The sequence below is a fragment of the Aegilops tauschii genome, chromosome 2 (genome assembly GCF_002575655.3).
Source record: "Aegilops tauschii subsp. strangulata cultivar AL8/78 chromosome 2, Aet v6.0, whole genome shotgun sequence".
Classification (NCBI taxonomy): Eukaryota; Viridiplantae; Streptophyta; class Magnoliopsida; order Poales; family Poaceae; genus Aegilops; species Aegilops tauschii.
Window position 1 is genome coordinate 564,116,079 of NC_053036.3, and position 72,089 is coordinate 564,188,167.

Consider the following 72,089-nt stretch of genomic DNA (forward strand, 5'->3'; position numbering starts at 1 on the left):
TTCACGGTCACTTATGAAAGTGAGATCTGATAGATATGATAAGATAATATTTTTGGTATTTTTATGATAAAGATGAAAAGTAAAATAAAAGGCAATAAAAATAAATAAGTGTTGGAAGATTAATATGATGGAAAATAGACTCGGGGGCCATAGGTTTCACTAGTGGCTTCTCTCGAGAGCATAAGTATTACGGTGGGTAAACAAATTACTGTTAAGCAATTGACAGAATTGAGCATAGTTATGAGAATATCTAGGTATGATCATGTATATAGGCATCACGTCCGAGACAAGTAGACTGACTCCTGCCTGCATCTACTTCTATTACTCCACACATCGACCACTATCCAGCATGCATCTAGAGTATTAAGCTCAAAAGAACAGAGTAACGCTTTAAGTAAGATGACATGATGTAGAGGGATAAACTCATGCAATATGATATAAACCCCATCTTGTTATCCTCGATGGCAACAATACAATACGTGCCTTGCTGCCCCTACTGTCACTGGGAAAGGACACCGCAAGATTGAACCCAAAGCTAAGCACTTCTCCCATTGCAAGAAAGATCAATCTAGTAGGCCAAACCAAACTGATAATTCGAAGAGACTTGCAAAGATAACCAATCATACATAAAAGAATTCAGAGGAGATTCAAATATTGTTCATAGATAAACTTGATCATAAACCCACAATTCATCGGTCTCGACAAACACACCGCAAAAGAAGAGTTACATCCAATAGATCTCCAAGAGAATCGAGGAGAAATTTGTATTGAGATCCAAAGAGAGAGAAGAAGCCATCTAGCTAATAACTATGGACCCAAAGGTCTGAGATAAACTACTCACACATCATCGGAGAGGCATGGTGTTGATGTAGAAGCCCTCCGTGATCAATGCCCCCTCCGACAGGACGCCGGAAAAGGCCCCAAGATGGGATCTCACGGGTACAGAAGGTTGCGGCGGTGGAATTAGGTTTTCGTGGATGCCTCTGATGGTTTGGGGGACGTAGGTATATATAGGAGGAAGAAGTAGGTCGGTGGAGCCACGAGGGGCCCATGAGGGTGGAGGGCGCGCCCAGGGGGGTAGGCGCGCCCCCCTGCCTCGTGGCCTCCTTGGTCATTTCTTGACGTCCACTCCAAGTCCTCTGGATCACGTTTGTTCCGAAAATCACGTTCCCGAAGGTTTTATTCCGTTTGGACTCCATTTGATATTCCTTTCCTTCGAAACACTGAAATAGGCAAAAAAATATCAATTCGGGCTGGGCCTCCGGTTAATAGGTTAGTCCCAAAAATAATATAAAAGTGTATTAATAAGCCCATTAAACATCCAACACAGAATATATATTAGGCAACAATACAATACGTGCCTTGCTGCCCCTACTGTCCCTGGGAAAGGACACCGCAGGATTGAACCCAAAGCTAAGCACTTTTCCCATTGCAAGAAAGATCAATCTAGTAGGCCTAACCAAACTGATAATCCGAAGAGACTTGCAAAGATAACCAATCATACATAAAAGAATTCAGAGAAGATTTTGTTCATAGATAAACTTGATCATAAACCCACAATTCATCGGTCTCAACAAACACACCGCAAAAGAAGATTACATCGAATAGATCTCCACAAGAGAGGGGGAGAACATTGTATTGAGATCCAAAGAGAGAGAAGAAGCCATCTAGCTAATTACTATGGACCCGAAGGTCTGAGGTAAACTACTCACACATCATCGGAGAGGCTATGGTGTTGATGTAGAGGCCCTCCATGATCGATGCCCCCTCCGGCGGAGCTCCGGAAAAGGCCCCAAGATGGGATCTCACGGGTACAGAAGGTTGTGGCGATGGAATTAGGTTTTTGGCTCCGTATCTGGTAGTTTGGGGGTACGTAGGTATATATAGGAGGAAGAAGTACGTCGGTGGAGCAACGTGGGCCCCATGAGGGTGGAGGGCACGCCTGGGGGGGGGGGGGTAGGCGCGCCCCTACCTCGTGCCTTCCTGGTTGATGTCTTGACGTAGGGTCCAAGTCCTCTGGATCACGTTCTTTCCGAAAATCACGTTCCCGAAGGTTTCATTCCCTTTGGACTCCGTTTGATATTCTTTTTCTGCGAAACTCTGAAATAGGCAAAAAACAACAATTCTGGGCTGGGCCTCCGGTTAATAGGTTAGTCCCAAAAATAATATAAAAGTGTATAATAAAGCCCAATAATGTCCAAAACATAATATAATATAGCATGGAACAATCAAAAATTATAGATACGTTGGAGACGTATCACTTATTTATACACTTTTATATTATTTTTGGGACTAACCTATTAACAGGAGGCCCAGCCCGAATTGCTATTTTTTCGCCTATTTCAGTGTTTCGAAGGAAAGGAATATCAAATGGAGTCCAAATGGAATAAAACCTTCGGGAACGTGATTAAACAGAGTCCAGATTTCTTTGCATGATCATGTAGTTGACATCGTATTTGTGGCAAAGCCACCGTTTATTATCTTCATACATGTCAGTCTTGATTCATTGCATATCCCGGTACACCGCCGGAGGCATTCATATAGAGTCATATTTTGTTCTAATTATTGAGTTGTAATTCTTGAGTTGTAAGTAAATAAAAGTGTGATGATCATCATTATTAGAGCATTGTCCCAAGTGAGGAAAGGATGATGGAGACTATGATTCCCCCACAAGTCGGGATGAGACTCCAAACTAAAAAAAAGAGGCCATAAAAAAGAGAAAACGCCCCAAAAAATGAGAGAAAAGAGAGAAGGGACAATGCTACTATCCTTTTTTCCACACTTGTGCTCCAAAGTAGCACCATGATCTTTACGATAGAGAGTCTTTTGTTTTGTGACATTCATATACTAGTGGCAATTTTTCATTATAGAACTTGGCTTGTATATTCCAATGATGGGCTTCCTCAAATTGCCCTAGGTCTTCGTGAGCAAGCAAGTTGGATGCACACCCACTTAATTTTCATTATTGAGCTTTCATACACTTATAGCTCTGGTGCATCCATTGCATGGCAATCCCTACTCACTCACATTGATATCTATTAATGGGCATCTCCATAGCCCGTTGATACACCTAGTTGATGTGAGACTATCTTCTCCTTTTAGTCTTCTCCACAACCACCATTCTATTCCACCTATAGTGCTATATCTATGGCTCACGCTCATGTATTGCGTGAAGATTGAAAAAGTTTGAGAACATCAAAAGTATGAAACAATTGCTTGGCTTGTCATCGGGGTTGTGCATGATTTAAATGTTTTGTGTGGTGAAGATAGAGCATAGCCACACTATATGATTTTGTAGGGATAACTCTCTTTGGCCATGTTATTTTGAGAAGACATGATTGCTTCATTAGTATGCTTGAAGTATTATTACTTTTATGTCAATATTAAACTTTTATCTTGAATCTTTCGGATCTGAATATTCATACCACAAATAAGAGAATTACATTTAAAATTATGCTAAGTAGCATTCCACATCAAAAATTCTGTTTTTATCATTTACCTACTCAAGGACGAGCAGGAATTAAGCTTGGGGATGCTTGATACGTCTCCAACGTATCTATAATTTTTTATTGTTCCATGCTATTATATATTCTGTGTTGGATGTTTAATGGGCTTATTAATACACTTTTATATTATTTTTGGGACTAACCTATTAACCGGAGGCCCAGCTCGAATTGATATTTTTTTTGCCTATTTCAGTGTTTCGAAGGAAAGGAATATCAAATGGAGTCCAAACGTAAAATAAAACCTTCGGGAACGTGATTTTCGGAACAAACGTGATCCAGAGGACTTGGAGTGGACGTCAAGAAATCACCAAGGAGGCCACGAGGCAGGGGGGCGCGCCTACCCCCCTGGGCGCGCCCTCCACCCTCATGGGCCCCTCGTGGCTCCACCGACCTACTTCTTCCTCCTATATATACCTACGTACCCCCAAACCATCAGAGGCATCCACGAAAACCTAATTCCACCGCCGCAACCTTCTGTACCCGTGAGATCCCATCTTGGGGCCTTTTCCGGCGTCCTGCCGGAGGGGGCATTGATCACGGAGGGCTTCTACATCAACACCATGCCTCTCCGATGATGTGTGAGTAGTTTATCTCAGACCTTTGGGTCCATAGTTATTAGCTAGATGGCTTCTTCTCTCTCTTTGGATCTCAATACAAATTTCTCCTCGATTCTCTTGGAGATCTATTGGATGTAACTCTTCTTTTGCGGTGTGTTTGTCGAGACCGATGAATTGTGGGTTTATGATCAAGTTTATCTATGAACAATATTTGAATCTCCTCTGAATTCTTTTATGTATGATTGGTTATCTTTGCAAGTCTCTTCGAATTATCAGTTTGGTTTGGCCTACTAGATTGATCTTTCTTGCAATGGGAGAAGTGCTTAGCTTTGGGTTCAATCTTGCGGTGTCCTTTCCCAGTGACAGTAGGGGCAGCAGGGCACGTATTGTATTGTTGCCATCAAGGATAAAAAGATGGGGTTTATATCATATTGCATGAGTTTATCCCTCTACATCATGTCATCTTGCTTAAAGCGTTACTCTGTTCTTATGAACTTAATACTCTAGATGCATGCTGGATAGCGGTCGATGTGTGGAGTAATAGTAGTAGATGCAGAATCGTTTCGGTCTACTTGTCGCGGACGTGATGCTTATATACATGATCATACATAGATATTCTCATAACTATGCTCAATTCTATCAATTGCTCGACAGTAATTCGTTCACCCACCGTAATACTTATGCTATCTTGAGAGAAGCCACTAGTGAAACCTATGGCCCCCGGGTCTATTTTCCATCATATTAATCTTCCTACACTTAGCTATTTCTATTGCCATTTATTTTACTTTGCATCTTTATTTCTCTTTATCATAAAAGTACCAAAAATATTATCTTATCATATCTATCAGATCTCACTCTCGTAAGTGACCGTGAAGGGATTGACAACCCCTTTATCGCGTTGGTTGCGAGGTTCTTATTTGTTTGTGTAGGTGTGTGGGACTCGAGCGTGGTCTCCTACTGGATTGATACCTTGGTTCTCAAAAACTGAGGGAAATACTTACGCTACTTTACTGCATCACCCTTTCCTCTTCAAGGGAAAACCAACGCAATGCTCAAGAGGTAGCAGCTGATACTTGTTCGCCCTCTGGAAAAAAATGATACCAGCTAGATCCCCGAGCGAACTGGATTAAAGAGGGGGCCGGCGGCGCGACTGAAGAAGCATATCAGACGCGATTTTTTTTCTTCAGTGGATGGCTCTCGATGGCATTTTTTACTTGCCTCTGCACCATACAACTTGTGTTTTTAGCCTCCCAGTCCATGGTGGACCAGCAGCCCATTTGCTGGGCGGGCCAACATTGATTTTTCATCAAGCCCCAAAAACAACACAATACTATGTTTGTTTTGAGGCCGAAAACATTACGGCAGGGGTTGAGCGGGGGAGGGGGAAGATAGAGCAAAAATATTAAAAAGAGCTGATGCGCCGTTGCTACCCTAACAAAGCAGGTGCAATTCTTCTCGGGAAGAAGGTGTGCCGTTGACACCCACACGTCACAAATCCCGCAGTCGACATACTAAAAAGTTCACACACAAGTACAACAGAATAGGTAAACATTCGTATCGAACTCAGGTTCACAGGACACGTTCATATTCGTAGCCAACATTCACAATCAACAACTCAAAAGATTCATATATACACAAGTTCAACATTTCTATGCATCCAAATGCTTGATAGATCACACGACAATATTCATAGATAATTCGCAAAAAGATTCAGATATACACATGTTCAGTATGTTTATGCATCCAAATGATTGAGATTATAACCAATATCATCCATGGACAAACTTTAATTACCTAGGGTACAAACTGGTAAATGGTGTTCAGTCGGAGGTACTTCTTGCTAAAATTAATGCTCGTACGAGTAAACTTTCGAGTACATAAGAGGCAGCACAGACAATCTAAACTTTGCTTTAGGTTTATCCTCAAATAGTGGCCTCGTGCCGAGGGAGGTTTGAGCAACTTGGCCACTACTTTCATCCAACTAGTTTACTGGCTCATCTTGGTCCTGTAGCTCGCCAAAATTCAACATTGCATACAAGAAAGGAGACGGTTGAGAAAATGAACCACCCAAATTTTTGTGTAGTTCAACTGAAATGGAGCATCCCTGACGTGCAGACTGATTAAGTGCCAGATGAATATATGCGTCAACCAACTTGTCTGGAATCTTTAGACTCCATGCCATACAGTTCGCTACCATATGTGCCGATAACCAAAAGGCACAAGTTGGGACCAAAGACTGGACAGTGTTTTTCTGGGCTATGCGCCAAGCAATATTTTTGGCGTTCAGTCTCCTAATACTTGGAGTTCGACAACTAGTTGACGTCGGTTGATACTCGAATGAATATAGGCACTTCTTCTTGTGAACACCGATGCTTGTCTGAGTGAACTTTGGAGTACATAGTAGCAGCATAAGTATCTGTCCATCTGATCTTTTTGTGCAGTTCTACTAAAATCACCCAATGTAATATTTGCCTGCGAGTTTAGGCTCCAAGTTACTCCTTTATGAAATCGGCAAACAGTAGCACAATACCAAATTACCAATACATATGACAAGCACAATAATCAGGATAAAGACCAGTACCAACTTGTGTGAGGTAGCATATCAATTACTATTTCCTTTGACTGGAAGCCGAGATAAGCGAAGAGACTGACAGCAAAGGAAGGAAGCAAGCCCAGATTAGCGACTGACAGGAAAGGAAGGAAGTTGTCGAGGCAATGAAGCACCCAAAGTTTTGTGCAGTTCCACCAAAATCGAGCATCCCTGTTGGCACATATATTGAGAGAGTGAGATTACTGTAATAGTGGGACTAGTTGATGAAACATACACTAACAAATAGAAGCACCCTCATTAGCTTAATGGGTAAAGTTAGCAACATAGTAGTCTTGCTTAAAGAGAGGTATTAGTTTATTTAATCAGTGCCAATTAGCTCAACACTCAAAGCATTGCCATGTATCATAGGTTGCAAAACTTTAACGTGCAAAGATAAAGGAGTTTCTCATGACAGTAGCATGATACAAATAGAGATGACAGCAAACTAATATGGATGAAGGCCTTAGGCCGGTACCAACCTGAGCAAAAAAGCTTATTCATGTAGTCCCAGAACAGATGATAAAGCACTCACTGGAATCACTCAATAGTATATATTTTTGTGCACTTCAAATGTATGGTTGAAATCACTCTTGTTTACCAGTGCTGAGATTATATCGAAAGATTATCAAGAACTTCCAGCAGAGTTAAAGCACTGGCTGGGATACAGTTCATTGTATTGTCTTGTGTGGTTCCACTAAAATGTATGATTGGCACAACATGATCCCTGTTTGCACAAGTAGGAACAAGGTGAAACCTTCATTAGCTTAGTGAGAAAGGATAGAAAGACATTAGCATATTACTCTAACAGTAGCATCAAATTCATGATGGACAATACGCAAAACATTGCCTCATTGAACCAATGGCAATAAATTGACATGCAAAACAATAACACTATTATGTCATGACACTACCAAGATTCCCTCCCTGCTCCACCACATGATTCACCTCCACAGACAAACATACACATATACATGATTCAGCATAGGGTGCTACTAAAGATTTGTTTAACTTCGACAGGAAAATTAGGCAACAATAAATTAGTGATACTTAAGTACTCCTAATTAATTAAGTGACCTCGCAGGAGAGACAACAGAAGTGGAAGGGCTCCCTGGAGGATCATCTCACATGTAAGGTACACGTTGCCGGAGCCTTTGAATGGCCTCAACTGAGGCCTCGGGCTTCAGCAAGATCACCTTGGCACTGTTTATTCTTCTTCTTCTTCCTCTTCATGCTCTGTTTCTCTTTCTCCTCACCAGTTGATGAAACCAAGTACATGATTGGCCTTCTATTTCAGAATTGGCTTTGCCAGTGAGGGAGTATAAGTGTACTAGTAAACAATAGCATTATTTTCTCATGGCAGTCGCAAAATAGAGATGTACACATGCATTAAATATCATTCTTACCTAAAGGAAGGTTATGGTACCAATATGGATGATGAGGATTGGAACACAGATCTCCCTTTGTGCAGTTCCACCGAAATGAACTAACTGTTCCATTCTGACATTCCAGTTAAACAGCACAAAAGTCACTTTTTTTAAGAAGTGTTTTGTGCAGTGCACCAAAAGGTCACAACAGCAACCAGGTGAAATGGATATCCCTGTTTGCACAAAAAGCTATAGAGGAAAAAGTCAGAGTCTCAAACAATTACAGGCAAAAACATTTGGCTAAACTTGTCATGGCTTATAACAGTGGCATGGCTTCATTTTACCAGGGGCATTAGATTAAGAACAACTAAATATTTGGTATAAGGGCATGGGACAGTGGGTGCACCAGCAGTCCAGCACCATGTACCTAAACCGGGGCATAAAGTGGTGATTCAGAGTTTGTTGCCCCGAGAAACAAACATCCAAGAAACATATCTGGGTTGGTCCCATTTTTGTTCACTCTAGCCACCTACTCCTATGTGTGGATAGCAAATCTAGTCCTGGTCATACCACTGTGTACAACGTTTCCCCTATATTTCCCTTTTCGACCAAGAGACCTGTTGGATGACCAGTCCGTACTAGTTCCACCCCCTTTCCTTCCTGTTTGTACCAAGTCCGATGTACATACTAAATTCCCCCACCCCCACTTTATTTCTTGTTTGAACCAAGTACAAGATTCGACTCCATGAAGTAGCTTTACCTCTAACAATAGAAAAAAGGTGATGTTGGACCATCCGATCGAGAGGGGCTGAGAGGTAGAAAATGATGCAATGCAGCGACGTAGCAAGCTGGGGAAGTAGAGCTAGGGCGGTTTCGAAGGAAGATATACATGAAGGTCGTCGGGATGTGGATAGGTGGGCGGCGGGAGGGCGGATCCACCCACACTAGGGCAACGACGAAGGGATAGGAGGACCTCTCGCACCGGCGCTCGGATAGAGATAACGGTGCGGCCGGCAGTGGGTCTCCTCCCTCGCTGTCGACGACGGCCTAAATGCTGCCCCTCCTCCCCTTCACCGGCGGAGGGGGAGACGTCCGGATCTGTAAGCAGCGGTGAAGATAGAAAGACAGTGTTTTTTGAAGGAGAAAGACAGTGTTACCACCGCTATCTTGTTTAGATCTGGAAAGGATGAGAGTGTGTGAATAGAGCAACCCTAGCAAGCAAGTGCGGAGGCTCTGGCCTATATATACGTAGTGGGGTAGTTTTCCTTTTTCACTCCATCAAAACAATCGTTTAAAATTGTGTACGTGCTAGGTCGCCGTTGTTTTTGAGTTGTTGATTGTTTTTTGAGATAGCTACCCGCTTATTCCCAGTGGCGTTACGGTGTGCCAGGTCGCACTTTGTATCATTCAAGTCTGGTACAAGACCCTCCATTAAATGAACAACCACCCCCTCGCAAAATTTGTGAACAAGCCCACGGCTAAAATTATCAGAAACGTGGGCTGTCCCAACATGCATTATTATTTATATTTTCTATGTGGGAGTATCCTCAAAACAAAATGTGATAGTACAATATTTATTGGGCCTCTTTGTAATTGGTGCTAAATTTTGACCAAAGATTTAACTGACAAAATGTTAGTGCATGTTAACAAAAATTATATCGTTTGATTCGTATTTGAACATAGTTTTCAATGATGTAATTTTTTGTGACATGCATGAACATTTGGTTAGTTAAATTTATAGTCAAAATTTGGCAAGGTGCATTAAATCAACACATGCAAGTATCAAAAGGAAAGTCACGGCATGCATGCGTTGTAATTAATGCATCGGTAAATGCAAATTACTGAAATATATCGAGTGCAGTGCTTTGATGTGTCACGCAAACTCGTACAACAATGAGAATTTTGATAACTACAACGCCCTCTCCCTTGCGGACTGAGCTCCGGTGCCTTAACTGCACCTGCCTTTGGCTGCATGACAGGTGGGCCACCCACTTGTTGGGCCCACCTGTCATACACGCAAAGGCAGGAGCAGTAAGTCAATGAAGCTGCGTCCCTGCCTCGCCCATGAGCGTGGTGGCTGGCAGGACTAGGAGAAGCATTCGCTACACGCTCTGCCTCCCGCACGCGATGGACATGCAACAATTCATTCGGTGTCAGATGGCCAGAAGCATGCTGTAGTACTCCTCCACTGCAGTAGTACTCCATAATTGTTCGACTTCCCGAAGAGGCGAAGAGCCAAACGTAGCCCGGACGCTCGTGTGGCAGTTTCATGTGTAGAGTAGTCTAGGATAGCGTGTACCATGCCTCTAAGCTTAAAATCGTTGGGGTCGGCTCCATGCTATGAGGCCGTCTTGAAGCTTTTTTTTATTAAAATAATCTTCTCGCCCTACCTGTCATCCTGGTGATTGTAGTTTGCACGCTCATCTGGTCAAGACAGGAATATATATTTTAATTTGGGGTGGGGTAAATGTTAGAGGTTGCAGCAAATACTCCCTCCGTCCCAAAAAACATGTCGCGGGCGCAGTTCATTGGTGATTTTACAAAAAAGCCCTCCTAGTTTCAAAACGATCTGAAACAACTCCCTCGGCCCCCGTCTTCTTCCTTCATCGTCGCCAGGGGCCGGCGCTGCCCAGCTGCGCGATTCGCCACACAGCAGGAAGTGCTCCGCCGCTGTTGCCACGTACCTGCTCCAGCTCCGCCGCCGTCGTCGCCGCCAAGTACCTGCTGCACCGCCGCCGCCCAGACCTGCGCCGCCGTGATCCCATCCCGCCGCGATTACCTGCGGGCGTCGTCGGAACCTCCCGACACATCCTCCTCGAGCTCGCGTGCGTCCTCTTCGAGCTCCCGCGCATCCTCTTCGAGCTCATGCGCATCCTCCTTGAGCCTCGCGCGTGCGCCGCCGCAATTCCTCACGGTCATTGTCGGAACCTGCCTCAATGATCAGGTGGACCAGGAGCTCGCACGCTTCCTCCTTGATCTCCCACGCGTGCTCCTCAATCTCCTGCGCGAGCCCGTGCTGCTCCTTCTTTCCTGCCCGCGCACCCGTGCGTCTGCTTCTACCCTGCCGTCGGAGCTCCTCTGCACATACCATTGTTCGTTTGCTGCTGCTCGTTTGCCCATACTGCTGCTGATCCTCTGCACCGCTGCTTGTGCTGCCACCAGAGGTCCTATCATTAGGAAGAAGAAGGTATAGTATTGTACAGAGTTGCTTCTCTGCTCCTTGTGCTCTGAACAATGTTAACTGAAAAAAATCAGTAGATGCAAAGCAATTATGATCTGAACAAACATTGTCTCTAGAACTGTTACCACATCATATTTTAATGTTGATAATATGCTGATAATTCAGTCAGTCAGTGGAGTAGATGCATAATTCGGTGGATGCATGAACTGTTGATAATTTAGTCACTCCAGTTAGGATTCAGTGAAAATTTACTCCAATCAGGTTTTATGCACTTGTTTCACAAAATTCTATAGCGACTGTTGTAACTTAACTCGTAAGATATGTGACTTAGATCAGTCATTCAAGATAACACTATTTGTGCATGGCACATGAGTACAGACCTCATAATTAAGTAATTGACTTGTGTTAAAAAAATGTACTCCACTGACAACAGAACCTATGGCGTACTCATACTTTTGGCACTTGGGAGGATGAGGGCCTCAGAATTCAATCAAAGAGATAGGAAAGGAGGGTAACCAGATAAGGAGGAAAGACTCACTCTACACCACACACACACACAACACAGGATGTCAAGATGACCCAACTTTTTTTCATGTCATGGCTTTGATGAATGATGCCCCCACATTTCATGATCAAAAAAGAGAAAGCATGGAACTTACAAAATGAACAAACAATGAACATTTCTGAACCTGCAATGCCACTGAGCTGAAACTAAATGAAGGATGGTTTAGGAAAAGGGGGAGGAATTCTCATCTTGTCATCGTGTCATCATGAACCTATCCAGTAGCTACAATGACTTGCAGTTAAGATTGAATGTTTTACAATCATACTTTTCTCAGTATCATTACTCTTGATTGAATATTTCAAAAACAGAATTCAGAGTAGTTCAAACAAGATCCACTCCACTGTCAAAATTCAGAGTAGTTCAAGCTAAGACTAGTTCACTGAAACCTGGGCACACCATTTAAAATGATTTTTCAATTAAACAATTTTAAAAAAACTATAGTAGATCAGGACTCAAGCTGAGACTAGTTCACTAAAAGAAAGGAAAATGCATTTCGATCAATATTCAAGCTGAGACTAGTTTCTGATTTACTCATGATTGAAAGTGTTGACAGTAGTACTCCTCTTACTACTTTGTGTGTGTGCATTCTTGTTTGACTAGTGCAAATGCATTTCTTGTTTGACTTGCATACTCATTTTGTGTGTGTATATTCTTGTTATGGTACCATGGTTTACTCATCTTTTGTCATTGATGGCAGGAAACATAACTATGGATTTGAACTTGATGCCTCAAAAGGAAGAACATGAAACTATTGATTTGAACTTGATGCCTCAAGAGGAAGACGATGAAGGTATTAATTTGAATTGGATCCCTGAACAGGGGGAACCTCAAGTGGCAGAGAATGGAACTATGGATTTGAACTTGATGCCTCAAGAGGAAGACGATGAAGCTATGAATTGGATGCCTCAAGAAGATGAAGGGAAAGAGGATGAAGCTCAAGAGGAAGAGGATGAAGTTATGAATTGGATACTTCAAGAGAAGAGAAGAGAATTGTCAAATAATGAGAGGCATGGTGTTTACTTCGCCTTGCTGGTAATCAAGCTCAGAGATGGGTCTGTTCAACCAGACGACAAGCTGCTAGTCTCAAACCTGTTGGACATAATTGCACGATCTATTGAAAGAATCTGGGAAGACGCCAAAAACCAAATTGCCCATGGCAAAGAAGTCGATGTCTCAAGCAAGAAGCCAGGAAGATCTGGCCGAAAGAGAAAGGAGCTGGATCTAGAGAGGACCTCAACAATCCCACTGAATAAAAGAAGGACAATTCGATCTCTGGCACGGTCTCTAGGTGTGGCCCGATCTACCCTACATAAGAGGTTCCAGTTGAATGAGCTCAACCGCATCACAAGCACCGTGAAGCCTCACCTCAAGCTAGAGAACAAGCTTGCGAGATTGAAATTTTGTATGTCCATGGTCGATGACAATTCGATCTCAACTTCTCGGGCTATGTTCAAACCAATGACGAATATGGTTCACATCGATGAAAAGTGGTTTGCCATGACGAGAGTGAAGAATAATTACTATGTACTTCCAGGAGAACCTGAACTGAAGCGCACCGTGTCAAACACTCACAACATTGGGAAGGTAATGTTCCTAACAGCAATTGCCAGGCCTTGATATAACAATGAGGGGGAGCTACCATTCGATGGGAAGATCGGCATTTGGGCATTCATCGAAGAGACTGAGGCAAAGAGGACAAGTCAGAACAGAACAAAGGGAACAAAAGCGTTGACATCAGTGAAAGTAACTAGGCCTGTGTGCAGAGATTATCTAATCAGTAAGGTTATCCCGGCAATTCAGGATAAGTGGCCTGACGATGATGAGGGAGCTACAATATTCATCCAACAGGATAACGCAAAGCCTCATGTCCTTCCCAATGATGTAGATTTTCGAGAAGCTGTGAACAAACTGATCTTGACATCCGATTGCTACAACAGCCCCCAAATAGCCCTGAGTTAAATTGTTTGGACCTCTGCTTCCATAAGTCTCTCCAGTCTTTAACCGACTGCAGGTCACCTACAAACATCCAGGAACTGGTACAGGGTGTGGAAGAGGAATTCGAGAACTACGATCCCGACAAGTTGCACAGAAGCTTTATCACATTAGAAGCAGTTATGTTTGAAGTTATGAAAGACAAAGGAGGAAATCAATATAAATTGCCCCACTTGCACAAGGATCGCTTTCAGAATGCTGGAATGGAAATAACCGGTGTATATTGCGACGGTCAGGTAGTTGCTGATACTAGGGCCATTATAGAAGAAATGGAAATTGCAATAGGAAAAGAAAATGAAAGGAAAGAATTAGCTAGATAAGGGAAAAGAAAGAAAAGTAAAGGGAAGGGAAGGGAAGAAGTGGCCAGAGAAAGGAAAAGAATATAGTCAAGAGGGGACAAAGAGGCCCTTATGTCATGTAGTCAGGTGCTCCTTGTGTATGTCTTGTGTCAAGAGGGGACAAAGATGCCCTTATGTCATGCCCTTGTGTATGCCTTGTCTAATCCTTGTATATAAACTCCTTGTTGGAATTTATTGGAATTTGAGTTTTGGAATTTGAATTATTTGAATTGATTTGGATTAATTTTAGTTTGAATTAATTTAAAATATTTTGATTTATTTGAATAATTTGGATTAAAACTGAATTTGTGCTAACTTACTTTGCAATTTAGGACAATATGGATCTGATCAACAATAGAAAAATAGAACATGTATTGTCAATACAGGTTTGGACTTGTACTCCAAATGAAGCAAAACTCTTACAAATTTTCAGTTTCAACATGGGATAGCAGTATAACATCAAGCAAAACTCTTGCAATTTTTCAGTTTCAATTTTCCTGCGAAGCAAGTGCCTTGTTTTACAGAGTGTCAAAAGTCATAGTACTCCAAATTAACTTCTGCTTAGTGCTAGAGCAGGTCTTCTAAGCTAAGATCCTAATTAACTTCTACTAAATGCTAGAGCGGATCTTGTCAGCTAACAAAAGAATATGAGGTTTGCATGGTTTGTATGGTGGCTCCAGTAATAAAACTGTAGATATCTACTGATGATGATATCTCCTTGGGGCCCAGTGGTTGAAAATATTACTTCTGCTAGTATTTTCAAGATTCAGTGCCATAAAAACAGAATCAAAGACATAATGTGGGAGTAGTAGTGGATATTTATTGCCCATGCTGATTATTCACTTCACAAGGTTACCATCAAAAACAGAATCAAAGATGGCATGGCATTCTTGATGTGATGTAACTAATATTTGCGCCATAATCTTTGCCATTTTAGAAATGCACTAATTAAAATTTTAAAATGAAGCTATAGATATACAGTGTTCTGTTCTGACAGTAGCTTGGTACTGTAGATATGATAGCTGAAGTTTCAGAACAGAGGAGAAGGAAAAAGTAGGAGTAGTCACTATAATTTCAGTCAAATTGTGTCAAAATTTAGAGAATGTTCAGTAGACAAATGAATTCAGTGAACAAATTCCGTGAACACACATGGAGTTATTTTCTGGAGCATTCAGTACTAGATTATGATAACATATGCTTTATAAATATTCTGAATCCAAAAAGTTACTCATTTATGAGAAGGGAGTATTTGATTCTTTGCAGGGTCCTGGTCCTGTCAAATGCAGCGGAGTTTCTACGTCTGGACTAGTGTCGGATGTGGGGTTCCGGCAAACCCTTAAGGTTCGAACACTGGGGTGTGCGCGAAGTCTCTCCCTCCTACTGATCTACGCTCTAGCTCGCTAAGATCTCGTGGACGAACTCGACGAACTCGCAACACAGAAGGACACAAGGTTTATACTGGTTCGGGCCACCGTTATGGTGTAATACCCTACTCCAGAGTGGTGGTGGTAGATTGCCTCGTGGGCTGATGATGAACAGTACAAGGGAAGAACAGCCTCCCGAGGTTGGGGTGTTCTTGTGCTTGTGTAGTTGAGGATGATCTAAACTAGTTCGGGATCAGTTGCCTCGTACTGTGGTGGCTAGTCCTATTTATAGGGTCCCTAGTCCTCTTCCCAAATATCGAGTGGGAAGGGAGGCAACAACGACGGGCAAATTTGAAGGGGACAGCTAGTACAAGCTATCCGGACAAAAGCAGTCTTCGCTTGCGAAAAGCTCTGGGGTGACGCCGTCTTGGGCTCCATGATGACCTCTGCCTTGCCGTCCTCCTGGTCTTGGTCTCGTTGCACCAATATGGCAACCTTTGCCTGATGCCTCGGTACTTTTCGCCTGCGCTGGTCTCCTTAGCACCAAAGAGGAAATAGGGACGCTGCGCGCACTGGCGCCCGCCTGGCACCCGCCTGGTACTGTTCGTCATGGCTCACGTCACGAGAGCCTCGTGAGGTTTGCCTTGCCTTGATATTTCCGCTCCTCGTGAGCCTGCCTGGCTAGGCTACTCCAGAGGAGGTCTTGCGTTGTCCGCCTCACGAGGCTTGGACCCTCGCGAGGGTCTTGGGTGCCTTGTTGACGAAGATGAGCCGTACGGCCTGCTGCTTGGCCACGCTGTGGGCCCCAGGCAGGCAAGTCTGGGGACCCCCGTTCCCAGAACGCCGACAGTAGCCCCCGGGCCCAAGGTGCGCTCGGGCTTGGCTTCGCGGCGAAGCCAAGGGTCAAGTTCGGAGCACCGCGGGCCCCAAAAGCCTGCGGCCTCGGTCGATGCGTGGCGGTTGATTGGACGTGGGCGTCTCCGCTTCCCCATGTTACCTCGGCATCTGCACGACTTGACAAGTCCCTGCGACATGCAAGGAAAACCATCATTACCTGCGATCGTGGGAGACGCCGATTGGCCTTCTCTTGCTATAAATGGGGAGGGGGCGAAGTCCCCGTCGCCCATCTCTTCCTCTCTTCCTTGCTTCTTCCTCCTCGCCGCATCGCCTGCAGTGACACCCATGGCACCCCGAAGGAAGTTCTCCGCCGCCGAGAAGGGGAAGGCCCCTCGCGAGGGACCCGGCTTCCCGGCGCCCAAGCGCGGCCGTGGCCGCCCGCGCAAGCATGCTGCGACCCCCGCCGTGGCCCATCGTCGTGACGGCGCCACGGCACGCGGAGTGGGTCATCCCAGCCATGGTGGTCCAGTTGATGAGGGGAGCCATGCTATGGTGGCGCGGCCTCCTCACCCGCGCTTCCACACGGCGGAGGTGTCGCCGGAGTTCGTCGTCTGGTCGGAGAACCCGGCCGGCGGCTGGCTCCAACTTCCGCGCTTCTTTGCCGGCGAACTGCCGGCCTCTGGTCCAGGCAGACTCTGGCTGCAGGCGGATGGCTGCTGCAGCAAGGCCTCTTGGGTTGCGGCCGAGACTTTCGCCGCGGGCAACATAGCCCTGGCCCGCGGTTGGCAGACATTCGCCCGCGCGCGCGGCCTGGGCAGGCGGTGCACCCTCCACTTCAGGTACGATGGTGGATCGACCCTCTATGTGAGGGAGTTTGGGGAATATGGTCGCCGCGCCGGGTGCTGCCCAGAGGTGAACGACGGTGAGGAGGTGCTCGGCCTTGGGGACGGTCGCGACGAGGACGGGGGCGAGCCCGCCCTCGGCGACGACCGTGTCTCGTCCAGCTACGGCGGCTCCTCCTCCAGTGACAGCTCCAGCAGGGGTGGCTACGACCAGCCGCCGCGCCGCCGCGCCCGCTTTGAAGGCGGCAGTGGGTCGTCTTGTCGCCGCGCCTCCGTGAAGCGTGAGGAAGGATCCGGCTAGGTCCGTGGTAGCGCTAGGGGCCTGCCTTCGCGGATCGGTGCTGCGTGCTTTTGTTTTAATCTTTTCCTACATCAAGAATGAAACCAGTATGGGCCCAGAGGGGCGTGTATCGAACTATGGTTCCTTGGTTATAACAGTATGTGTGTTGTTCCCGTGTCGTATCATTATTTTGTGCAAAGATAACTTAACCTGGTATACTCAGGACGCCCTCTTCCTCGCGAGGCGTTTATTTCCTCGCATCCATGTTGCCTTGGTGGCCTGTATTCGTTCAGAAATTGCGAAAAGCTCGTTAGGAGATGCGCCGAAAGATTTGTCGTTCATCCTGGCCCTGACCCAGCGCCTTGTGTCGCGGTACCCGAGGGGCACGGACTAGGAGAGATGCGCCAGCTTTTGGGCTCGAACGAGGGTGGCTCGCGAGAAGGAGAGAAAAAGCTCGCGAGGGCACCTGCCTAGCCCTCTCGCGAGGCGTGTGAGAGAGAGAACACGAGCGGATTCGAGCCGGAAAAATGCAGTGAAAGGCGAGGAAACCAAATCAGCAAGGAACGCCAAAGGCAAACTTTAATTAAGGAAAAGCGAGCCAACTACGGAAAGCAAATGAAAAGCCGCGTCCGGCACCTAATCTAGTCTTCAAGTCTTCTCACCAGCGCGGAGCTAAGTGTTGTCCACTAGGCGTGGGAGGGAGCCCCACGGCCTGAGGCCGGCGCTCCTGAGACTCCGCGGCGTGTACAGCCCCAACTCATTATTACGTGAGAGTGTCACGGGCGGTGATTCTTCACAGGCACCGGGCCTTCTTCACAGGCTTTGGGCCTTTCTTCTCAGGCTCTGGGCCTTGCTTCCCAGGCTCTGGGCCTTGCTTCATGGATAGAACTTCCGGAGGTGCTGGATGTTCCAGGCATTCTGGATGGGTGTCCCATCCTGGGTCTCCAGGCGCGCTGCACCCGGCCTGGAGACATGAACGACCCTGAACGGGCCCTCCCACATGGGCGAAAGCTTGTGCAGCCCTTCCCTGGAGAGGACCCACCTCAGGACGAGGTCGCCCACCTCGAGCGTCCTGGAGCGGATGTTGCGGCAATGGTATCGCCGCAGCGCCTGTTGGTATCTTGCCGCCCTCAATGCAGCTTCGTGACGGCGCTCCTCCCCCAGCATGAGATCCATCCCCCGCGTGGCGTCTTGCTACGTTTCGTCGAACGCCAGGACCAGTGCGGAGCGATGCTTGACCTCGTGAGGAAGGACTGCCTCAGCTCCATAGACGCGGAAGAATGGAGTCTCGCCCGTTGGCTTGGTGGCGGTGGTGCGGATGGACCACAGCACAGACTGGAGCTCATCGTGCCAGCCCCTGCCGCAGGCCTCCAGCTACTTCTTGAAGGTCCTGGTCTTGAGGCCCCTCTGGACCTCCGCGTTGGCGCGCTCGGCCTGGCCATTGCTCCTGGGGTGCGCTACCGAAGCGTAGCAGATCTGCGTTCCAAGGTTAGCACAATAGGTTTTGAAAAGGTTGCTAGTAAACTGCGAGCCATAATCTATGATGATGCGGTTGGGGACCCCGAAGCGGCTCACGAGGCCCTTGATGAACTTGGCAGCAGAGCCGGCTGGAATGGTACGGACGACCTCTACTTCCGCCCACTTGGTAAACTTGTCAATGGCGACGTAGAGATATCGGTAGCCCCCTGGCGCTCGAGGGAACGGGCCTAAGATGTCCAGCCCCCAGACCGCAAACGGCCACATGAGCGGGATGGTTTGGAGGCCCTGTGCAGGCTGATGGATCTGCTTGGAGTGGAATTGGCAAGCTTCACAGGACTTCACCAGCTCGGCCGCGTCGTTGAGTGTTGTAGCCCAATAGAACCCACTGCGGAACACCTTGCCTATGAGGGTCCGTGACGACGAGTGGTGTCCGCAGTCACCACCGTGTATATCAATCAGCAACTCCCTTGATCGCTGGAGATGCAGCGCAGCGTGACATCGTTCGGTCGCTTCCTGTATAACTCGTCGTCTTGGATACAGTATGTCGTGGCTTGCCGAGTCCACGCGCTCCGCGTCCTCTTCCTTCTCCGGCAGCATCCCGTGCATCAGGTACCCTTTGAATTCCTTGGTCCAGCACTCCTCCTGAGGCTCGAGCGCCAAGAGCAGCCGAGCTCCTGTGGTCAGTCCGCAGGCCGGGGCTCCCGTGGCCGGGGGCTGCGGGAGCTCCTCCCGAGGCTGAGTCATGCTTGAAAGAGGTGGCGTAGCTGATGGCTTGAAGAGCCGCTCTTCAAAGACGCCGGGCTCTTGCGGTTGCCGCTTGGATGCTCTCCTGGCGATGTCGTCGGCTTCCTTGTTGGTGCCCCGGGGCACGTGCTGCAGCTCCAGGCCCGAGAACTGCTTTTCCATCTTGCGCACCTCCGCGAGGTAGGCCTCCATGTGCTCGTCCTTTGGCTCGTATACCTTGTTGGAGAAGTTGACGAGGAGTTGCGAGTCGCCTCTGACGGTGAGGCGCTTCACCCCTAGAGCCGCCGCAGCCTTTAGGCCGGCTATGAGGCCCTCGTATTCCGCGATGTTGTTGGAGACCTTCTCGCCGTGCTGAAAACAGAGTTGCACGGCGTAGTAGAGCTTGTCCTGAGTGGGCGAGATGAGCACTGCTCCAGCCCCTGCGCCCTGGTGCGCGAAGGCGCCATCGAAATACATGACCCAGCCGTCTGGTGCCTCACTTCCTGGGGAGGTGGACCGGTCTTCTCCTTCCTCAAGAGCCGGGGCATCTGTCCATTCTGCCACAAAGTCAGCGAGCGTGGCTCCCTTGATGACCCTGGTAGTGCTGAACTCCAACTGGAACGCTTGCAACTCGATGTTCCACTCAGCGACCCTTCCGGCTGAGTTAGGGCTCCTGAGTACCCTCTCAAATGGGTAAGCTAAGACGACCTTGATGGGGTGGCCCTGGAAGTAGTGCCGCAGCTTGCGCGAGGCCACCAAGAGTGCGAGCAGGAGCTTTTGCGGCATGGGGTAGCGCGCCCTTGCGTCCCGCAGTACGGTGCTGACGAAGTACACCGGGTGCTCGACGAGGGCTGGCACACTGACGAGGCTCGAGTCCTGCGGAGATTGGGGCGTATCCTGAGGTGGTGGGTTTCCTGAGACCTGACCGTCCTCAGGAGCTTCTGTGATGTTGCCCTGCTGAGCTTGGCCTTCCGCCGCTGATGGCCCTGCTGTGCCTTCCTGACCCGGCGCTGCATCAGCTCTGGCTTGGCGCGGCACACCCTTGTCTTGCGTTCCTCCCGAACCCCCACCAGCGTCGCGCTGGCGGAGTACGGGGTGGCAGCAAGGTAGAGTACCAGAGGCTCGAGAGGCCGCGGTGCCACCATCACCGGGGGGCTGGTGAGGTACTTCTTGAGGTCTTGGAAGGCCCGATCGGCCTCCGGGGTCCACTCGAACGGGCCCTTCTTCTTCATGAGCTTAAAGAAGGGCAAGGCGCGCTCGCCTAGCTTGGAGATGAAACGCCCTAGTGCGGTCACTCGCCCTGCTAGCTTCTGCATCTCCTTGAGAGTCTGTGGCGGGCTCATGTCTTCGATGGCCTTGATCTTCTCCAGGTTCGCCTCGATCCCTCTGTAGGATATGAGGAACCCCAGTAGCTTGCCGGAGGGGACACCAAACACACACTTCTCCGGGTTGAGCCTCAAGTTCACTTGACGCAAGCTCTCGAAGGTCTCCTCCAAATCCTGAATCAATGTCCTCGCTTCGCGAGATTTGACTACTATGTCATCAACATAGGCCTCTGTGTTTCTGCCGAGCTGCCACCCCAAGGCGATGTGCATCAACCGCTGAAAGGTGGCACCCGCGTTGCGCAGCCCGAAAGTCATGCAGGTGTAACAGTACACCCCGCATGGTGTCAGGAAGGCTGTCTTCTCCACATTCTCCACCGCCATCTTGATTTGGTGGTATCCTGAGAATGCATCCAGGAAACATAGCAGGTCGCACTCGGCGGTGGAGTCGACGATTTGATCGATGCGTGGGAGTGGGAACGGATCTTGGGGGCAAGCTTTGTTAAGGTTGGTGAAGTCGACGCACATCCGTTCCTTCCCGCCTTTCTTCGGTACTACGACAGGGTTCGCCAGCCATTCGGGGTATCGAACCTCTCAGATGGTACCTGCTGCCTCCAGCTTGCGCGTCTCTTGGACGATGAAGGCCTGCTTCTCGGTGGACTGCCGTCTTGCCCGCTGCTTCACGGGGCGTATGTTGGGGCATACCCTTAGGTGATGCTGGATCACCTCTCTCGGGACCCCTATCAGCTGATTGGGCTCCCACGCGAATATCTCCTTGTTCGCGCACAAAAACCTCACCAGAACTTCTTCTTGCCCCGGGTCAAGGCCAGTTCCTATGGTGAAAGTGGCTCCTGAAGACCCGTCCTCGTTGACTGGCACCTGCTTGGTCTCCGCTTTGTCTTGGGTGAACAGCTGCTTCTTCTTGGCGGGCGTGGTCTCCTTAGCCTCAGGCGTACCGGTGCTAGCTGGCTGTGCTGCTGCCGCGGTCTTGAAGGCGAGCCTGAGCGCCGTCACGGCCTCCTTAGTGTCCCCCTTGATGGTGAGGACACCCTTGCTCCACGGCATCCTCATGAGGTTATAGGCCGGGTGAGTCGCCGCCATGAACTGAGCGAGAGCCGGGTACCCGAGGATAGCATTGTACGGGAGACCGATGCGCGCGATGTCGAAGTCCACCAGCTCAGTGCAGTAGTTGTCGCGTGTGCCGAAGGTGACAGGGAGGCGGATCTGCCCCAGGGAGTGGGCAGCTCCACCACCCACTCCCGAAAAGGGCTTGCTGAGGTTGAGCCGCTCGGGCGGCACGTGCAGAAGGCTGAAGGCTTCTACGTTGAGCAAGTTGAGGCCGGCACCGCCGTCGATGAGGGTCTTGGTGGCGGCCACGTTGCAGATGGTGGGCGTGCAGAGCATTGGGAGCATGCCTGAGCCGGCGGTGGAGCCAGGGTGGTCTTCTGAGCCGAAGGTGAGGTCGGCCTCTGGGGCAGCCCAACCTGGCAGAGCCCCCGGGCGCTTGGAAGCTGCCCCAATATGACGGAAGAAAGGCTTGACGTGGCGATCTGAAGGCGGCGCTTGAGAGCCACCCAGCAGTGCCGCGACCGCGTGGTGCGCCGGCACCGCGTAGCGTGCGGTGAAGCGGTTGCGGAGTTCCTCCCAGGATGCCACCGTGGATCCCGGGAGGTGGAGTAGCCAGGCGCGCGGCTCGCCGGCGAGGGCCATGGGGAACCAGTTAGCCATGATCTTGTCGTCGCCTCCGGCCTCAAGGACGGCCTCCTCGTATGCTAGCAGGAACGGCGCCGGATCTGCCGCGCCGTCGTAACGCGGCGGCATCTCCGGCTTGAACTTGGTTGGCCACTGCACTCGCCGTAGGGCGGGGGCCAGGGCTCGGTACCCAAACTCCCTGCTGCTGGTGCCGGCCTCGGAGGTGGATGGCGGGGTACCGGTCATGGGGGCCAAGAGCGGCGGCGAGGAGCGCGAGTCGGTGAAGAGGAGCTCCGGCGCACACCTACCTGGCTCGCCAAATGTCGGATGTGGGGTTCCGGCAAACCCTTAAGGTTCAAACACTGGGGTGCGCGCGAAGTCTCTCCCTCCTACCGATCTACGCTCTAGCTCGTTAAGATCTCGCGGACGAACTCGACGAACTCGCAACATAGAAAGACACAAGGTTTATACTGGTTCGGGCCACCTTTGTGGTGTAATACCCTACTCCAGTGTGGTGGTGGTGGATTGCCTCGTGGGCTGATGATGAACAATACAAGGGAAGAACAGCCTCCCGAGGTTGGGGTGTTCTTGTGCTTGTGTAGTTGAGGATGATTTGAACTAGTTCGGGATCAGTTGCCTCCTACTGTGGTGGCTAGTCCTATTTATAGGGGCCCTGGTCCTCTTCCCAAATATCGAGCGGGAAGGGAGCCAACAACGGCGGGCAAATTTGAAGGGGGGCAGGTAGTACAAGCTATCCTGACAAAAGCGGTCTTCGCCTGCGAAAAGCTCTGGGGTGACGCCGTCTTGGGCTCCATGATGACCTCCGCCTTGCCGTCCTCCTGGTCTTGGTCTCGTTGCACCAATATGGCAACCTTTGCCTGATGCCTCGGTACTCTTCGCCTGCGCTGGCTTCCTTAGCACCAAAGAGGAAATAGGGACGCTGCACGCACTGGCGCCCGCCTAGCACCCGCCTGGTACCGTTCGTCATGGCTCACGTCACGAGAGCCTCGTGAGGTTTGCCTTGCCTTGATATTTCCGCTCCTCGTGAGCCTGCCTGGCTAGGCTACTCCAGAGGAGGTCATGCGTTGTCCGCCTCGCGAGGCTTGGACCCTCGCGAGGGTCTTGGGTGCCTTGTTGACGAAGATGGGCCGTACGGCCTGCTGCTTGGCCACGCTGTGGGCCGCAGGCAGGCAAGTCTGGGGACCCCCGTTCCCAGAACGCCGACAACTAGTACTAACAATCATCAAGATGCGAACTTAACCGATTTAACTCTCCGGAACTTGATGTTTTTAGTTCTAATGGACTAGGACTGGAATTGAGAAGATGAATGATGGCAGGGCAGGAATGGAGAAGATGAATGAATTGAGTGGGAGCTTCATGGAATTTTTAAATGCAAACCAGCACTAAAACTGAGTTGGATATTGACACAGTACAACTGAGTTGATCCAGACTCAAATCTGAGTTTTTAAATGCAAAATATGGATGAACATTGGTGATTACCACTACACTACATCCAATTGTATTTGTAAACCTAAATAAAGTGGGGGACGACATGGATATTGACACAATACATTACATACTCAAATCTGTACCACCTTAGCTTGAAGAAAAAGATCGATAGATGCTTCAGAACAAAACAAAGTTAAGGAACAAAAGCAATCAGGACACAGAGGGGGATATTTCGCAGCTATGACTTACATTTTCTTCTTCCATTTAAACTGAGTTCAAACATAGGATTCCAACATGACATCCCAATCCATGACAGAAGGGATTGCTGCATCACCGATGACCGACCGACTGAAAGATAACATGTTGTTTCTTCCTCGCGTAACCAGCTCTAATTAACCCCAGACAAAGAGACACTCGAGCTCGCGATCAAAAACACCACAGGACTCAACGACACGACGCACGACCCAGACTGACACATGAACATGACGACGCCTACATTCAGTAACATTCAGTACAAATTAAGTACTGAAAGATAACAAGTTCAGCACAGTCAGTAACATTTAGTGAATAACAGTGGAGTACATATGCAGAAATTTGCAGCGACAGTGGCAGAAATTGACAGCGGCGAAGCAAGGGGAAGATGGGGCAGGGGAACAACCTGAGGGTAGACGAGACATCGGGCTCGGGGGCTGGGTCGAGGAAGGGGAGCTCGAGTTACTGTGCCACCGCCACCTCCCCCCGGCGCGGCGACCAGGGATGAGGCCGTCGCCACCTCCCCCCGGCACGGCGACCAGGGATGAGGCCGTCGCCATGCACTCCAGATCGAGCACCCGGACGCGCTCCTCGCAAGAGTAGAAGCGGTGCTCGGCGACAGCAGGCCTCCTGCGTCCGTCGTCCGTGGACCCGCGGCCTGCTCGCCGTCGTCCGCGAGAACCTCGGCCTCCTGGACGGCCACATCGGCAGCCGTTCTCCGTGCATCGCCACCACGCGTCGCCGCACCACCGCAAAAATCGCATTTTCTCCTTCCTCTATGCAATCCGCGGCGAGAAAGTTGGCATTTGTGAGTGTCGACGGTGCCCAGGGTTTGTTGGGGGCTGCGAATTGGCGGGTAAACGGGCTGGACGGAGGTAAGGGAAGGAGGGGGTGGCGACAAAGGTCGGCAGGGCAGGGACTGGCCGGAGTTGGCCGGGATCTGGCCGTGAACCGTGGTGGCCGACAGGGGAATGGGGAAAGAGAGCAGCCATCGCGCGACTGAACACTGGAGAGAGGGAGCGCGGGTTGTGTCGGGAAACACTGGAGGGGTTTTTTGTAAAATTGCCGTCGCGACATGTTTTTCAGGACGGAGGGAGTATATGGTACACTGCGGGTCTTTCAGCCAAGTTTAGAGGCAACCATGTGGGGCCAGTGCTATGATGTGTCGCGTCAACTCGTACAACGAGGAGAAGCTTGATTTTACTACTACACGCCTTCTCCCTCGCTCATGCACGCGGTGGCTCGCAGACGAGGACAGGCTTTTGCTTAGGCTGGTCGTACTGGAAAGTATCATATACTAGTATCATGCATATGATACTAGTGTATGATACTACACATCCGTAGTGCATAGTATCAAATGTTAGTATCATATATGACTTCATTTATTAGCATGCATGACACATAGTAGAACAATATTTAATATGTTACGGTATCATGAGTATGATACTCAACCCTCTCTTTTCTTCATTTAATTCTATGCCACCTCATCAAATTTCCTAGTTGGCATGCATGATGCTCCCTCCGTTCCTAAATATTTGTCTTTTTAGAGATTTCAAATGGACTACCACATACGGATGTATATATACATATTTTAGAGTGTAGATTCACTCATTTTGCTCCATATGTAGTCACTTGTTGAAATCTCTATAAAGACAAATATTTAGGAACGGAGGGAGTACTACCTATGATACTCCCATTACAACTAGCCTTATAGAGTACTGCAACAAGCTATCCCTCCCGCACGCGGTGGACGGACATGCAGCAGTGGATTCGATACTGTAGAAGTAGTAGTAACATCATTGTTCGTCTTCTCGAAGAGGCGAAGAGCCAAGCGCAACCCGAACGTGGCAGTTGCGAACGCTCGCGTGGCAGTCTTTGTGTAGGGGTGGGGCATGGTGCGGTGCCTTGGAGCACGCATATAGCCAGGCTCTTGCATGAGACAAAATTTCTATTTGATCCCACTATTATAGTACTGCTTGCTAGTATAGCCCTGTAAACCGGAAAGGAGTATTTGCCTTTCTAGATATTTCAACAAGTGACTAGACTACACCCTAAATGAGTAGTACTCCCTCCGTCCCAAAATTCTTGTCTTATATTTGTCTAGATACGGATGCATCTAATACTAAAACGTGACTTGATACATCTGTATTTAGACAAATTTAAGACAAGAATTTTGGGACGGAGGGAGTAGAGCAAAATGAGTGAATCTACACCGTAAATAAATACGTAGTTCTCTCGTTTTCCTCTCCGCCTTGGCCGCGGTGCACAATATTGAGTACTCCTATATGACTAGCCGCTCTATCTACATGCGGGACATCAAAGCATCCGGGCCCGCGTGCCATAAGTAAGTGCTAAGAGACAAGTACCCACAAGTAGAGAGTTAGGGTTAGGAATAACCGCAACTCCGGGAGACGAGGATGTATGCCGATGTTCACTTCCTTGGAGGGAAGCTACGTCACCGTTAGAGAGGTGGATGTTACCACGAAGGCACACCAACGCCACGAAGGCTCACCCTATTCTCCCTTTGAGACAACACCACGAAGGCGTTTCTCAACCACTAGTGGTAGACCTTGGGGTAGTCTCCAAACCCTCACAAACTTTTCCGGGGGTTATCACAAAGGTCGATTCCTCTCCGAAAGACTCCTACTGCCTAGGAGTCTCCAACCTCCAAGAGTAACAAGATCGATGGGGAAAAGCTCAAGACTTGCTCAAATCACGAATTCCTTGGGTGCAAAGAAGGGGAAGAGGTGGATCTATCACTTGATCGGACAACTTCTCTCCAAAGCTCTCAAATCCCTTGGGGATCTAAGATTTGGTGTGGAGGAATGAGAGAGAGTGAGAAGTGTTCTAGGGTTTGTTCAAAGTGAATGGTCAACCCTCTCCCGTGGAGAAGAAGAGGTATATATAGCGTGAGCATGAATATGGCCGTTGTAGTGTAAGAGAACGAGCAGGCCAGACATCCGGGCAAGGGGCCGGACATCCGGCCTAGCAAGATATGAGGAACAGAAAACAGAACCAGAGCTGAGAACAGAGGGGTCGGACATCCGGGGGCCAAGCCCGGACATCCGACAAAACAGGAAGGCCCGGACATCCGGAAGGTGGCCAGACATCCGACGCACAGCCCAGCATAAAAACGTTCTCTGGATATCTATGCCCGGATATCCGGAATGGGGCTCGGACATCCGGCGTAACAGGAAGGTCCGGACATCCGGGGAAATCCTGGACATCCGACGCGATCACAACCAGAATACAGAACCATAGTAGTTCCACGGGTAGTATAGGCCGGACATCCGGGATAGGGCCCGGACATCCGGCGTGACAGGAAGGCCCGGACATCCGGGGTAAAGCCCGGACATCCGGCAGCCAGGAGACAGAAACAGTAAGGTTTAGGCATGTGTATGTGGCAAGGAGGTTTGTGGCAAGAGCAAGCCTTTAACTAACCCTATCGATCCCCTCTTAATAGTGCGGGATCCTATACTCAAGAAAACAAATATGGAAACAATTTTTATGCTTCATCCTTAAGTAAAATCACTTGTATGCTCTTGATCCACACACTTCGATGATCCGAGAACTAACACCTGAGATTAACTTGACAACCATTGTTATTCCCCTACATGTATATTGTCATCAACATCAAAATATGATGTAAGGGCATGATTGCTCTTTCAATCTCCCCCTTTTTGTTTGTTGATGACAACCATACATGTAGTATCATAGATGCAATAGATTGACAATCATGAGGGCACAAATACATAATAAGTTTATGTTTCTATTTACTTTTAGCTCCCCCTCAATGTGTGCATGGGATGAATGTGTTAGGATGTTCAACACAATCGCCGTAAGGTCGCATATGTAACTAGATATAAATGTGGGAGACATTCATATATGAGACGATTATAACCCATGGACTTAAAAACATTTCATTGCCTCAAGATAATAACATAGCTCCACATGATCAAGATCAAATACCATAGGTAGCGACATTAACAAGACCGAATAATATTAGCTAGTACAAATATCCCCAACACATCATAGCATGACCTTACTAAGATACTACTTCTCCCCCTTTGACAGCAACAAGTAAAAAGGGGCGAAGAACTAAACGGACTCGGTCACTCCTGGCGGATGTCATCATCATCAACAAAGAACTCTGGGTACTCGTCATGAGACGGGAAACCGAAGGTGGAAGTGGATGGGGTCGCGGGAATAGGATCATCATCACTCACGGGGCTCCCACGATCACGAAGACGCTGCTTGAGCTGATTCTTGGAGATGATGAGGCGCTTCTGAACATCAAGATTCTGCTGACAGCTGAAGGTGATTGCTTTCATGATAGCAGACTGAGCCTTGCCGAAGAACGAGGCAAGGCGTCCACGAGGAGCAGACGAGGAAGATGGAACAGAGGAACCACTGGGCTGAGTAGGAGCAGCTGTCTTTCCACCGGCAGACCTCCCAGGCTGAGTAGGAGCAGAAACCACCACGCGCATATGAGGAGGAGGCTTCCAAATGGAATGCACAGCAGTCTTAACCACCTCAAAGGGAGCAGTGTGATCAATCAGAGCCTGAATGAATGGAGCATGAGGGAACTGGTGTGTCTGAATGAAACTGCAAAGACGGATCTCATGCCAAATAAAATTTGCTGTGTCCAGAGGCTCAGTGCGTTGGTCATGCATACGAACCATCAAGTCAATGCAATAGTTGCGAGCCCTCGAGCGATCTCCCTTCTTAGGGTAGAGAGTGCGAAGCACACACTAGTAGAGGATGTAGTAAGGAGCACGGAAGATGGATACCTCATTGACTGGATATTCAAGCTCTTCCTTAGTGAGCTGAGAGGGAGGTTTAACAAGTGGCAAGCAAGCATCAATCCCTTTGGGTTTGTACTCTGGATCCATATTGTGGATGCAATGGCCAACACCGGAGAGACCCAAAATCTGAACAAACCTGTCATAGGTGATCGTCAGTGTAGTGTCATCGGTCCTCCAGGTGAGAGTGTTGTCCGGACCAAAGAAACAGGTGGCATAGAACTGTAGAATGGCAGCTTCATTCCAGTCACACCTGAAAGTCATTGTAGGACCAAGAGTCATATCATCAATGATCTTGGCCGGATTGTTAGGGAAAAAAGCAGGATGTCACGCAGAAAGTTGAGATCCAAGTATGAGTGAGGAGCAAGTGTCATTGCAGGACCAAGAGTCATATCATCTATGATCTTGACCGGATTGTTAGGGAAAAAGGCAGGATTGTCACACAGAAAGTTGAGATCCAAGAATGAGTGAGGAGCAAGTCCACGCCCATGGACGAAACTGGAATAGAGATCCTGCGGCATACGAGTCCGGAACCGAGGATCCTGCGCATCAGCCACCATCTCAAATTGGTTTACATCCCGACGGAACACCAGATATTGACCCGCCCCCACAGTTGTGAAGTCGTGAGTTGGGCGATTTCCGCTGTCGGGAAGCTCCATGGAGATGCGACGACCACGGACAGCGGGCATTGCAGAACCACGGACAGGAGGCACCGGTGCCATCCTGGTGCCAGGCTTGGACTGGCCAACAGAGTGTCTTGGGGCCACATCATCCGTTTCTTCCCCAACATAGTCCGCATCATCCGGATCAGAGGCCGACGGACTTGTGGATGGTGCCCGCTTCTTCTTCTTGGCGGTGGTCTTTTTCTTCTTAGGCCGAGCATGTTCATCGGAGTCAGTTGAACCTTGCCGGCGAGCGACTGAAATGGATGAGAATAGGACTCGATGAGAAGGAGCCAAAGAATATGAACAAGGATAAGCCAAATTAAACCGTGGGATGAACATTTTTCGATTATGACCATAGGACAAGTCCAAATGGTAAATCAAAAATTTTACATTCCCATGGTTAAGTTGAGTAGCCGAGTACATATAGAGGTGTCTGTAGGCTTAGGTATACAGTAGCAAAACGCGGGAGCGATAGATATGGCAAGATGTACATGGGGAATAATGCAACCCTAATAAGATTTGGTAACGAGCAAGAGGAAGATGAAGAGAGATAGCAATCTTACCCCGAGAAGACACCTCGGGACGCTTGGGACCGCAGTTCTTGGTACGAGCCATGAAGAACTCCGGCGGTGAATCCCACCGAACAGCGGCCCCTCCCGAGAGACTCAAGCCACAACCCAAGAAATGGATTGGAGAGAATCGTAGATCGGGAGGAGGAGAGTCCGTGGGCAGGAGATCGGGGCCGGAGATCGACGGAGACTGGCTGGAGCAGCGCCGGAGCACACCCCGGCGGCGGCGGCTGTGTGGTGAGATGGGGAGAGGAAATGGGAGCGAATGAGTAACTCCCCCTAAAGCCCGAGCCCCTCCTCTGTTATATGGTGCGGTGACGGGCCGGACATCCAGGGCATGGCCCGGATATTCGGCGCTTGGAGGTCACGGAGCAGAAGAAACAGGGCCAATGGGTCGGACATCCGAGGACCAGCCCGGAAATCCGGCCACTAGAGGTGCATGAGGGTGGCTTGCGCAGCAGAAGGGATTTTTTTTCAGGGCCCGGATGTCCGGCAGCGGAGCCGGATATCCGGCCACTGGACAGAGAAACAGGATGGGGAAGGATTTTCAAGGGGTCAACACATCGAATTGAATATAGACTCCGCCAAGGAGTTTTCAGAGATTTATATGGGTAGAAATCTGAGTCATCTATGGTCACACTAAGATAAAATAACCACCCAACCTAAATAAGTAATGAAAGGTCCACACAAGCTAGGTACAAGCGGTGACCGAGGTCACCATGTTTGAGCATATGGACCATAGGACCGCAAAGATGTAGACTTTGGGCACATGGTCACGACTCCATCATATTAAAGCCCATAGTTCGAGAACCATGATACTTTGAGAGTGTTTGTTATATTTATGCATTATGTAGAGTGAGAATATTCATGAATTGAATGTCTCCCCCTAAATATATGCCTACATCAAGACAAGACATTAAGTTCATGCATGAATGGGTACTAGATTTCACATAATATTGTCAAGCTCCAAGATACCAAGTTCACGCCGAAGTTGACAAAACCTTGCTTCGTCCAATGGTTTGGTGAAAATATCTGCAAGTTGCATATCTGTGCCAACATGGGCAATGTCAATATCGCCCTTCTCCACATGATCTCTCAAGAAGTGGTACCTAATGTCAATGTGCTTGGTGCGGGTATGATCTGTGGGGTTCTCAGCAATATTGATGGCACTTTCATTATCACATAGAAGAGGCACATGTCTATAGGTGATACCGTAATCCTTCAAAGTTTGCCTCATCCATAGTAACTGAGTTGCACAACTGGCGGTTGCAATATATTCAGCTTCGGCGGTGGAGAGGGCAACACAATTTTGCTTCTTCGAGGACCAACTTACCAAGGAGCGTCCAAGAAATTGACATGCACCAGAGGTGGACTTACGATCCACTTTGTCTATAGCCCAATCCGCATCCGTATACCCAATGAGATCAAACTTAGCATCCTTGGGGTACTATAGACCTAACTTTCGGGTGTGAACAAGGTATCTAAGAATATGCTTAACCGCCTTATGATGGCTTTCCATCGGGAAAGCTTGAAATCTAGCACACATGCATACACTAAACATGATGTCTGGTCTAGATGCACAAAGATAAAGCAACGAACCGATCATAGAGCGGTATTTAGATGGGTCGAAGGGGGTACCGTTTGAGTCTTCAGTGAGTACAATTTTGGTTGGCATGGGTGTGTTACATGGGCTAGCATTAGTCATTCCAAATTTCGCTAGGATATCCTTGAGGTATTTTGCTTGAGACAAGAAAATTCCTTCTTGAAATTGTTGAATTTGAAATCCGAGGAAGAACTTCAAATCCGTATTGAGTGACATTTCAAAATTCTTGGTCATTGAAGCCACAAACTTCTTGCACAAATGAGTGTTAGGAGAACCAAAAATGATATCATCTACATAGATTTGGCATAAGATCAAATCACCTTTGTCCCTCTTAGTAAAAAGAGTGGGATCGATCACCCCTCTCACAAAACCATCATCGAGTAAAAACTTCTTAAGATGATCATACCAAGCACGAGGTGCTTGTTTGAGGCCATACAAAGCCTTATGAAGTTTATACACATAGTCTTTGTGATCGGGATCAACGAACCCAGGTGTTTGTGATACATATACTTCTTCTTGCAGAGGACCGTTAAGGAAAGCACTCTTCACATCCATTTGATGTAATGTAAAACCATTGAAAGCAGCATAAGCAAGTAAGATGCGAATGGATTCAAGACGGGCAACAGGGGCAAAGGTCTCACCAAAGTCCAAAGCTTCAACTTGTGAGTACCCTTGTGCCTCTAACCTTGCCTTGTTGCGGATGATTAACCCATTCTCATCTTGCTTGTTCTTGAAAACCCATTTTGTTCCAATGACATTGTGTTCCGTAGTTGGCCTTTTGACCAATGACCACACTTGGTTGCGCTCAAAACTATTCAACTCTTCTTGCATAGGAATGAGCCAATCATTGTCCATCAAACTTCTTGTACCTTGAGAGGTTCAACACTAGACACAAATGAGAAGTGAGCACAAAAGTTTGTCAATTGTTTATGAGTGACTCTACCTTCCGATATGCCGGTGAGGATTTTATCAATATCAACCCGACCGGCCACTCAAGGCATGATGGAGGTAAGTGTTTCACGAGGTTCAACTTCATGTCCATCATCGACGTCCTCAACATATGGATAATTAATGTGTGGTGGAAGATCTTCTTCTTCATCTTGCATTTGTTGAGGTTCATTGTCAATGATTGCACTTTCTTGTTCTTGCCCTTGAGGATGATCTTGCTCTTGATGATTACTATGAAGAGGAGCTTGATCATCATCTTGTATTTGGTCTACGGGCATTGGTCGAACAATAGGAGCTTGTGGTGGTATGGGTGTTGACGTAGTTTGATGATGTGCGAAGCTTCCATCTTCTTCATCATCATCATGAGGTTCTTGTTCCATTGGGAGAAGTGTGCCAACACCCATGGTCAAGATATCTTGAGAAGAATCGTCTTCACCTACATCACTTAGATTAACTTGCTCCCCATGGGAGCCATTAAATTCATCAAACACCACGTCACAAGTTTCTACAACACATCCATTGGATTTGTTGTAGACTCTATAGGCGTGAGAGTTTGATCCATAGCCAACAAATATACCCTCAGTTGTTTTAGATTGAAATTTTCCTAACCGTTCTCTTTTGTTGAGGATGAAGCATTTGCACCCAAATACACGAAAGTACTTGACATTTGGCTTGTTCCCGGTTAGGAGCTCATATGGAGTCTTTTCCAACATCGTGCGGAGGAAGAGCCGGTTTGATGCATGACATGCAGTGTTGACGGCCTCGGCCCAAAAACTATGTGGCGACTTGTATTCATCCAACATGGACCTTGCCATCTCCACAAGTGTGCGGTTCTTCCTTTCTGCTACACCATTTTGCTGGGGAGTGTATGGAGCTGAATATTGATGCTCAATCCCTTCATCACTAAGGAACTCTTCCAAGATGTAGTTCTTGAACTCAGATCCATTATCACTTCTTATTGCCAGAATGTCTTTGTCAAACTTGCATTGTGCTTGCTTGGCAAAATCAATGAAGGTGATCTTCGTCTCGTCCTTGGATTTGAGGAAGAAGACCCATGTATACCTTGAGTGATCATCCACAATGACAAGCCCATTCTTTTTCCCACCAAGACTATCCCATGAAGGAGGCCCAAAAAGATCCACATGAAGGAGCTCAAAGGCCTTGAAGTAGACACAATATTCTTGGGTGGGTGCTTTGATTGATGTTGCTTCCCGGCTATGCATGCACTACACACACGATCTTTCTCAAAAGAGACATTTGTTAGTCCAAGGATGTGATTTCCCTTTAAGAGATCTTGAAGATTTCTCATGCCGACATGGGCTAGCCGGCGATGCCATAGCCACCCCTTGTCGGCCTTGGCCATTAGACAAGTTGCATGGAATGTGCTCTCTTTCGAGAAATCAACCGTGTAAAGGTTGCCATCCAACTCTCCAATAAAGGCCACTTCGAGAGTATCTCTCTTAAAGACTTTCACATCCGTTAGTCCAAATAGTGTATCATAACCAACAGAAGCCAATTGGCGAACATAAAGCAAATGATATTTAAGGGATTGGACAAGCATGACATTTGCAAGAGACATGTCATTTGTGATAGCCACCTTACCCAAACCGAGTACCTGTCCTTTTGATCCTCCACCAAACATAATGCTCATAAATGGTTGAATAGCTTCCATGAAATCGTAGAGCAATTTTCTATCTCCGGTCATATGATTTGTACATCCACTATCAATCACCCATTTTACTCCACCGGAGAAGGCAACCTACACACAATTATTACTTGGTTAGAGGCACCCATTTTGCAATGGGACCTCTCAAGTTAGTCACAAGGGTCTTAGGGACCCAAATAGCATAAAACCGAAATGCATTTCGAGGACCAACAAACTTTGCATAAACTTCTCCATCCTTAGTCTTACGAAGTACATAGGATGGAGGCATGAACTCTTTTGGCTTGTTGAGAGTGGGCATGCCCCTTGTGGCCTTCCCACTAACAACCTTACCTTTCTCCTTGTGCCCTTCTTGTACAAAAGTTTCTTTTAGAGGGGTGGTGCACTTTTGAGAGGATGTCTTCTTCTTGCTTGTGCTCGGGTCAAACCCGAGTCCCTCTTTCGCAAACACCTCATTGTGTTGGCTCAACACCTCATTAAGGTTCTTTACCCTTGAGCACATGTCATGAGCCCTTTCTCGATTTGAGCTTTGAGAAAGCGATTCTCCTCAAGAATAGATGCTAGATCACTACTAGAGTTAGTAGTACAAGCATCAACATTGATAATAGGAGAAGAGTAAGCCTTGGCTAGAGTTTCAAGATAAGTAAGCTTGAGTGTCTCAAAACTCTTTGTAAGTAGGGTGAGATCTTCTTCCTTGTTCTTGAGGGACACGGATAGGAGCTCACAATCCTTAGAGAGAGAAGCATTAGACTTTACAAGCTTACTTTTATCATTCATCAACTCTTCGCCAGAGTCAATAGCCTTTTTCAAGGAGGCAAGATCTCTAGTATGAACATCAATGTTTGCACCAATTTTTAAGCATAGTTCATCATTGCGTGCTTCCTCATATTGGACTTTCCGCTCAAGGATTTCATATTTTTCCTTTTCCTCGGTGACGAGGGTTTCGAGTTCCTTAATGGAAATGGTGTGCTTACTCACCATCTCCATAAGCATACGAAACATAGTGAGCTTCTTTCCTTTAAGGGAGCACATGAATTTATTTAGTTTAGCAAGCATAGGATCATTTATATCATCATCCTCATAACTATCCTCCACATCAAGATACTCATCACTAGGAGTAGGAGGAGTGAAAAGAGGAGGGTTTGATCGTGGGGTTACCTTGACCTTGTCAGGAGAGTGTTGGTCTTCTCCATCTTCTACCATGGCCTTCGCCATGAGACACTTGTGAGCGTTGCCCTTGTAATCCTTCATGTAGTTGTAGGTGACAACTTCACCACTCTTGTTGACTAGCCTCAATGTGTTTTGAGAATCTTGAGCAACTCCGGCAACACCACTAACATCATCCGGATCGGATTCTTCTTGAGCAACCATTGCTTTCCCATCTCTCTTCTTGAGCTTGGAGTTCAAAGGATTTGGCAACTTCTTCTTGGGAAAGGTCTTGGGAAACCTTGGTTTATCTTCTCTCTCCTCATAAGGGCACTCGTTGGAGAAGTGGTTGGTTTCTTCACAGTTGTAGCATTTTCTTACTTTCTTCTTTTGAAACCTTCCCTTGAATTTTCCCGTGCTAAACTTCTTGACAAAGAGAGCCATGTCTTCATATGAAGGGCCCTCATCGGATTCAATCTCATCACCATCTTCTTCATCATCATCATCTTCTTCTTCTTCACTTTGCTCATCTTCACATACATGCTTGGCCTTCAATGCAAGATTGATCTTCAACGATGGAGTACCATTCATGGCAAGATGTTTTGTAGCATTTGCCTTTGACTCTTCAAATAGTTGGAAAGTGGATACGATGTCATCTGTAGTCATTTCCTTGAAGGCATGGTGTTGTCTTATGTCCCATACCATCTGATGGTGATATGGAGCAAGAGCATGGAGCAACTTGTCCACAAGGAATCGCTTAGTCATGTTGAATCCATCTTGTGTCTTGTCACACTCACACGACTCAATATCAGTGGTGAGAGTCATGAGACGCTCAAGGAGTTGATTTGGAGTTTCACCTTTCTCCATACAAAAGTTTTGCAATTGCCCCTTGGCAATTTCATATTGAGCACTCCGGAGGGTGGAGGTACCGGTCTTGGATCTTATAATACTTTCCCATACTTCCTTGGCACTTGTGATGTGTATGAAAGATCTCCTTTGCTTTTCAACCATACATCTCCTTATACACATGATTGCAGTGTCATTGAGATTCTTGTCATAAATTTCTCTTGGTGTAGGATTCTTTGGATCAACCACATGGTAACCATACTCCAAGATCTCTAGCATCTCATCGTTTCCATATCGAAGATGATCCTGCATAGCAACTTTCCACAAGGCAAAATCGGAAGTGGCATCAAGTTTAGGAGGTTTGCCTTGAGGGTTATATTTTGGTTTCTCAACTTGGGGTCTTACATAAAGCCAAGGAACACTAGAGTGTTCATTGCTAGGAGGTTGTTGACCAAGTGACGGAGTAGGCACAGTTGGCCTCGAAGCCGCACCACCCAAAAGTGGTGCAAGCACCGTGGACAATGTGGCTATCCTCATTTGGACCAAGGCCTCGACAGAAGCATCATGCTCCTCTTTTTGCTTAGCAAGGGCCCGTTCCAGATCCTCAGAAGTAAAGGACTTGACTTCAGAGGAAGCCTCGCCTTTATCCTTCGGATCTGCAACACGGGGAGTCCCATCGGGGTTCATCTCGCTCTAGGGCGGTTAAGCCACAAGAATAGAGCACGAGGCTCTGATACCAATTGAAAGGATCGAGATGGACCTAGACGGGGGGGGGGGGTGAATAGGTACAATAACAAATTTTAATTGTTACTTAGCAATCTTAGGCACTAATGCGGAATATGAGAGTGAGCCTAACAATTGCAAGTGTAGTACTAAGTGCTAAGCAAGATAAATAAGTAACACAAGTATGTAAGTAAACAAGCACAATATGATATAAGTAAGTGCTAAGAGACAAGTAACCACAAGTAGAGAGTTAGGGTTAGGAATAACCGCAACTCCGGGAGACGAGGATGTATGCCGATGTTCACTTCCTTGGAGGGAAGCTACGTCACCGTTAGAGAGGTGGATGTTACCACGAAGGCACACCAACGCCACGAAGGCTCACCCTATTCTCCCTTTGAGACAACACCACGAAGGCGTTTCTCAACCACTAGTGGTAGACCTTGGGGTGGTCTCCAAACCCTCACAAACTTTTCCGGGGGTAATCACAAAGGTCGATTCCTCTCCGAAAGACTCCTACCGCCTAGGAGTCTCCAACCTCCAAGAGTAACAAGATCGATGGGGAAAAGCTCAAGACTTGCTCAAATCACGAATTCCTTGGGTGCAAAGAAGGGGAAGAGGTGGATCTATCACTTGATCGGACAACTTCTCTCCAAAGCTCTCAAATCCCTTGGGGATCTAAGATTTGGTGTGGAGGAATGAGAGAGAGAGTGAGAAGTGTTCTAGGGTTTGTTCAAAGTGAATGGTCAACCCTCTCCCATGGAGAAGAAGGGGTATATATAGCATGAGCATGAATATGGCCGTTGTAGTGCAAGAGAACTAGCAGGCCGGACATCCGGGCAAGGGGCCGGACATACGGCCTGGCAAGATATGAGGAACAGAAAATAGAACCAGAGCTGAGAACAGAGGGGCCGGACATCCGGGGGCCAAGCCCGGACATCCGGCAGGTGGCCGGACATCCGGCGCACAGCCCAGCATAAAAACGTTCTCTGGATATCTATGCCCGGATATCCGGAATGGGGCCCGGACATCCGGCGTAACAGGAAGGTCCGGACATCCGGGGAAATCCCGGACATCCGGCGCTATCACAACCAGAATACAGAACCATAGTAGTTCCACGGGTAGTATAGGCCGGACATCCGGGATAGGGCCCGGACATCCGGCGTGACAGGAAGGCCCGGACATCCGGGGTAAAGCCCGGACATCCGGCAGCCAGGAGACAGAAACAGTAAGGTTTAGGCATGTGTATGCGGCAAGGAGGTTTGTGGCAAGAGCAAGCCTTTAACTAACCCTATCGATCCCCTCTTAATAGTGCGGGATCCTATACTCAAGAAAACAAATATGGAATCAATTTTTATGCTTCATCCATGAGTAAAATCACTTGTATGCTCTTGATCCACACACTTCGATGATCCGAGAACTAACACCTAAGATTAACTTGACAACCATTGTTATTCCCCTACATGTATATTGTCATCAACATCAAAATATGATGTAAGGGCATGATTGCTCTTTCACAAGGTTAGCACAGTATGTTCTGAAGAGATTACTAGTGAACTGCGAGCCGTTATCAGTGATGATGCGGTTGGGGACCCCGAAACGGCTCACGAGACCCTTGATGAACTTGACCGCGGAACCAGCTGGGATGGTGCGGACGGCTTCCACTTTCGCCCACTTGGTGAACTTGTCGATGGCGACGTAGAGGTAGCGGTAGCCCCCTGGTGCTCGAGGAAATGGGCCCAGGATATCCAGCCCCCAGACCGCGAACGGCCACGTGAGCGGGATACACTACAAAAAAAGACACATCCGTGACATTTTGGGCCGAACGAATTTTTTTTCTGTCATACATATGACACTTCTATGACGATAATTGTGACAAAACCCGGTATCATCATAGATGTGGTGGGCTCCTACTTCTATGACAAAAAGTCATGACAGAAAATGGGCTTTTCGTCCTGGGCGGGCCGGAGACGCAGCTGCATGACATTCTTTGGGCCCTCCATGACGGAAAAAACCGTGGTAGAAGCGAGGGGGAGGAAAATTTCGGGGAGTTCCCGGTTACGGTGGGAGGTCGGGGGTCGAGCGATGCGCGTTTTTCTCGTACACGTACGCGCGTGTGTGCGAGGCGTTGGCTCTAACTGAACCCGAGCAAGGCGTTGGGCTCTAACTGAACCCGAGCGATTGCACTCCAGGCTACGCGTTACTGAACCCGAGCGATCGATCCATGGCTGTTAACTAAACCCGATCGAGCGATTCCTTCGCTACTGCTGCTAACTGAAGCCGATCGATTGGATGAACAGTGAGCGTTGCGCGGGGGGGGGGGGGGGTTGGACGAACAGTGAGCGGTGGCGTTGCTTCTGGATGAACAGGACCCCGTGGTGTGGAGGGCTGGATGAACAGTAGACGATGGAGGGGTGCCCGTGGAGGGGTGGTTGAACAGGACCCCGTGGTGTGGAGGGCTGGATGAACAGTAGACGGTGGAGGGGTGGTTGAAGAGTAGCCGGTGGAGTAGCGCGCGGTGGAGGCTGGATGAACAGGAGCCCGTGGAGGCTGGAGGAGGTCGACGGTAGCCCATGGAGACTGGAGGAGGTCGACGGTGGAGATGAATAGTATCCCGTGGAGTCCTGTTTTGCGGTACGCCACACCCCTCCCGATGAACAGGACCCCCGTTTCGACCGTAGGAGGTCCGTTTCGTCCGTTTTGCGGTACGCCACACTCCTCCCGATCAACAGGACCCCCCGTTTCGACCGTAGGAGGTCCGTTTCGTCCGTTTTGCGGTACGCCACACCCCTCCCGATCAACAGGACCCCGTTTCGACCGTAGGAGGTCTGTTTCCTCCGTTTTGCGGTACGCCAGACCCCTCCCGATGAACAGGATCCCGTTTTGAACGTGGCCGGTCGAACACAAGGCCGTTTCCTCCGTTTTGCGGTACGCCAGGCCTCGTTTCCATCGCCTGTTCCGTCCAAGCCCTCCCGATGAACACGACCACGCATTCCGTTCCGACCCAGCCGGTTGGCTCCCACGCGTTCCGTTGCCTCCCGATGAACACGACGCATTCCATTGCCTCCCCATGAACACGACGCATTCCGTTGCCTCCCCATGAACACGACGACGGCGCTGTTTCTCCGTTCCGACCCAGCCATGTACACGAGCCCTGGCCGTACGTATGCGCGAGTAGGCGTTCGAGACCCTGCCCGTATGTACGTACATGGCCGTATTTTGTTTCTTGCACCCTGGCCGCTGTACGTACGTGTACATGCTACGTGCGCGCCTCTACTACGACACGTACGCGCCTCTACTACGACATGTGCGCGCCTCTACATCGACCAGTATATATGTACGTACACGTTCGCGACCAGAATGACAACGCTACGTACGCTTCGACCAGGTGGGTACCGACTGTCAGGCACTTCCTTGCCTGCGAAGATGTAGCTGGTGGGTCCCAGAAGTCAGGGGGGTGAATCGTTTTGTTTTTTTGCCCGGACGCACTTCCTTGCGTGCGAAGGTGTAGCTGCTGGGTCCCAGCAGTCAGGGGGGCGAATCGTTTTTTTGGACGCACTTCCTTGTGTGCGAAGATGTAGCTGGTGGGTCCCAGCAGTCAGGGGGGCGAATCATTTATTTCGGACGCACTTCCTTGCGTGCGAAGATGTAGCTGGTGGGTGGGGAAACATTTTTTTCGTGAAATACTGGTGGCCCATCCGGTGAGTCCCTGCTGTCGGGTGGAGGAATAATTATTTTCCACGTAATAAGGAGGCACTTCCTTGCGCCTGCCGTGGACCCAGCTGTCAGCCTCTCCACGTACAGTCCACGTCCGATGGAAGTCGGTCATTGACCACATTGACCACGCCGTGCCGAGAGCACCACGGCGGTGGATGATGGCGAGGCCTAGGAAGGGGACGACGCGGAGCCGGGGAAGACGCGGCAGTGGAAGCCCGCGCCGAGAGGAGTACGAGGGTTCACCAGTTCGGCTGCAGTGTGAGGCTGCCGTCACCGCAGAATAACAGGGGGTGTGGGTGAATAGAGGGATGCCCTGGCCAGCGGTGGGAGTAGTAGGGGGCGCTGAGGCCTGCGCGGCAGCACAGCCGGCCACGGGAGGCGGGAGTAGGCGGTCCCGCCGGCGCTGCTTTGGCGGCTGGAGCAAGAAGATCAGAGATTGAAGAAACACGACGGCCGTTGGATTGACATCCAACGGTTACGTCTACTAGAATCGTTTATTGACGTATATAATAACTAAAAAAATCTTGCATACGCGTCAACTAAACAGGCCCACAAGTCAGACAACTCCCTCTTTTTTTTAATAATTTATATATAGCTCATGATAACTTATGCAATTTATTGCAGTCATTTTTTTGGTTGGCCAGGGCCAATTTCGCATATTTCTGTGGGTTCCAAACTATTTTTAATACCGAAATGTCGAGCCAGATTTAAAGTACTTTGAAGATATATTTAAATTAGGTTAATGCCCAGTGAAATAGGAATCTGAAAATGTGAAAAAATTCAGAAATTATAAAGTAATTGCCAATTTGTCATCTGTTTTTATATTTACAACCCATTTCATATTACTTTCAAGATTTGCAGGCGTCTTGAAAGAGTTGCAGCCCATCAGGGCGTAGAAAAATAAGTAGGACTGGATTGGATATTCTTCAGAAAAAATAAACTGGGCTCATTTTCACAAAGAAAAAATAGCTGGGCTGGTCACATGGTGAACATAAAATATAAGCCTGGGCTAGACGGGCCACAGCCCAGTTCAAACCCTGCTCCATCTCAACAATACCAAACAAAAAAAATACTGCTCGAGTAGCTACGTCCCAGGTGTCAGCCGATCTTGTGTTGTTCTCTTGTCTATTGACTATATACGCTCACAATGTCGTGGGTCCCAGATGTCAGGAAAACACAGGAGGAAGCATTTTATTTTTCCATACGCTGATGTGGTGGGCCCCTACTGTCATCCTCTCCACGTACTTCTGCCGATTCCTGTTGTTTGTTGACCATGTTGACAACGCGAGAGGGCGGCGCCGCGGCGAGCGCACCAAAGCGCGCGGAGGACGTCGGCGTCAACGATTTAGGAGACGGTGGGGCGGCGATGCGTGCGCTGAGGCGCAGCCAGCCGTGGGAGGCGGAAGCAGGCGGCCCCGCCGGCGCTGGTTTGGTTTTGGCGGCTGGAGGAAGACAGGACTGAAGAAACACGACAGACTATAAAAGCAGCAGGAGTACTTAACAACCTTAACTGAAACCAGCAGGGGCACTTAACAACGAAAGCTGAAAGCAGTATGAGTACTTATACAGGTTCAACCGTACAAAGCACGCCTCGAACAGTGCTACTTTGCCTACAGTTAACCAAGGGTGAGGCCGCCAAGCCCCAGGACAAGGCCTAGGCGCCACCCCGCGCATCCACAACCTTCTGAAAGCGGCTTCATCTCCCAACGTGGTCAATAAACAGGATATTCGCTTTAGAGCCATGGAAAAGCATGAACATAATCTTCTGTCCTATTCTCCAAGATGGACGGGCCTTCATTATTTGAGACCACCCATGAATAAGTATCTTTTCACCTCCAAGGGGAATTGAGTAGGTCGACATAAACATCATGTTGTGACCAAGCGCAAGTCTGACCCGACCATGGTCAGGCATCTGTATAGGAACAATAGAACTCGGCAGTTCCTGTTTCAAGAAGATCACAGTTGTTAAACTGTGTATAAGCAATAGTTTATGAACAACATATATAACAGAAAACAGCTCGTACCATAAGTTTCTCGACACAGTTGGACCTGTTCAACGAGTGCAGCAGTGGCACACATATCCCACGTGGCCTTCCACCATTGAAACGCCCCACAAGGACCTCAAGACGATCAATAAAGTGTAGGAACTTGTGGATGTCGATCCAGTCAACTTCAGTGCAATTAGTAACAGCCGAGTTATTACAGAGTAACAAATGAGCAGACTGCTTAACTCTAAAAAAACCTACACGTGCCACCAATTATAAGAAAATATTAGTTAGAAGTAGCATCTTCGTGAGAGATTCGTTGCTACTTCTAAAGTTAAATTGTGATTAGTTAGACAGAATAGGTGGATTAAGAAGTAATCGAGGCAACAAGAAAGAACAAGATACAAAACTAACATGGATGAACAATTGGAACGATGTCGGGGTGGAAGATCGCAGTGAAGATGAGACCAGGTTCTGCTATTTCCATCAACATTCATGCGCCAACTTTCAGTCCGTATCACTTCAGAAAGTTTATCCAAGTTCGGCCATAAAAAAAGCAGCGATCTCCTTGGTTCATGAACCCAACTCGGAACTTATATCCATGGCTTGTCTTCACTGTGACCATTAAACTAGTGTATTCAGTTATGGCAAGGCCGAGCATCTTGAGTACATGTGTTCTGGCAGAGCAAATAATACACTGCAGGAAAAATAATATGAGAAGACAGCATGTTCAAAAAAACCCCACCCTCCCGGATAGAAAAGAGGATTCTAGGAACATACTGTGCGTGTTTCAAAATGCTGTGTTAGGATGAGAAGGAACAAGTGTGGCGTCTCGCCGAGGGCGCAGAAACCTGTAGGGTACTCGCACTTTGGGCACTGCAAATGAAACACACTAGATTCAGTAGGAAGAAAAATGCATGAACGACGGCGGCTGCAATCCTAGGATTACCTGCGACCAAGGGACTCGGATTTATCGGGGATGGATGAAGAATTCGTACCTGGTTCTCCATGAGAAAACCCTATGCAATCTCCGAGAGGGGTTTTTCTCTGAACAAGCAGATGAGGGAGAAGGGGATTCAGGCCCAGTGAAATATTGCCGCTTCGTCCGTCCAGCTGACTGCTAAAGCTAGAAAGGGGGGTTGTGATTTGATGGCTCATTGGGCATTACTGCGGTGCTACGACCGGGGTGTGTCTACCGTGAAGTTGTGCACTCTAATTTGTGCACATGGCACGTGGACCCCGTTGCCGGTTGCCCCACATATCAGCGAAAGGAAGTAGAAAGACAGGAGTAACTAGTTACACATAAATATATATTTTGACGGAGAGATACTCCCTCTGTAAAGAAATATACAAATCTTTTATATCACAGGCTCACCTTGCCGAGAAATATACTCCCTCTGCAACGCACGGGCATTATGGGGGTTCAGCTTTTTTTATGGGGGTTCAGCTGAGAATATAATACTCAGATAGGCTCACGGTTCTGAACTTTGGGCCGCAGGCCGACCCTGCATGTTTGGGGGCCCATGTGTTCTACCTCAGCGCTTTTCATATTGCAAGTGATCGGTACGGCGCTGGTTTTAGATGCTGTCGCAAGGCGAATACACAAAATTGAATAAAGCACGGCAGCTGTTGGAATGAAATCGAACGACAGTTCCTAACCAGCAATCAGAGTTGCAATTCTATCAACGATATACCATGTGATAAATAATACTGTCGTACTACGTATACACATATGACACTTGTTTCACCATGCCAGATTATTACATCAAAATCTCTCGGAGGATAGATCAGTTCGGCAGTTGCGTGCTGCTACTGAAGAATTTCAAAGTTGATTTGGACCAGCTCTCCTTGCCGAGAAAGTTCGATTTTGACATCATCCCCTACCGCAAGATATGATTTAGATTTGAACCTTGACCATCCTTTAGCATCAATCATCATGCGACCATCCTTTGTACTTACGGTATATTGAGCAGGTTCATTCACACCAAGGCTGCACATGGTAAGAGAAACTTGGCCGCGGTCTCCCAGATTGTTGAACGACTCCCTCGTTGCTCTAGGAATTCCCTGTTTGTAAACAAGAAGACATACCCAAACAGTTAGATCAACACAGTGAATCATGTGAAACAACATGGAAAGAAAAAAGAACGAAGCACTTGGGCGGCCAATGCTTACAAAGAAGGTGGACATGTCGGTTTTTGTAAGGAATTTGGTATATGAAGTGCGAACTGCAGCCCAGTCTGTTGCCGGTGCAACTGCACGGGCCGGAGCAGATGCAAGTGCAAGTGTTGGTGCAGGTGCCGAAGCCGCTGCTGCTGCCGGAGATGGTGCTCCTTGTAGAGATGGTGGTCCTTGTAGAGCTGGTGCCGGTGTCGGAGCAGGTGCCGGTGTCGATGCCCGATCCTCCGGTAGATCAGACTGATCCGCTGACGCAGTCGGTGCCCAATCCTCAGCTGGATCAGACTGAGCTGCTACCGCTGTCAGTGCTAGAGCAACTGCCGGTGCTCGATCTGTGCGAGACAGCGGCGATCGTGTCTGGTCTGCTATGATCAGCTTTCTAACTTGACTAGGATCCGTGACCGTGATCCAGTTTTTTTCTTGATTTCTTTTAAACGCGAGAAGCACTAATTGTGGCGTTTTTGTTAAACCAAACTGCAGTTCATCATAGGGATTCAGCTTGTACTCAGACAACAGACTGATCCAATTTTTTCCAGTAATATAAGTGATGGATAGTGCCTTCGTTACTGACACGACATAAGAAGTGAAACCTGCAAAAATAGCCATCGTAGAGCAAACCAAACGGTTTATTCTGTGATGAATGTCACATGGCAAAACCTGCATCGTAAAATTGCAGGAAAAGAAAGAAAACATGACATTAAATCAATAAGATTTAGACAGTAAATCAATAAGATTTACTTGATGTGACATGAGTGAATCCTTACCAGGAAATCACTATGTTGAAGTACTAAACAGAAGATTGATCGTCCAACTACGCGTGGCATGCAGGGGCCCCGCCTACTCCCACAAGCAGGACAGTCCAAAGGTCGTGACAAATTGTATGGACCGAACGTCCATGGGACTGGAAATCCTGGTGGGTGCGATAAACCCTGCAATGCATACAGATATTGGAGTGTAACCATAATTGATAAACCGTCCTCACAAAAAATATGATTTGGATACTTCAAAATATACAGACTGAATTGAGTGGACAGACATTAACATAGACATTAACATAGACTGTTCACACACCAAAAGCGGCAGTACTAATAAACAATACAAGGTTCACAAACACAAATCAAGTACTGAACAATAGTACTTACTACAGACAAGCAAAGTTGCACTAACTAAACTCTCCAGACTATTTCTTGCCACCGACCTACGGGATGAACCCCGCATAACTGACTAGGCCATGGACTTCGTGTGAGATGTCTACATGCACCATCACCATCTTGTCAACCTTGGAGAACCTAACAGAGTGGTCTTTCCACTCATAAACATGATGAAGAAGACATGCCGCGTCAGATTTGTTGGGAAGCTTTACAAGAACCACACCCTTCGGAATCGAAGGCACAGCCAGGAAATTGTTGTGGTCAAGTACAGCCTCGAGAACACGCCTGACAACAATGCTACAGGAAAACACTAGTTCAGGACACATGGCGACAAGGACACAACAGCTGGATAGTTCAGCAGTAGAACTCATCATCAGGTCTTCCAGTTCACACGACATGACTTTGAGAACTTCATCTCCACCGCGGACCTGGTTCTAATTCAAACAGAAACCATATTTTTTACTACCTCCGTTCAGAAATATAAAATGATTTTCGATATTATACTCCATATATGACTACATATACGCACAGAAATGAGTGAACAAAGACACTAGAACATGTCTTCAAAGGCATGAGAGCAGAGGGATTACATGCAATATCCATAACACAAGTTACTGAGGCAAATATACCCTCTTAAAAGGTAGCATTGATGTTCATAAAGTACTCTCTCCGTCCCAAAATTCTTGTCTTAGATTTGTCTAGATACGGATGTATCAAGTCACATTTTAGTATTAGATACATCCGTATCTAGACAAATCTAAGACAAGAAATTTGGGATGGAGGGAGTAGTTGAAAGTAATCTATAAGAAATCAGTGTCAACCTCTCGCATGTTTTAGTCAAAAGAGGAATTTAGAACCGTCATTTGGCACACTAAAATCACATGCAAGATCACCCAGAAAGTTGTACTACCAGTACTAGTATTGCGTGTTAGATGAAAAAACAGGATCAAGATCGAGAAAAAGATCGTCAACAAGAGACATTACCTGGACTTGCTTAATGAGGGATCCCGGAGAGGGAGGCTTGGACAGGGCGATGGCTTTGAGCTTGTCTGCGGTAGTCTCGGCGGGGTGCTTGCGCTTCTTCGTACCATGAGCCTCGACGGTTTGGGCCAGAGCCATAGACATCACGTCGGCCGGTGCTCCGGCGTCCATCCAAGAGAGGAAGCTGAGAGAGAAGAGTGAAAGGAGGAATGAGATGAGGGAGAAGCGAAGCGAGTGGGGGTTTTCTTCAAGAGAGGAAGCTGAGAGAGAAGAGTGAAATGATGGTTGCTTTCGTCCGTCCAACTTACTGCTGGAAAGGAGGGGGTTTTGTGATTTGACGGCTCATTGGGCATTACTGCGGCGGTTCGATCGCGGTAGTCTACCGTCACTCTACTACGGAGTAATTTAGTGCATGGCTGGTGGACCCAGGTGCTGGCTGTCCCACACGTCGGCGAAAGTGAGTAATTTAGTGCATGGCTGGAGGAGGATCCGCACGGTAGAGCGTGTCCACTTTTTTCTGAAGAAAAAAATGATTACAGCAAGCGTTTCCACTCTTACGACGGAGGAGTGCGAAACACGGCAGCCACTTGAACATACACAGTGCTCCTACTACTAGGCATGTGCAGTGGTTCATACGTCAGTACTACACAATCTTGTTGCTAGTGTAGTAAGATATGACGATAACAAATGATGTTGTGCGCATGTCAACTACTCCTATATGTAACATAGTACCGCTTTTTCGACTGTCCGGTCGAGAATGAACGGTGAGATCAATGTTAACAGAACTAGGTCCACAGCGCAGGGAGAGTACGGTGCTACAGTATTCCACGAAACATGAACCATATGAAGCACGAATAGTGTTAGGCAGGGTGTATGAAGGGTGCACGGGATGGGAGCAAAAGTTCCCTTCTCGACCCACTTTTGGGTGTTTGGCAGAGTGCATGAAGGGTGCATGAGTCCACACTAGTAGGTTGACAAAAATACACGAAGAGGAAACAACTATATTGAGATGAGAATGCAACCAAACACACCCACACGCTTTGTGCTACAGTGACTGATCTGCACCGTCTAAGTTTGATCCAACGGTCATGTTGCGCCGAGACATGGACATGCCCATGCAGAGGGCGCCTAAACACCACCGAAGTCCCTCTGCTTCTCGAGGCCCACGACGTTGGTGATGCAGGGTGCAACCGCCCGCAAAGCCCGCTCCCGGTCGATGGGAGCCAGCTCGTCAAAGACGGCGTCCAATGGCACGAATGGATTCCGGTGACGGAGCCCTGAAAGGATTCGCCCGGCAACGGCGACGGCAGCCCGCAACCCCTCCTTGTCCAGCTCAGCCCCCACCATCGCGCGGAGACGGCTCAGCTCCCCGGAGATATAGGTGAAGAAGGAGACCAGGTCAGGAAGCCGCAGCTCGTTGAAGTCGACCGGGTGGTCGAACGGGTTTAGCCCGACGGCCGGCATCGTCGCGCTGGCACGACGGTAGGCATCGCGCAGCCGCAACATGTGCGTGGCAACTTGGTTCACCAACTGGCTGAGGCGATCCTGGACCTCGTCACGATCGGCCCGCTCGCGCTCCAGCCGGCTCCCCTGACGGCCTATCGTATCTCCCGCTTTCTGTAGCAACACCGCCGACGCCTCGAGCATCTTTGTGGTGGACGCCTGCCGCTTTTGAAGCTCCGTGAACTCCCGCACATAACGGAGGAGCATGGCACTCCTCTCCTCCTTGAGCTCACGGAGCTCCACATCCTTGGCCCTGAGCTCCGCATCCTTGGCATGGAGCTCCTGTGTCAGGCGCCTCTCCTCGGACTCCGTGATCTGCCGCGCCGCCATGGCACCAGGTAGAAAGAAATGTGGAGAGGAAGGAAAGGGGGTGAAACGGCTGAAAGGCAATGCAATCTACGGGAAGGCGGAGGGAGCGGGGAATCTTTTGGTTTTCACCACGGTAAAACACCAGTCGACGACTTCTCACATTAGGGAGCAGTGGGTTTTTACAGGCGGAGTCATCGTGACTAATTGCTGCCGCGCCTGCTCCTGTCAATCAAAAAATTAAAAATCCTGCCGCTTGCTCCCGTCAATCAAAAAATTAAAAATCCTGCCGCACCCAAACACCAGAGCAACGCCGCGGTGGATATTTAAATTTACCTGCCAGCAAGTAGATAAAAAAGGGGTGAAAAAACAAATGTGGCGGCGGCCTAGCTAATCGGTCGAACTAGCCCAACTAGCTAGCCACCGTGCTTCACTGATGTACTCGGCGGGAAAGGTGGTCTTTCATGATTTGACGACTCATTTACTTCATTCGGCGCTACGACCGAGGAGGACCTAGAAAACGCGCGGTAGGGCGTCCCACGTCAGGAAGAATATATGCGTGCACCACCCGGGAGGACCCCGAACCCGCGCGGTAGGGTGTGCCACGTCTCGGCACGGAGGAAAAATGTGCGTGTAAAAATATACTGTATCAGACGTAGTACTTATGGTTCGACCTCGGGACCCAGCCAGTCGGTCGAAAACACCCCACTAGCCACACAGCTTCATCATGCAAACGTGGCACGGAGGATAGATGTGGTTAGCTCCGTCTCGACCAGCCACAACGTCTCTTGTTCTAGGCGATTCTTCTATTTTCCAAGCTTTTTTTTAGTTTTAATAACACCACGGCAAGCTAGCGCCGCTCTTCGTGTGTGCCCGTGCAAAGGTTCGACGATGGAGAGAAGAGAGATTGAGATCGCAGACCTGGGACCCACCAGTAAGTGAGACAACGGTCATGCACGTGTTGACGAGGCACTCCCTCTACTCTAGTCAACGCAAGTACTGTATAAAATCAAGTTATGGGACAAAGCCAACAACCGTTCGTTTTTTCAGGCTATCGACTTACGGTTTATAGTCCAGGTTGCCAGTTCGAATCTCGTCTTTCAGATTTGTTAGTTTTAGGTCCAAATTTGATTAATGACAAGTGGGACCCCAGTGTGTTGTTCCGATATTTCAGTGTAGGATGGTTTTTTTGAACAAACACTTTGCGCGGTTAGACAAGTAACAACACGAGCTACACGTATTTTGCAAGTTTACGAACAAAAATGACAGCGGCATAGAATATCACATCCACCCCGCAGCTTAGATACTATGGTGATACGAGTTTTTACACCGTTGGAAGTGAGATCCAATGGCTTGGGAGTAGTCTTTGTAATTATGCGCAATTTCCAAACTCTCCAAAGGTTTTTTTGCAAATAAAACATTCAGGCCTCGTGTGTGCCGCTGCATCTTCGATCCAACGGCTCCCCGGTGCTCATATTAGGTGCTCCCCGTAGCTTAATTACCCGCTACGGTGATATGAGCATCTAGGTCGTATGATCAGTGATCAGATGGCACATGCGTAGTACTTGTACTTTCTGCGCATTTCCCAAACTCTATCAGCCGTATATTGCAAAAACATTCAAACCTCCTACTGTGGGCCGTTAGATCTCAGTGAACTCGTATCACCATAGAATCTACGGTGCGGGAGCACCTCATACTCTCCCGTGCGAGAAAACATAAGGTGCTATCGCAGCTTGGATGCTACGGTGATACGAGCTTGGAGGTCATTTGATCTGAGATCCAATGGCATCTGAGCAGTCTTTGTGCTTGTAAGCAGTGGCCGAACTCTTTTGGGGATTTTCTGCAAAAAACCATTCGAACCACCGAGGAGGTGTTGGGTCACAAATCCAACGCCTCCGAATAGCTTGTATCACCAAAGCATCTAAGGTGTGGTAGCACATGATATTCTTACATACAGGAGAATATGATGTCCTCCTTCATCTTAGATGCTACGGTGATACGAGCTTCAAGGTCGTTGGATATGGGATCAAAGGGCATCTAAGTAGTTCTTGTACAAATTGTGTGCAATTCTCAAACTCATCAAGGTTTCCTGCAAAAATATTAAGACACATCATGTGAGCTGCTATATCTCAGATCTACAAGCTCCAAGCAACTCGTATCGGCATATAGCATCTAAGGTATGGGGGCACATGATATTTTCCCGGGGAGGAGGGGTGGGGGTGCACAACCAATCGGTGGTTGGGAGGGTGGGGACAAATATAATCTAAACAACCCTAAACAGAGCTCCACAATTTTATCTAAGGTCGAGGGGTTGACCCCCGACAATCATAGCTCCGCCTAAACACAACATTTGCATGTACTGCAGTACTAGACTTAATATTCATGTTTCAGTTTCATGTTCATTTTAAATATTGAACTGAGGACCATGGATGTCTTACATTTTACTCCCTTCGTTCCTAAATATTAGTCTTTTTAGAGGCTTCAAATGGACTGGCATATACGGATGTATATAGACATATTTTAGAGTCTAGATTCACTCATTTTGCTCCGTATGTAGTCACTTGCTGAACTCTCTAAAAGACTAATATTTAGGAATAGAAGGAGTATTTTTGAATTCGTGTCATACATGCATGGTTTGGAAAAATAGATGCACTATACTTATTGGATTGTTGTTGTGTTTGTGCGTGTGTGTCTGTGTGTGTGTGTGTGGTCATATGCTTGATACATACAAAGTTTTCTCACCTCCATATTGTTCATCTTTTAAATTTGAATTTGCATTGGAAAACTTACTAGGGATACCATGAAATGTGAAATCCACGTTGAGATCACTATATCACAAACTCACTCTAATTCAACAACTCGTCATAAATCAGTTACCACGTTGAGATTAGTATTTGCAAGGAAAATATGGGTATTGTAATACACATAGATTCGTTCGGCAATTTAAAGGTTCCTTTCGTATTCTTGAATGGTAGGACCCAATGGCGTACCAGCCAGACCTTGGCTCGTGTTGATCCTAAAAAAAACCGGGCTCGTGTCCTTCGGTGGCGTGCGTGGTACGCACATTAGGCAACCCCAACTAGTCGAGCCTCAGCGTTTCAAGTCAAAATATCTGGCGGCCAAAATTCTAGCCCTAGGAAATTCCCCTCATGTCCCCAGTCCATAATGACTACCGATGAACAACAGAGGGATGCTTTAGTAATTATACAACGTTACCTACCGTGCCGAGCACGGTTCAATTCCCTCGGTCGCCGCTCGTCAAGGTCACCCGTCAACTGCATTGCCTAGTACTACTACTACTACTACTACTACTACTACTACTACTACTACTACTACTACTACTACTACTACACCAGGATGAGCACAGAATTGACCCCGTTTGTTCGTGCCTAGTACTTGAGTTAATATATCAGGCAATGCACTGGTAGGGAGGGATTATCCTTTTACTCTGCATATATAACTTGTCTGAGGTCTAACTAAGCAAAATGTTTGACCAAATCCTTTCTTAAGAAATACAACAGGATAGATGTACGGCTTGAAAATTTATTGCATGATGCAGGTTATGATATTGTTTCGAATCCTGGATCTTAAATTTCAGAAAATCCAAAAGTGAGCATAAATTCTTGAAACTAAGCATGGTCACGTGATATGGCACAAATATTACTTCGTAAGTTTTTTCTTCAATTTGAGACAAGCTGCTTATGACAAGTTGCACAAATGAAGAGCCAAGGTATTTTGGAACAAAGACCTGTCACGTTAAGGCGAACTCTTTCACTATTGAAACCGTGGGCGTTTACGTGCCGCCACGAGTCCCCGCTTCTCATCGGCAGGTGCCGTCCGTGCAAGCGTGTGAGTCGACGGGAGGCATCCGAGCAGACCGCTGCACCGGCTGTCAGGGAGGCGTGCGAGCAGACCGCTGTGCAGGCTCACCGGGAGGCGAGCCCTTTGACCAGGCTCCGCCGCCCACCGTCGTCCCAACTACTCCCACTTTTAATGTCGCCGGTGCCGCAGTTTAAAATCAATCCCGCACTACCCGGTATCGCTACAATCCTCTCTCTTCCTCTCCGATTCTCCTGTCGTCTACCTCCAACTAGCCTGACCTAAACATACGCCATGCCGCATCAAGATGGTCTGCCCTTAGTGTTCCAGTTTCTTGAGGAAGACACCCAGCCGGAGTCTCAAGAACATAAGGCGCTTTGGGACGAGCTTGAACTGGCCTTGCGGGAAGACGCCGCGCCTGTCCCCGCTCCCGTTCCGGCTCCCGTCGCCCCGACTGCGCCAGCGCCCATCCCCGTGGCATTGATGGGCTGGGAGCCGCACATTGTCGCCGAGCTTGATCCCACGGGGTTCCACGAGGTCCCCGCCGACTTTCACGTGCCCGTGCACCTGCCAGTGCATGCGCCTGCGCGTGCACTGACGCGCACGCCCGTGCCAGTGCCCGTGCACCTGCCAGCGCATGCGCCTGTGCGTGCACTGAAGTGCGCGCCCGTGCCGGTGCCCGTGCACACAAATGTCTCCGCCGCGCCGTTGACAGCGCCTGTCCCCGCGCGGGTGCCAGTGCCCCCCTCAGCGGCATGGATGGCCGCCGTCGACCGCTTCCTTGCACCAACGCCAGTCGCCTCCTCCCGCCAGTTGACTCGCTCCGAAGTCCAGAACATTTTGGCCTTCCTTGAAGGTAGGCCAACGTCCAGGAGTACGCCAACAACGGCGCAAGACGCCGCCGTCGCCGTCGGTCAATGGCCCGACGACACACAGAGCACGGCAGAGGAGCCGCTTCCCACCGCGAGACGCCCCCGCCTCCGCCACGTAATCTAAATTTGCCATGAAAGACGTTCGGATTGCCATGCTTAAAATCCGAACGTTTATCATTTCTGTTTATTTTATATCGATCGTCGTATAATTTAAAGTCGGAGTCAGACTGAACGAAATGTATGGTTTGATCGATTGAATGTTCTGCTAGAGCCGTATCAAATTAAATATAAAACGTCATCAAGCCGCATGTATTCGTTGTCATCCAACGACCTAGACTGCTTCAATGTCGAGCGATCAACACGTTTAGCGTGCAGTTAATTTCATGCCAAAAATAGTGCTAATCACATGACAACACGCAAATAATATCCTAGTAGTTAATATCCGCATGCACTTGATATACTTCCAAATTAACGTGCATTGCACGTACACACTGACTAGTGCTGCTAGTACGTGAAACTAGTGCCGTGACTTGTGAACGCGTCCAGATATGGTCAACGGCAACATCGCCCGCGAGTTCTTCCTGTTTGCCCGTGCGTCTAAACACAGAAGGGGAGGAGAGAGAGAGAGAGAGCACACATGAAACCCACCAGTAAGTGAAGGCGAATAGTACTAAAAATAATATTACATGTTATCCATTAATTAGGCTGTGGTAATATAAAAACATTATGTGAACAAAGGGGGTACAACAAACATTGCTATTCTACGTATGTTGCCTATTGACGTGCGGCTTGAAGGCCCGATCGCATGTTCGATCCTCGTCCTTTATTTTTTAATTTGTATATGGGTCCAAATTTGTTTCATGACATGTGGGCCCCTCGGTGTGTAGTTTGTAGCACTTTAATTTGTGGGTCGAAATTTGTTCCATTCCAAGTGGACTATCGGTGTGTAGTTTTGTAGCTTATTTATAATAATTAAAGAGAACAACATAGTTTTTTCAATAATACCATGGTGCGACGTTGAAGGCGAGAAAGGACGTGCGAGAGAGCGATGACCGAGCCAGAGGGAAATCAACTAGGGGAGTTGCGTGGGTTGCAACGGTGTTTGGAGTAGTTGTGCGCCGAATGCTACGAAAATATAATCTAAACCGACCGGAATAAATGCCTACACAAATTCATCCAAGGTTGGAGTGCCCCTCGCAATGTAAATAGCTCCGGCTTTGTGAGGGATGGAGAGGCAGTAGCTTCAACGCGTGGAAGATACGGTGTGAGAAAGCGAGGTCAATCGAGAGACATATAGATAGAGAGACAAAGTGAGTGTGGTCCGACATTCATTGAACAAATATATATGCTCTGGAGAGATATTGTCCGATTGAGATTTTTGGCAAGGGTGAGGGCTGTAAGATAGAGCTTATGAGATGATCCAGTCACAGACGTGTAGACATATTTTGTGCGTGGGAGGAAGCAAGGTCAACCGATCACATAGGGTCGCCGTGCGATCGAAAGAGTGAGACGGGTTGGAGAGAGTGACCTAGATAGACAATGTGCGTGAGAGAGTATACAATGTGAATAGGTCGAATTGGGCTCAAACATGGTTATATATCGGTTTTGTCCGAGAAAGAGCGAGGTCAATCGAGACATACGGAGAGAGAGAGAGAGAGACAGAGAGAGATTGAGTGAGCGTGGCCCACCATGAGGTCGAAAGAGTGGCGGCGGCTTGGATGGACTGACCTAGATAGACAATCTGCGTGAGAGAGTATAGAGTGTGTCGATCGAGGCCCAAACAGGGAAATTTATCATTTGAGTGTGAAAGAAAACGAGGTTAAATGTGTTGGGAATCGTAGCATAATTTTAAAATTTTCCTACGCTCACCAAGATGCATCTATGGAGTCTACTAGCAACGAGGGGAAAGGAGTGCATCTACATACCCTTGTGCAACCCAGACATTCTGAGTATGTGCTCACTAACATAACTGTTCTCCTCCATTTTACAGCTGAAGAACTTGTCGGAGACATCATATCTCTCGACCCGGGCATGAGCTTGAAAAACCAGTTTCAGCTCCTCGAACATCTCGTATGCTCCATGTTTCTCAAAACGCTTTTGGAGACCCGGTTCTAAGCTGTAAAGCATGCCGCACTGAACGAGGGAGTAATCATCAGCACGTGATTGCCAAGCGTTCATAACGTCTTGGTTCTCTGGGATTGGTGCTTCACCTAGCGGTGCTTCTAAGACATAATCTTTCTTGGCTACTATGAGGATGATCCTCAGGTTCCGGACCCAGTCCGTATAGTTGCTGCCATCATCTTTCAGCTTGGTTTTCTCTAGGAACGCGTTGAAATTGAGGACAACGTTGGCCATTTGATCTACAATACATAGTGTAAAGATTTTAGACTAAGTTCATGATAATTAAGTTCATCTAATCAAATATTTAATGAACTCCCACTCAGATAGACATCCCTCTAGTCATCTAAGTGAAACATGATCCGACTTCAACTAGGCCGTGTCCGATCATCACGTGAGACGGACTAGTCAAGATCGGTGAACATCTCCATGTTGATCGTATCTTCTATACGACTCATGCTCGACCTTTCGGTCCTCCGTGTTCCGAGGCCATGTCTGTACATGCTAGGCTCGTCAAGTCAACCTAAGTGTATTGCGTGTGTTCCGAGGCCATGTCTGTACATGCTAGGCTCGGCAACACCCGTTGTATTCGAACGTTAGAATCTATCACACCCGATCATCACGTGGTGCTTCGAAACAACGAACCTTCGCAACGGTGCACAGTTAGGGTGAACACTTTTCTTGAAATTATTATAAGGGATCATCCTACTTGCTACCGTCGTTCTAAGCAAATAAGATGCAAAAACATGATAAACATCACATGCAATCAAATAGTGACATGACATGGCCAATATCATCATGCTCCTTTGATCTCCATCTTCGGGGCACCATGATCATCTTCGTCACCGGCATGACACCATGATCTCCATCATCATGATCTCCATCATTGTGTCTTCATGAAGTCGTCACGCCAACGATTACTTCTACTTCTATGGCTAACGCGTTTAGCAACAAAGTAAAGTAATTTACATGGCGTTATTCAATGACACGCAGGTCATGCAAAATAATAAAGACAACTCCTATGGCTCCTCCCGGTTGTCATACTCATCGACATGCAAGTCGTGATTCCTATTACAAGAATATGATCAATCTCATACATCACATATATCATTCATCACATCTTCTGGCCATATCACATCACATAGCACTTGCTGCAAAAACAAGTTAGACGTCCTCTAATTGTTGTTGCAAGTTTTTACGTGGTTTGTAGGTTTCTAGCAAGAACGTTTTCTTACCTACGTATGACCACAACGTGATTTGCCAATTTCTATTTACCCTTCATAAGGACCCTTTTCATCGAATCCGTTCCGACTAAAGTAGGAGAGACAGACACCCGCTAGCCACCTTATGCAACTAGTGCATGTCAGTCGGTGGAACCTGTCTCACGTAAGCGTACGTGTAAGGTCGGTCCGGGCCGTTTCATCCTACAATGCCGCCGAAACAAGAAACGACTAGTAGCGGCAAGAAGAATTGGCAAACTCAACGCCCACAACTGCTTTGTGTTCTACTCGTGCATAGTAACTACGCATAGGCCTGGCTCATGATGCCACTGTTGGGAATCGTAGCATAATTTTAAAATTTTCCTACGCTCACCAAGATGCATCTATGGAGTCTACTAGCAACGAGGGGAAAGGAGTGCATCTACATACCCTTGTAGATCGCGAGCGGAAGCGTTCCAATGAACGTGGATGACGGAGTCGTACTCGCCGTGATCCAAATCACCGATGACCGAGTGCCGAACGGACGGCACCTCCGCGTTCAACACACGTACGGTGCAGCGACGTCTCCTCCTTCTTGATCCAGCAAGGGGGAAGGAGAGGTTGATGGAGATCCAGCAGCACGACGGCGTGGTGGTGGATGTAGCGGGTCTCCGGCAGGGCTTCGCCGAGCTTCTGCGAGAGAGAGAGAGGTGTTGCAGGGGAGGAGGGAGGCGCCCTAGGCTGTGTGTTGCTGCCCTCCCTCCCCCCCTTTATATAGGCCCCTGGGGGGTGCGCCAGCCCTGGGAGATGGGATCTCCAAGGGGGGGGGGGGCGGCCAAGGGGGGAAGGGGTTGCCTTGCCCCCCAAGGCAAGGGGGAAGCTCCCCCCTAGGGTTCCCAACCCTAGGCGCATGGGGGGAGGCCCAAGGGGGCGCCCCAGCCCACTAAGGGCTGGTTCCTTTCCACTTTCAGCCCACGGGGCCCTCCGGGACAGGTGGCCCCACCCGGTGGACCCCCGAGACCCTTCCGGTGGTCCCGGTACAATACCGGTAACCCCCGAAACTTTCCCGGTGGCCGAAACTTGACTTCCTATATATAATTCTTCACCTCCGGACCATTCCGGAACCTCTCGTGACGTCCGGGATCTCATCCGGGACTCCGAACAACTTTCGGGTTTCCGCATACATATATCTCTACAACCCTAGCGTCACCGGACCTTAAGTGTGTAGACCCTACGGGTTCGGGAGACATGCAGACATGACCGAGACGCCTCTCCGGTCAATAACCAACAGCGGGATCTGGATACCCATGTTGGCTCCCACATGTTCCACGATGATCTCATCGGATGAACCACGGTGTCGAGGATTCAATCAATCCGCATGCAATTCCCTTTGTCAATCGGTATGTTACTTGCCCGAGATTCGATCGTCGGTATCCCAATACCTTGTTCAATATCGTTACCGGCAAGTCTCTTTACTCGTACCGCAATGCATGATCCCGTGACTAACGCCTTAGTCACATTGAGCTCATTATGATGATGCATTACCGAGTGGGCCCAGAGATACCTCTCCGTCACACGGAGTGACAAATCCCAGTCTCGATCCGTGCCAACCCAACAGACACTTTCGGAGATACCCGTAGTGCACCTTTATAGTCACCCAGTTACGTTGTGACGTTTGGCACACCCAAAGCACTCCTACGGTATCCGGGAGTTGCACGATCTCATGGTCTAAGGAAAAGATACTTGACATTGGAAAAGCTCTAGCAAACGAAACTACACGATCTTTTATGCTATGCTTAGGATTGGGTCTTGTCCATCACATCATTCTCCTAATGATGTGATCCCGTTATCAATGACATCCAATGTCCATAGTCAGGAAACCATGACTATCTGTTGATCAACGAGCTAGTCAACTAGAGGCTTACTAGGGACACGTTGTGGTCTATGTATTCACACATGTATTATGATTTCCGGATAATACAATTATAGCATGAATAACAGACAATTACCATGAACAAAGAAATATAATAATAACCATTTATTATTGCCTGTAGGGCATATTTCCAACAGTCTCCCACTTGCACTAGAGTCAATAATCTAGTTACATTGTGATGAATCGAACACCCATTACGTCCTGGTGTTGATCATGTTTTGCCCTAGTGAGAGGTTTAGTCAACGGATCTGCTACATTCAGGTCCGTATGTACTTTACAAATATCTATGTCTCCATTTTGAACACTTTCACGAATGGAGTTGAAGCGACGCTTGATATGCCTGGTCTTCCTGTGAAACCTGGGCTCCTTCGCAAGGGCAATAGCTCCAGTGTTGTCACAGAAGAGAGTCATCGGGCCCGACGCATTGGGAATCACCCCTAGGTCGGTAATGAACTCCTTCATCCAGACTGCTTCCTGTGCTGCCTCCGAGGCTGCCATGTAGTCCGCTTCACATGTAGATCCTGCCACGACGCTTTGCTTGCAACTGCACCAGCTTACTGCTCCTCCATTCAAAATATACACGTATCCGGTTTGTGACTTCGAGTCATCCAGATCTATGTCGAAGCTAGCGTCGACGTAACCCTTTACGACGAGCTCTTCGTCACCTCCATAAACGAGAAACATATCCTTAGTCCTCTTTAGGTACTTGAGGATATTCTTGACCGCTGTCCAGTGTTCCATGCCGGGATTACTTTGGTATCTTCCTAAGGTGGTTAGGAGAGGAAGATTGACCGATACAGGAAGTATGTAGCGTTTGTGCGGGGGGGGGGGGGGGCTAAAAACAACATTTGAATGTACATAGTACGAGACTTAATATCGATGTTTCAATTCGGTGTACATTGTAAGATTTGAACCGAGGACCAGGCATACGGGTAATTATTTCGAATTCGTGCCATACTAAGTTTCGAAAAGTTGACACTCAGTTTGTTGTGCTATTTTGTAGGTCATATGTTTGAATCCATCCAAAAGTTTTCTCACTACCATGGTGTTCATCGTATACATATGAATTTGTATTAAAAAAGTAGCGTGGATACAGTGAAATGCGAAATCCACGTTAGAATTGGAGATCGCTACGTGACACACACTCTAATTCAAATAACTAACTACGTGACACACACTCTAATTCAAATAACTAATTATGTGACACACACTCTAATCCACGTTAGCGTGGGTACCGTTTCGATTTTTTTTTCAAATAACTCCTCATTAATTAATTTATAGTACTCCCTCTGTTCACTTTTATAAGACCTTGAAGACATTTCAGACAATGTGCAAAACAGTTCATTTTAAGTTGTCTGAAACGACTTACAAAAGTGAATGGATGGATTATCTCGTTTCGAATGACTAATTATTGCAAGAAAAACACGGGCATGGTAATACATACAGATTCGTTTGCAAATGAAAGAAGATTTGTTTGCATTCTCAAATGTAGGCGCACCAGGCAAACCAGGGTCGTGTCGGGGTGGACGCTGCTTCGGTGCCTTAAAGGCAACTGCCTTTGGGTCACTGACATGTGGGCCGACCACCTGTTGGGCCCACATGTCATGGACACAAAGGCAGGTGCCTTAAGGCATCAAAGCATAGTCCTGTCGGGGTGGTCGCGTGTGTCGGACGGACGCGTAGCACCCAGCCACCCACCCCCCTCCCCCCAAAAAAAGGACGACGACAATATAAGTTCGCGCTTCCACGTTTCGGATTAAAATATCTGGCGGCCCCAATTCCAGCCCTGCAAAATCTCTCTTCTCCACCGTCCCCTTCTGCGCCCAGATTGCTCAAATCCCTAATTCGCCGCCAACCCTCGAATCGCCCCTCGTCTCGTCTCTTTCCCCACCGTTCCCCACCTCTGTGCCGGATGACGACAACGAAGACGACGGTCGCGCTTCACCACCGCACCGGAGCTACCTCATCTACGCCCTCGTCCACCGCACCGGGTGGTCCACCGACAACGTCGGCCATCGCAACCGACGTGCCTCACAGACACCGAGTTCCACCGCATCAGGTGCGCTTCACCGACGCCGTCTCCCAGCTCACCGGGGCTAGTTCACCGAGCACATCGTCGCACCTCCGCCCCCCGAGGCCGTTGGGGCTTCACCAACGGTCTCGTCCACCGCATCGTAGCACTCCGCTGCCACTCAACGCCGTCTCCCAGCTCACCGGGGCTAGTTCACCGAGCATCCGTGCGCGGCCTGCCAACGCTAGCGCATCATCCTCAACGGCTCTGAAGTGACCCGCACTCTAGCTAGGCGAGCATGCCCAAACGCCGGCCCGAACTAGGTATCCACACATCACTCCCTTGTGCACTGTTCTGACGATGTTTGGATATCCTTTCACTACTCTCTTAGCTTACACGCCTATGCAACTCTGACTTTAACTCTTATTTCTTCTGGAGATATCATCTGAAACAAGCAAATCCATTTTTTAGCGAAGCATGACGGCGCTACGGGATCTGGTACACATCCTGCACACCCGTATAACCTTGTAAGTATCTGTCCTCCGGTACAGCAGCAAGGTCGATTCCTCTTATTTGATCAGCCATTTGCCGTGTCAAAAATGCAGAGGGGGATGCAAGGAGCACAAGGCCTGCACATCCAAGCAAGTGGTAACATGGACTTGTACATGGAACATCCCAAGCGCAAGCAGAGCTGTACTGAGCCTGTACAACGAGCTAGCGTAAGTCCCTGCATTTCATTTAATTCGTACTGGCATTCGTGTATGATTTGTGTGTAGTGGCGGATCCACGAATTCAAGTTACCAGGGGCGAACATTTAACTTAAAAAATACGAAGGCACTTGCACTCCGGAAATCAACATAACTTGAGAAATGTGAAGCTACATGCACTTTGAAAACCAGCTAATGATCCAAAGTAGTTCAGATTATAAACACTAAATGATGCAAGCACCAAAAAACACAAAATGCAACATGGTGTACAAGGACTACAAACATGGTCGGTACCTGCTTGAATTATTCGTCCTCTGGCTGAAAATATCGAAGTGTAATTGCACATATAACCAGTGCGCAAACTGCATATCAATATATCTATCCTGCACAAGTATGCCAATAGTTTCAAACAACAGATTAGAAAAGTATTTATGCTATGTTGTCATGATACGGGGACTTTCTGGTAGATGGCCTCGACGTTTCCTCAAGCTATGAAAATGCACTATAATTTGCTTGTCATCAATGCCTGCAAATCTCTGTCTCTCTCAAAATAGTAGATCATCATTAGACACTAAATCCTTCAATGAGCTTGCAAAATGCTTGCATTAGATCCCTCATTAGACACTATATGTTCATCACCAGGAGCATGTAAAATGTTTGCATCAAATCCTTCATTAGCAGTCTGTTCATTAGACACTTCAGGCTCAAGAACAACATGAGCTTGTATGTTTGCACCGGAAACTTGATTAGATACATCAGATTCACTCAGTTCAGTATTGATTGGGGGAGTTATAAAATAAGTAGAAATTGGTTTCATTTTCTCATAGATTCCCTACATACAAGCAGTTTTACAACACCGTCAGGTTTAACTATTGGCCAGAAATTGAAGAGTTGAATTAGATATAATCAGGGATGTGATGTACCTGCTCGTTGCGCATGCTACTCGTGCAAGCTGCGACTGTCCGTTTGCGCAAGCTCGATGCCATGCCCGTGCTGCCGCCGCTGCCTCCCACGCAGGCTACACCGAGGGTTGGATTTTCATCTTCTTGTCCTTCCGTTCGCTTGAAGCCCGGCGACCGCCCTCCAACGAGGGCGCGAGGAAGTGCTGTGTCGGTCTGTCCAGCGGCGGCTAGGTTAGGACCGAACCAGACTAGAGGCTGGAGCGAATGAATTGGGATTTTTCCTGTTGTCGATCGATATGGGAGGCGCTCGTTTGGGCCGCGAGCCTGCTATAGGGCCTGCCTTGCACTTATGTTATTGGCCCATCCAAATTGAAACATTTTTCTTCATTTTTTACATTGCCTGCTCGTGCGTTGGGACGAACAAAACTAGCATGGGCCAACCTGGACGACTCAAACTAGGTGCACACTTTCCAGCCACCTGAGGCGGCCGCCCATACCAGCCCCTATGGTGGCGTCGCCCCTTTTTGCGTGTATGATTGGATAGTGAAAAATATTCCAGTGGTGCTTTTGATTTACCCACAGAATGGTTGAATTGCTTGTTTCTATTAACTGAGTTCGCCAATAATGTGAAGGATGCCAGTCTTTTCATCCTATTGTAGATTGCTTAGATCTCGATATGCCAAAAGTAATCGCATGAAATATACAGTAAAAGCCAGTGTGATGTGTTTGGCTACAACTAGTCTCACTACACGTCCTCATATAACATATCAAGGACGCACCATCTTACCAGATTAACCATTCGACTTACCCATGCAGTGTGGGAAGAAAGAAGTATTGGGACTACGTATCCAAGCAATTGATGCCATGGACTCCTTCGTACAACCTTGTAAGCGAAAAAGAAGTTGCAGTGTGCCTGTACAAAGGACTAGCGTAAGTTCAGTTACCTGCTTCTCGGAATTTTAGTTAGCCACTTATTGCAAAATTGTTCAATTACGTTGCTTGGCTTAATTTAGTTTGCTACTGATTACATAATGGCACAGCCTATTAATCATATTGTAGACTGCGCCTATCTATGTGTTTGATACTTACTGTTAAGAATTACCTGTTTGCCTTAACTTAAATATCTACTTGTTTGTTTAACTGCTTTGCTGCTGCAACAGCGGGTTACAATGATGTTAATAACTACTTTTCAGCATCCAATTGAAACTCTTTAATTCCTTGTTTGTTTAACTGGTTTGCTGTTATAACTCCCAGTTGAGATGTTTTGCTAACTTCAACTTTTCTGAATCCAATCGGAACTTTAATGGCAAAACAGGTTAGCCGAAGATCAAAGAGCGAGGTCCCCATGGACGTTGCATCATCCCACAGCAGTGGCACCGGCCCAATCGTGCATTATGAATTGCCAACTGCTGATGCTCTAGAGGCTAAACTACTGGTAGAAAGAGATTTTGCTTCTGCACTTAGAGATGAAGTTGACATGTTGAGGAAGCAAACCGCACAATCACAAGTAGTACTCAAGACAACCATTAAATATTTGGTGGATTTCAAAACGAAGCAAGCTGAGACTGACCAGATTGTTAAGGTCCTGAAGGAAAAAGGAAATTAAATTCCTACTTGGTAAATCATAGGTGAAATGTTCTTTCCATAGTTGAATAACCTTTGTGTTGTCTGTTCATGTAATCAATCAAACCATTTGTTTTAGAGATCATGTAATAATTGTTTTTTTTGGTTTGTAATTTTATTTGAGCACAAGTCTGTATTAATTGATAAGACTCGGAGACATTTCATTTGGATTGCTGTGCCAGACCTACAAATATGCCAATCGGGCTGAATGTGCATTCAGCAATAGTAGTAGTATAGATGGACCATAAGTGGCACGCATCGGAAAGGGCCAAGATGCTGGCTAAAAAAAGGATGCTGTTGTAGCCAAAAAAAAGTACAGCGGCCTGGCTTATGTATGTTAGTTGATATTATTGATCCATATACTCTATAAGTGTTTATATGTCTGTTAGTTCTGTACATTCTTGGTTGATTGACTCGGTATTTGAATCTTGATACATCGCTTGTGTACATATCTAAATGGGAGTACACATTATGCTGCGTGTGACATTTGAGTTGGACATGAAGTGTTCCAAATATTCGAATTCACCTTAAACTGGATTCTAGTTTCTGAATTTGAGTATCGGCATTTGTAAACCATATTCATATATGACAGTGGAATACATCTTTGTCGTCCTTTTGAAGATATATAAAAACACATAGAATGATTTATAAAGATTCATATAGGAATACAAAATGGATTCGAATTTAGTTGCCAGGGTAAACGTGGATGCTTATTGTCCCAAAATTCGAAAGAAGCAGCAAAATGTCCACTCCCACGTTGGCTACCCGAAGCCAAGTGTTTGGGAGATGGAAAATACTGTCTACCCATTACACGGACAATCCATCGGCCCGATTTCCACTGCTCTAAATAGGGGTAGGTTAGTAACTTCAATTAGACGTGACACGACCGCCTCTGAGCCCATTCCAACACGGTGGGCGTCAAACATGGGCGGCAAAACTCATTTGATTCAAGCTCGTCTGAAAGACCTCTGTTTCTCCCTCCATTCCTCATTCATACACGGTGGGCGGCAAAACAAACTCGACTCGGCCGAAATCGATGTAGGCAAATATTTTCAATAGGGGCAGGTTTGTAACTTCACTCAGACGTGACACAACCGCCCTACCTATCAGCCCCGTTCATACATCGTGGGCGCCAACCATGGGTGCCAACCATGGGCGCCAACCTCCCTCTCCTCGCCCGAATTGCTCTGGGAAAATATTGGCGAGATGCGAGATTACCGTCCTATCCCCAACCGACGAGACGTCCAAATTTTAAACGGGGGCTAAGTTCGTAACTTTCCCAAATTTCAGACAGGCGCGTCCCAAAAACATGGTTCCCAATACCTCTCTCTCCATTTTCCCATTCATACACCGTCCGCGCTAGAACACCCCATCCCCACACCAGCCTCCGTCCGCCACCCCATCCATCGCCGCCGTCCTCCACCACATCCATCGCCACCGTCCTCCACCATGCCGGAGCGCCTACCAAGACCGCATCGTCCACTGCTAGAGATGGACGTTTCTCATCCACGGCGACGGACCAATAGCCTTGCATCGCGTCCTCTAGCTTCATCGGCGCCGTCGTCCTCTTTGCCGGGGCCGCTCACACGACCTTCTCTTCCACCGCAACGGGACTTATCCCCCAATGCACCCGTCTACCGTCGCAGATCTGCTTCAACGCCACCGATAGCCATCGCACCCCCGATGCCTACACGGCGCCGCAAGAGAGGTGGTACTTCATATCTCCTCAACTTTTTGATCTCAACCAGAAAATAGAACTTAACTTGGTTACTCTACTTTCTTTTCAGCTCTTAGAATTTAGTTCTTAGTTCGAAGCAAACAATGGATGCTAAATATCATTTCTCCGGTTTGCAGCTTCAAATCTGCCATGGCACAGCAATAATACGGTTTAATTGATCATGCTTAGAGTTTAATTGATCATGTTGGTTCCGTGGTGGTTTCTTTAATAGAAATCGGAGGGGAAACCCTCTTTTTCTAAAAAAATATGCTTAGAGTTTCCCCCTTTTATGATCACTATACGATCAGAATACGTGCTTCGTGTCATAATAACACTGCTCCACCCATCAAGCTAAACAAACTTAGTTGTTCAAATACGAATATGATATTATTAAAACAGAGTTGTTTAATTGGTTAGCTAAATGTTCCTAAATTAGTTTCGAAAATGCATGTTCGCCGCTCGGGTGTGTATCTCTACAGGGTGCCCACGGTGGGCCAGCCCACCCTGGGATTTTGGGTCGTCCCAGGCCCCGATTCCCCTCTGTTCTGCTGCACGCTTCTGATCTCTACTCGCCCCCAGCCGCCTGCATCGCCGGCGACTTGCCGTCCCCGGACGGCATGACTCTAGGAGGAGACGCCGGACTAACAGGAGGCCAGGAGCCGCTCGCCCAACGGCGTCACCGCTGCCCGGGCGCGCCGCCGTGCCTACCTTCCTAGTCCGTTCAGGGCTCAGGCGTGCAGCACCCACCAAGCCAACCCGATTTAACCTGAGATACGTCCTCAACACTCAGCAGCCACCCCTCATCACCCATTTTCTAATTGATTCATTACTCATTAGGCAGGACTGTCATTAGGGTTTGTTGTGTGCTCAGTGCTACCTACACTTAATGGTTCAGATGTATTTCGGTAATCTTTAGTACCTCTAAAGTTCACAGGGTTTTCAAAATTCTGGCCCTCGGAACAGAAACTAGTCATTTTGGATTGTTGGTCGTAGTGACATTGACCCAGATTACTACTGCAAGCCAGGTTTGTTGACAATTTTAGTTGTCTTTCTTACTCATTCGATATAATATCCAATTATTCACGTCGATTAGTTGCAAACAATAAGTGCTAGACAAACTTCTTCATTCATATTTTGGACGGTCTCTTACTGCAGTTACAATTATGCATACTTGTCCTAGTAAGCTCACAAGTAAATGATTGATTCACTACATCTATGCTTGCCTTGTCATATTTGTTGTCAATATTCTTTTAGGGTGGACCACCCTGTTTCTAAATACTGGAACCGTAGACATGAGTGAATAGTATTTCTCTATGTGATCTCTTCCATCATGTGTGGGTAATGAACACTGCATTGTATAGAAAGAAAGTGTCATTTGCAGCTTTTACATAGGTTTCGATCTTTTACATGGAATACAATCTGCCTACTTGCTTTGTGTCGCACTACCAACACTCCACCCTTGAAGCTAAACATTACGCCACTCATAATTGCTTAGTTTATTTGTTCAAATACGAATTTCATATGATTCTAATGTTCCTACTTCAGTTTTGAAATGTGTGCCTGCCTGTTATAGAGACATAAGGGGTTTGTATTTCTGTGTGTGGTCTGGTCAGCACGGTTGGGGAGGTGAACTTTGCATATGCAGGGGTTTATAGGGAGACACTCTCCGAGTTGAATCCGCAATGCATTCCATAGATAATCTGACTACTTTTTATGTTTTCATGAATCTCAGATTCTGAAGAGCATCATAATGATTATGAGCTTGCGCGCATGAAAAGAATAAAGCAGAACAATGCCATGGCTGTCAAACTTGGCATTAAGGGACTGAAATCAAGTCTGGATGCAATGCAATGCAAACGCTCTCCACCTACAGATTCATGCTCAGAATATGATCCTAATAGTGATTCTGAGGTAGAGGGAGACCTAAGTCAATGTAGCTCCCTAGTGGAGGAGTCAGAGGAAGATGCCCTATCTTATTCACCCATCAAGGTACTTGCTCTAACTTTCCAAGGTTACATTGCTCGCACATATCTTGCAACTAATGCTTTGCATTGCTTCTACTTTGTTGAACTGCCATTAGCTTAGTTTACACCTCGCGTATGTGAATACGCCCTGCCTATCCATTTTCAGTACATATTCCATCTGTCATCATACCATATTTATCCATTCAAATGCTGTTCTTGTGTATCAGACATTCAAAAGGAAGAGGGCGATTGCTGATCGTGGAGGAGCACAAGCAAAGTATTTGGAAAAGGTAGTGGCACATGATAAATCAAATAGCCCATTAGGTGTAGTTGCAATATCACCTGACCCACAAAATACCCCAACTCTAGCAGACTCTAGCCCTACTACACTGGTCATTTCTGATGCCCCAACTCAGCAGACCCCAACTGCAGCAAACAGTATGATTATGCCAGTTGACATAGCACCAGCTGTACGACGCAAAAACCCCATTCCAGCAAAGAGTACACCAAATCCAGTTGCCAAATCCCTTTTCGAACCAGAGAGAGCCCCAATTGCAGCAAATAGGACCCCTGTTCCATTTCTTCCCAGTTTAGAACACGAAGCTTATGTTGTTGTCAGGAACTTTGTGCGCATCTTTCCTTCATGGAAAGATTATACCGCAGACACAGAACAATTTCCAGTCTTCCTCCGCAACTTACGCGTAAGTAATGTACTAATGTTATTCATGGTTATTACTGCATATGTTTCTGCTGACAGAAGACACAAGATTTCATTCTTTTAAATAGGCGAGGAGCAAACTGGATTGTGATGACGAGCAAGGGTTGGTTGCGCTTTTCAAGCACTCGTTGATGAAGTATCGTTCCTACCTGAGGCAAGCGCACTTCGATGGCAAGCCTCTGAACGAAATTTCTGTAAAGTCTCCAGTGCTACATTTATCCGACGGTGACTGGAATAATCTTGTTACACATTGGTCTTGGCTGCAGCGTAAGGTACTGTCTATGATATCACATCACAATTTGAACTACATTTCTGCATTTGCCTTAATGTCTCACTTGTACGAAAACTGTTAGCAGAAGAACATTCGTTCTCAAGGGACCACAGAATCTCGCAACTATACTGCACACTGCATTGCTCTTGTGAGTACCTCTTGCCCTGTATGACCATACTTACTTTCATAGCTGTTTGATTATGTAGCATCACTGGACATGTTAGCCTCGTAATCGTCCATTTGGTGGACATTATAAGATCCGTATGGACTCTTACATAAATTTAGAATCAACCCAATGCTTTTGAAGAGGTTTAGCTCTGCAATCCTCTTGTAAGGACTGAACGTGGTCTATCACTGTACTTACATTAACAGCTAATCCCTCCGTCCCATAATATAAGAACGTTTTGTACAGTACAGCAGTGTTCAAAACACTCTTGTATTATGGGAAGAGGGATTGGTTCATTTTGTAGCATTCTGCATCTTATCTCCCTCGCCCACCATTTACGAAAAAGATCAGATCTATATTTAATCTTACCAACAAGTAGAATACACAGACAATGCTAGTGCAGAAGTGTAGCCCATTGCTCTTGTCAGTACATTTTGTCTTGTAATGCTTATACTTCCAGGGATTGGTAGTTGATTATGTAGCATCAATCTGCATCTTATCTTCATTATCCTCTATCCCTTCCAGTATTATCATATCTATAATTACTCTCTACAAAATGTAGAGTACAGGCAATGCTTATGAAGAAGATTCTGTGCTGAAATTCTTGAGTTATCCTTCCCTTGACATGGAGAAGGGCATTATAAAGCCGGTGTTAACTGTTAATGTAAGTCAGTCCTTCTAAAGCCTTTATCCTCAACTGCTGTTTAATTTGCTCATACTCCCTACCGTTTACTGCTGTTTAGTTTGTTGTTTCTACCAAAATGCATGTTCGTAAGAACCGTAAGTTCTAAGTTTTACTTGTAAAACCAAATTCCTTATTCATACCATGCACATTACTTAATACTCCCTATAGGTATGCTTGTTTTTGTGGATCTATAATCCAGTGTGTGGTGAAGCAGCCCATGTTTGCACCTTGTCATCTCCTGTTTTATCTTACTGATGTGGCTGATGATATGAACAACATGCCATGAACATTATCCAAAATAGATACAATGATTTTCTTTGCCCTTCATCTATGCTTGTTATGTTGACATGGTAATCCAGTAGTGTGGTGAAGCTCCCCGCATTATGAACAATGCCAAATTATGCTATTGATATTTTGAACTTACTCTTTATTTTCTAATTTGAAATTGGATAGAATTGACAGAACAGTTATCATCTTTGTTTATACACGTGCAAAACCTACCATCTCTCTGCTTTGTTTCAGGGTGATATGCCTGATGGCATGCACAAGTCTGCTGAAGGCTGTGAGACAAACCCAACATATATTGCAGCAAAGAAGGCAAAACATCTTGAAGATAGCGAGACAACCCCAAAGTCTTGTCTTGATGCAGTGTTCAAGTTACTTGAGACTAACAGTCAGACAAGCTCACAGAATTCGTTGTCTGAATCAGTTCAACTTCTTCAGTCCCAAGTTCTAGCAGAAAGGAATTCTGCAACTCAACTTCGACTTGAAGTCCTATCTCTAAGAAAGATTGCGGAGAACACCAATGAGAACCTCATCGCTAAACAGCTACACCTGGAAGCTATGACTGACATGCTAGGCCGGTCTCACAGCCTTGCTCAGCAGTTCCCCCGCAAGGCTAACCTTTCTTGAACTGTCTTGGAAGTGTTCTCGGTTCAGTATTATTTTGTTACGCTGCAATGGTGCCCAGTTTTTGTAATCTGCTTCTTCGTTGCGCTTTATGATCACTGGTGGCGAACTTTGATGCCCAGTGGATGTAATATACCTTAAATCCTTTATTGTATAGTGTAGGTTTATTCTTAGTTACTATGCCGTAATTTCTTTATTGTATAGAGTAGGTTTGTTCTTAATTCCTACTAGTTACTGCCATCATTCGCTATCTGAAAAAAAATTAGATGTAGTTGACCGCACCGAAACATTCGACTCTAACGGGCCAGGTTTTTAGCGGGCCACAATTGGGCCGGCCTGCGTCTTTCTTGGGCCCGAATGATTGGGGCCTTCACACATTGCGCCAGGCCTAAACTTACACCAGCCTATATTTTAGTTGGGCCTTTTGTCGACCCAGCGCTTAGTTAGGCCCAGGTAGCGTTGGGCCATTAACAGGCTGAATATTGTACTGGCCTGTTACGGCCGAGATGAAACCACGGGCCTTTAGCAGGCCAAAATGCATGTTGGCCCTCAATTTTCACTAGTCGTCGACGGGCCTTCAGCAGGCCGAAATGTAGACCGGGCCGTTTTGGGCCCAGTTAGCTCACGGGCCGTTACCAGGCCGAAACATATCTCGGGCCTTAGTTGGCCCACTGATATCATGGGCCTTTAAGAGGCCGAAAGCTTAGCACAGGCATCAACGGGCCGAATTACGCGACAGGCCTTTAACAGGCCCAAAGTCACGTTGGGCTTAACTGTTGCCACCTTTAGCACGGGCCGTTAGTGGGCCCGATGTCCCGTCGGACCATATATGGCCCATGGGCAACACGGGCCATTCCCAGGCCGAAAGTCACACCGGGCTGAAATGGGCCCATGTCTACATCAGGCCTCTAACAGGCCGAAAGTCACTTGGCTGTAGTTGGGCCCAAATATTCGACGAACAATTAACGGGCCAGATCTGGCTTCGGGCCGCAAATGGGCCCAAATATTGGGCGAACAATTAACGGGCCAGATCTGGCTTCGGGCCGTAAATGGGCCCAAATATTGGGCGAACAATTAATGGGCCAGATCTGGCTTCGGGCCGTAAATGGGCCTTTATTAAGCAGGCCGTTATTGGGTTGGCCCACTAGTACCTGATTAAGTTCTACGGGCCTTTGACTGGGCCGACCTTTTTAACCTATATGGGCCTCTGTTGGGCCCAGCCACGTGTCGACGTATCATAGGCATGTCTCCTCCAATGGACGGGCGACATCTGGCCCACTGACGAGCTGACAGGTGTTCCCTTCGGCCAATCAGAATTTTACACGTGGAAATTTCCCATTGGTCAGGGCTGTTAACGGGTTA

General features: G+C 47.6%; 1 protein-coding gene and 2 long non-coding RNA genes across 3 annotated transcripts; all 3 read right to left on the minus strand.

Moving 5' to 3' along the window:
• Positions 1-6,608: 6,608 nt before the first annotated feature.
• Positions 6,609-7,361, minus strand: LOC141042089 (uncharacterized). Its single transcript, XR_012203909.1, has 2 exons — positions 7,133-7,361; positions 6,609-6,824 (listed from the first exon to the last, which is right to left on the minus strand). It is a non-coding gene; the product is annotated as an uncharacterized lncRNA (long non-coding RNA).
• Positions 7,362-7,392: 31 nt separating this feature from the next.
• Positions 7,393-10,102, minus strand: LOC141042088 (uncharacterized). Its single transcript, XR_012203908.1, has 2 exons — positions 8,057-10,102; positions 7,393-7,953 (listed from the first exon to the last, which is right to left on the minus strand). It is a non-coding gene; the product is annotated as an uncharacterized lncRNA (long non-coding RNA).
• A 319-nt stretch (positions 10,103-10,421) lies between these two features.
• On the minus strand, positions 10,422-27,623 carry LOC109734980 (uncharacterized). The gene is made up of 3 exons (XM_073507395.1): positions 27,585-27,623; positions 24,740-25,441; positions 10,422-11,258 (listed from the first exon to the last, which is right to left on the minus strand). Exons 1-3 carry the CDS (start codon positions 27,621-27,623, stop codon positions 10,881-10,883), a joined length of 1,119 nt encoding a protein of 372 aa, XP_073363496.1. The 3' UTR covers positions 10,422-10,880.
• Positions 27,624-72,089: the final 44,466 nt, after the last annotated feature.

Coding starts and splice junctions, on each gene's coding strand:
- LOC109734980 (XM_073507395.1), bottom strand. CDS start 27,623: ATGTCCGGCCTATACTACCCGTGGAACTACTATGGTTCT. Junction 25,442..27,584: donor CGTGGAACTACTATGGTTCT/GTATTCTGGTTG, acceptor AAAGACCCGCAG/TGTACCATATACTCCCTCCG. Junction 11,259..24,739: donor GATGTCTCGTCTACCCTCAG/GTTGTTCCCCTG, acceptor GATTTTTTTCAG/TTAACATTGTTCAGAGCACA.